This window comes from Pseudoliparis swirei, chromosome 3, assembly GCF_029220125.1.
Source record: "Pseudoliparis swirei isolate HS2019 ecotype Mariana Trench chromosome 3, NWPU_hadal_v1, whole genome shotgun sequence".
NCBI classification, from domain to species: Eukaryota; Metazoa; Chordata; class Actinopteri; order Perciformes; family Liparidae; genus Pseudoliparis; species Pseudoliparis swirei.
In genome coordinates this window covers 4578568-4639515 of record NC_079390.1, presented here as the reverse complement: position 1 = coordinate 4639515, position 60948 = coordinate 4578568, and the positions used below count along the sequence as shown (strand labels likewise).

At 43.2% G+C, this 60948-nt stretch overlaps 3 protein-coding genes and 1 long non-coding RNA gene across 6 annotated transcripts; 2 read left to right on the top strand and 2 right to left on the bottom strand.

Annotated features, from left to right (window-relative positions):
• Window positions 1–8414: 8414 nt before the first annotated feature.
• On the bottom strand, window positions 8415–25864 carry slc7a1a (solute carrier family 7 member 1a). 3 transcript variants are annotated; one of them, XM_056440680.1, is made up of 14 exons: window positions 25673–25864; window positions 22069–22121; window positions 20041–20319; window positions 19757–19939; window positions 19487–19645; window positions 19198–19375; window positions 18969–19102; window positions 16600–16822; window positions 14278–14414; window positions 13232–13334; window positions 11855–12057; window positions 11616–11767; window positions 10916–11024; window positions 8415–10821 (listed from the first exon to the last, which is right to left on the bottom strand). In XM_056440680.1, exons 3-14 carry the CDS (start codon window positions 20225–20227, stop codon window positions 10649–10651), a joined length of 1941 nt encoding a protein of 646 aa, XP_056296655.1. In that variant the 5' UTR covers window positions 20228–20319; window positions 22069–22121; window positions 25673–25864; the 3' UTR covers window positions 8415–10648. The 3 variants fall into 3 exon arrangements, with proteins under 3 accessions (XP_056296655.1, XP_056296644.1, XP_056296636.1); XM_056440669.1 differs by lacking the exon at window positions 25673–25864 and adding an exon at window positions 22620–22636; XM_056440661.1 differs by lacking the exon at window positions 25673–25864 and adding an exon at window positions 22383–22592.
• LOC130210411 (uncharacterized) lies at window positions 20726–28267 on the top strand. The gene is made up of 3 exons (XR_008834800.1): window positions 20726–21179; window positions 24336–24591; window positions 28182–28267. It is a non-coding gene; the product is annotated as an uncharacterized LOC130210411 (long non-coding RNA).
• paxbp1 (PAX3 and PAX7 binding protein 1) lies at window positions 26248–39360 on the bottom strand. The gene is made up of 18 exons (XM_056440646.1): window positions 38939–39360; window positions 38554–38673; window positions 37304–37516; window positions 36738–36962; window positions 36533–36639; window positions 36191–36411; window positions 35364–35553; window positions 33878–34001; window positions 32997–33099; window positions 32079–32194; window positions 31796–31995; window positions 31540–31687; window positions 31307–31428; window positions 31098–31174; window positions 30941–31007; window positions 30690–30836; window positions 28231–28385; window positions 26248–27042 (listed from the first exon to the last, which is right to left on the bottom strand). The coding sequence occupies exons 1-18, from the start codon at window positions 39240–39242 to the stop codon at window positions 26922–26924; spliced, it is 2760 nt and encodes a 919-aa protein (XP_056296621.1). The 5' UTR covers window positions 39243–39360; the 3' UTR covers window positions 26248–26921.
• A 12947-nt stretch (window positions 39361–52307) lies between these two features.
• On the top strand, window positions 52308–54380 carry LOC130191644 (uncharacterized). Its single transcript, XM_056411297.1, has 9 exons — window positions 52308–52523; window positions 52610–52741; window positions 52863–52949; window positions 53107–53139; window positions 53225–53363; window positions 53449–53595; window positions 53669–53743; window positions 53832–53985; window positions 54375–54380. Exons 1-9 carry the CDS (start codon window positions 52460–52462, stop codon window positions 54378–54380), a joined length of 837 nt encoding a protein of 278 aa, XP_056267272.1. The 5' UTR covers window positions 52308–52459.
• The last annotated feature ends 6568 nt before the right edge of the window (window positions 54381–60948 follow it).

Here is a 60948-nt window from a genome sequence, read left to right as displayed (position 1 = left end):
ATATTTATATATATATATATATACGGTATATATTTATATATATATATATATTTATATATATATATATATACGGTATATATTTATATATATATATATATATTATATAGAATATAAATAATATATATATATATTATATACAGGTATATATATAATACAGTATATATATATATTATATATATAATATTATATATAAATAATACAGTATATATATATTATATATATAATATAATATATATATATAATACAGTATATATATTATATATATATAACATTATATATATATATTTATATATAGCCAGCCACAGTAAAGTAGCTGACTGAAAGACAGTGGTGTTTTTCCTCATAGCTACATATTACTTGTCAAGGAGCAATCATATCCCAGCGAGTGGGCAGAGATTGACGGATCACTGGAGTGAGGCGAGCAAGGGGCAGAATAAGACCAGATCTCAGATCAGATTCAGTAAAAGATGGGCATTTGTGATTTTCGCCCCCGGGCTCGTAACCTATCAAGAGCTGCACTGAACCACGGAAAGCCCTTCAACACGATGCGAGACTGGGTGGAAAATGGGGGGGTGGAGGGGGCGGGGGAGGCTGAATAAAATCTAGAGCACAGTAGAATTTGGGAAAAGAGAAAGGCCTTCTTCATCATACTTTCTTTTGTTCTTCTCTGGATGTGAGCGGGTCTGTGTGGGTGAAAAATGAGACACAGACATGTGGTGGGAGAGATGAGACGCGCAGATGTTTTTATTTTTTTTAAAGGAAGAGAGTTGATGGTGCAGGAGAGCTCCTGCTGATGGAAGGGAATACATCATTTGAACCTCTAGAATATGAGCAGCGACTTACTAATATGAGACAAATTGAAGTAATTATTGAAATTCCTTTTCCAGATTTTATGCTAATTAGAGCTAAATTACACCCAATGGTGAAACTAGTACCTCATGTCTGGTCTGCAGGTGGCACATGTCAAGGTATGAGTGGACTCTCCTATTCTCTCTTCGTGGTTGTAGGAGGGGCCGAGGGGTCAGAAACGTTTTTTAATGTATTTTTGCCAATGTGAAAGGAGTCCGAATTTTTTGAAGGAGAGCAGAGGAGGCTCTTTAAGATTTAAAATTCATCGTATTGGGTATAAAGATGGCTTTTGTTTTATATTTAACCCGCTTTTTGAAGAACACTCCCAGTCTGCAGGCATGATGTAACTTATCTGTCCGTTAGAGATATGAGGCGGTTTGCATTACATATATTATTTGGAGATTGCATTTCGTAAGTCAAACGGGGGCCAAAAAAACATAAAGTGTGATGATGGAGAGGTCAAAATGAAGTGTTCACCCCCCCCCCCCCACACACACACACACACACACACTCACACACACACTCAAAGCATTTCTACACAGTCCTTTATGTTCATGATGGAGAATACAACATATTAGAGGGTATTTAAATTGTCAACACTGAGGGATTTTTCAAATATTTTTTTTAACTCAGTGAATAAAAGTGCTGCACAGAATTACATCAAAAAATAAATAATAATAATCGTCAAAAATATATATTTTTTAAAGTCAAGCAAGGTGGGAAGAGTAACGCACACGCCTTTTAAAATGTGAGTGTGTGGGTTTATGTTTTGAGAATCATGTGAACACATGTGACACAGTAAGAACTGTGTGAGCGCTTTGTGTTTCACTGGGAAACACCTGCAGACAAACACATCGACACACGGCCGCGTACACACACACACACACGCACACACACGCACACACGCACTCTGAGCGCCTTTGTTGTCGGTCCAGCAGCACATGTGGCTATTACAGGGGACATTTGTCTTTGGCACTTTGCTTTAGTCCTCTCCTCCCCCACTGGAGAGCAGACAGGTTTTATAGCTCTCTGGTCCCAGGGGAACCCAGCGACACACACACACACACACACACACACACACACACACACACACAGGCACCTACATCCCCCCTCTGTCGTCTCTCTTTCATCCACATATACATCGGCAGGGACGTGAATTCCAGCACACTAACACAGCAGCAGAAGAGATGGAGGTAACCCCGATGGACAGAGCGGTGATGTGTGCGTCGTATTGTGTGTGTCTGCACGCGGCAGAATTAGATTCAGTGCCGGATTTTCATTAAAAAGCACTGGAGCAGTTATCTTTAAAGAGGAAAATCCAATCCTCTAATACAATACATGCTGTGTCTTAGCAAGCATGTCATTAACACATACACACACATTTCATTTGCACTGCACACATATACACACTCTGCATTTTGCACACTGTCTATATTTAATATTTTTGAATTTGATTTGATTTGTCATTGATGTTGTGTGTTGTGTATGCATGTGTGTTGTATATGTACATATATATTTTGTTTTGTTTGCTTTGTATACTTCTATATCTTTCATCCCTGTTTTTTATATTTGTGTTTTGTTTTTGTTTTTATTCATGTGTGTTTGGTTTATTGGTGCTGCTACTTGTAACGACAAATTTCCCCTTGGGGATTAATAAAGTATATATCTATCTATCTATCTTAATCTCTAATGACATCATCCTTGGATGTACACTTTCTTCCGATTGTGTTAGGTGTGTGTGTGTGTGTGTGTGTCGCACACACGTGTATACATTTAAGGCTTTTTACACATTCAAATGATGGCAAATGATGTAAACATAAAAACAATCATCCTCTTGTCCATTATGGGGTGAAGACGTATAGTATTCCTTTCTTCTTGTAATTTGGTTTCTGTTCACAGACATACACACACACACACACACACACACACACAATCATCATCCAGCAGGATAAAGCTTATAGTGAGTAAGTCTATTCAGAAATAAGCTTTATTCATCCACTCCTTCTCCTCCCAGCTCTGTCAGCGACACAACACAGACAGGAATAGCACTGAAATAAGCTAAGAGCTCCGTTTTCACACCAGACACAAAATGTGGTGAAAACGGTGTGTGTGTGTGTGTGTGTGTGTGTGTGTGTGTGTGTGTGTGTGTGTGTGTGTGCGTGTGTGTGTGAACCTAGCAACAACTCACTTATACAGCAGATACATCACCGTCACAGTGAAGCACAACTGGGTGAGTATCCAGATGTGCATGAAAAAGCAACAACAGAGCTTCTCCTTTTTAGGATAATAAGTCGCTTCCCCGACTTCAACACAATATTTGCTCACATCTTTATTCAATTGAGACGCGTCCCATCTTTTTTTGATTGGTTTCTCCCCCAAAAAATGATGTTCACGTCTGTCTCCGTCTCTTCCTCGTCTCCTCTCCCTCCTCCCATCTTCTCTCCCGCCCTAATAATACAGAGTTAACGAGGGCAGGGCGAAGCGATCAATCCCATTTTAGACGACACATCAGCTTCTCAAATAATCCCTCGCCTCTCCCCCTCTTGTCTCTCTCTCTCGGCCCACTCCACACCTCTGCGTGCCCCAGGGGAAGTCATTCTCTGTATCGCAGGGGGAGCCGTAACGGGATTTCCGTGGGCTCTCGGGGTCAAAGTGGGCGGTCGTACCTAACTGAATAAAGAGACGGAGAAAATCTGATTATCTGCAATAAAAGCTGATTTTATATCCGCATGTGCAACACGCCATGAAATCATCTGAAAATCACAACATGCCAATGATATGATGTATTCGCGGAAGCAGAATTTTAAAAAATCCACACATCCGTTCACCAAAAGCATCATCACACGCAATGTGTGTCTCTCCAGATGTGTGGAGAACAAACTGCATTGCACTCAAAGAAATGACTCATTGGATGAACTCAATTAAATTGTTGGCAGGTTTTCCATCCAATAATTATATGCAACTCCAACTCAATGCACATCAGTGCAATGAAATGTAATTAAGTTAGTCCAACTCATTTGTATCAAATACATCGAAAATAAAATAACGATATTCATTAAATTAAATTTATTTGTGTTTGTCCAACTCAAAATATAAACTAACAAACTGAAAGTGTCTTCACCTCATGTAAACAACTGATTTTCAGCTGGCGCATGCGCAAAGGGTAGTCCTCAATGAAACACATTTATTTTGAGTTGATATGCACACATCTAACCTAAATAAATCTAATAAATGAAAGTATTCATACATTTTGTGTTACACCCATTCAATAAAAATATATATTTTTGTAATTGATTTATTTAAATGTATCAAACCATATTTAAATGTGTCACCTCTAAGAAGGGCTTGAATCGTTTTTTTGAGTGTGTTCTCACGAAGAACATTTGGAAAAGCTCAACTAAAAAGGTCAATTTCCAAATTAAAACTCTACATAAACTTGCACTCATATGGCATGCAAAGTTACACATGAGTGGCATGAGAAGCACCTATACACACACACACACACACTCACACACACACACACACACACACACACTGTGGCCGGGACTATCACTGCAGCAGGCGCCGAGACAAAGAGGCAGCTTCACGCCGGGGGAGAAAAACGTGGCTTACTGATGAAAAATCTCCTTCATCATTATCATTTTCACAGTGTTCCCTGTGTATGAATCAGACACGGTCCAGCTGGTCCTGTCTGGTTGTTGCTGCCGCGTATGAGTATATGGACTGTGGCTGAGATGGAGAAGGGAAAGACTAATGTGCAGGAAATGAACAGAGAAATGAGATGAGAACCACACAAAAAACCACAAAAAAACGGGTAAAGAGATGTGCATGATTAGAAATACCCCGACAGTCTGGAGGAGAGAATAAAGAGAGGGAGGAGGACGTGAGACGTGGTTCTTGGTTCATTTGAGCCCTGCAGTGAAAACATAGATCCAGACCGGGGGGTGGCATGGATGGAGAGGAGAGAAAGAGAGGGGTGTCCGTCCAGACTGGAGTTGCTGGTTGCACCGCATTGTTATTAGCAAAGCCCCCTCCGCCCACTCCCACTACCCTTACTCCTGTCGCAGAGAGAGAAACGTTAACTCTTGCATGGCTGGCGCTGGTGAAACTGGATGTGGGGGACAAAGAGGAGAGGGAGAGGAGGAGAGGAGGAGAGTACACTTCGTATGCAAAGCGGATGCAGACAAAGAAATCAACGATAGTGGAATTCTCCGCGGGGACCGCAGGGAAGTCGGCACATGTTCACACACACACACACACACACACACACACACAAGAGAAAGAGTCAGACACAACGCCGGCCCAGACAAAGAGAAGCCGAGTGCAACTTAAGACGGGCTGAGTCGCTTGTGCTCATTTTTTTTTAAAGAACATGTGATGATAGAAATAAATGAAGCTGCAGAGAGCGAGAGGGGGGAGAGGAGGGGGGCGGGATTCTAGTTTGGGTTGCAATGTGTGAAAGTGTGTGTGTGTGTGTGCATGTGTAATGTGGCAACCCCCCCCCCCCCCCCACCCCTGGAGAAGCACATCATGAAAAATGAAGAATAGCACGTGCAGCTCGCTCCTCGCTAAAAAACGTCCTGAGTTCAGTTTCAGTGAAGCAGAAATGTTGTGCAACAGAAAAAGAAGAAGCGCTTCCCTTCAACAAATTGCACTTAGAAAAACGGATGCACACGCTTCCACACAAATGAACAAGGTCCTTCATGTTGACTCCAGGACAGGGAACCGTGTGTGTGTGTGTGTGTGTGTGTGTGTGTGTGTTTGTCATCAGTGGAGGCGTGTCCCTGATGCCCTGCCTGTGACTGCAGGGGAGGAGCCAAAACAAGCTCATTGCCACCTTCCAGACAAAGACACCGTGAATTGGAGTGTGTGTTGACACTTCATTCACACTCACACACACACATACACACACAAACACACACACACGTATAATCTGAGCGAGAAGAAGCCTCCGAGTTGTTTAATTACAAGTCACACACAACACAGGTCGGTGCCTCCTCCTCTTCCTCTCACTGACATTCCCTCTTGTCTCCACACACATTTCGCCACTTTTAACAAAAGCAAATGTTCACATTATTTTCCACACGTTACACACCACTGTGGTGTCAACGAGCACAATGCTTCTTTTTTTCTCCAGATAAAAGTGCATTAAAAACTTTTTTAATAGAAGAGACATACAGACTTATTTCTCCTTCACTTCACTTATTAATTCCATTTCCCCTCCTCCTCGTTGTCCTCGGTTCTGTCCTATGAAATGATCTTGAAGGTCGCACAACACTTAGGGCTTTGTGACAAACTGTCTTACCTGCACACACACACACACACACACACACACATACAGAAGCACCTGAGCCTGAGGGCGACAACAACACACAGGAACACACACTGCTGCGACTGGTTTTGCTGGCAGAGATCTGCTGAATTGATCTCTGTTCAGACGCTGCAGAGGTCAGATGTATAATGAATCAATCACTCTCACACACACACACACACACACACACACACACACACGCATCAGCATCTAGTAGAGCAGCCATGAAGCCCAGGCCACATGCCCTGCTGCCCTTCGGTGGACAAGATGGACTTGTCGAAGATTCCACAGGGTATTGGCCTCCATGTGTATCGGGATCGACAGACGGCATCAGGCAAGAACGAAAAGAAAAAGAGGCACTTCTCAAACGTATTTTATGCACATGAGCGAAACTAGTTATCGACCACGTGGCGGGGGCAGGGCAGCCCAATGCTAACGGGTGTGAGCCGCTGCAAAATAGACACGTGGAAACATCAATCAGAACAAGAGAGAGAGAGAGAGAGAGCATGAAAGACATGATCTCAATCTGCCCGACTTCACGGGATCCATCCCCTCTTCCCTCTCTGAACTCCCCTCTGAGTATTTAAAGGGGAAGAAGAGAACATGGCGACTGTTGCAAAAGTAAGCAAAGCATATTAACAAACTCTGTGCATGTGACTCCTCGTGGCTTTTGCACCGGAGTTGGAAGGCGCTAAAGAATAAGAGGTGAGATCTTTAGGTGTTGCAGGAGCAGGTACGACACATTCACGCCTTTAAAATAAGTGTGGCAATATTTTTACGAAATGTAATACTTCTACTGTTATTAAAATGTGCAAAAAAATGGTGTTGGTGTTGTGATCAGTCTTAGAAGAGAGCACAATTCAACTTAACCTTCACACACACACACACACACACACACACACTGCTAATACTCCTTCCAAAACCACTTCCATTAAATTGTTGAAGTCTGAGTCAGCATAACAACTCAACAACAACACAACTATAAAATAACGGGCATATGTCCTGTCATATAAAGGTAACACTGAAATGTATATTTAGGTTTATTTTACTTAATGTCAGAAAATATTACAGAAATCTTGCGTATAACATTAATACATACAGATAATAATTACTCTGAAGAGGAATACCGACCCAGTATCTCCTCAGTCACCTCTCAGTACAGTGGATCATAGCTGGAGTCCAGGCTAAAGCCAGGATAATCAATGCCTGATCATCAGAGACACGACCTGCTCCATCAATCAACACAACCTGCTCTCACACTCTCTCACTCTCTCTCACTCTCTCTCTCTCCCTCTCCAACCACGCGCTTTCCTCTCCTTTAGCTGCTCCACTCCAGTTGGCTATATGATCTGCGGGTCTACTTCCATTGCACAATTATTATTATTATTTTAAATCAAATTTCAAAAAGCTGCGCTGCATCGTTCCTGCAACAACAAAACGAGACCTAATATTTCGCTGTGATCCAGCACCAAGACCCGAGTCCGAGAGGCACCGACACGCGCGCGACACTTCTCCCAAGGAACCAACGCGGGACTCCAGAGGCATGGTCGCAAAAAAAAAAAGAAGCAAAAAAGACACCCGCGGGGAGTTTTTATAATATATTTTTTTTAGATCCGTGACTTACCTTCTGGTGTGTGCGTCATCTAAGAAAAAAGGCGCTTTAAAAAAAAGCAGTTCATTGCGCAGCGAAATGCACGCGTGTCTCTCCCCACACGCTCTCTCCCTCACTCTGACTCTATAGTGAGAGCGAGATGCTGCAGACACTAGGAGGAGGAGGAGCGGTGCTGATGCTGCAGCCGACACCTGCATGGCAGAGCACCCCCCCCCTCCCCAATGCTCAAGCTGCCGGAGTTACACTCGCTCGCTCGCTCTCGACACGTGTGCGCGCTCTGCTGGATCATGTGAGAAGTCCAACAATCAGTGGATTTCAAAATAATATTTTTTTTAAAACACCAGAAGAGTCTGGATGTTGAACATTTTGTTTTATTTACAAGTGATGCACGAAACATATACATACTTTGAAGAGAGAGAGAGATAGAGAGTGATAAGGAACCAAGCAATATGCCATGTAGGCCTTCCTAACAGCCTATATTGCTATTCGAGGAGCTGTGTGTGTGCGTGTGTGTGTTTTATTGTTTGTCAGTTGAAAAAAAATATATATATATATCCGGCGAGTAGCTTTCAAATCCCGCATTCAGAGTAAATTTCAAAACACAGTGATTTTCAATGTGAAAAAGAAAAGAAAAACACGAAGAAACAAATCTGTCTTTTATTGTGTCAGAAACCGGCTTCCTCCGGCAGTTGTTTATCATCAGGATCACGGAAGCCAGTTTATTCTCGCCGATGACATGCTTGGGCCACAGGTGCTGGAAATATATACATGACAGCAGAACGCACGCTGGCTGTGAGATATGAAGGAAAGCTCAATAAAAAGGCTAATGAAGCCCGGAGATGATTTAACAAAATAAGAAAACATTAAAAACAAACCGACTGTTGCTTTTTCCCAGCATTTAAACACAGTAAAGGAAAATGCAACAAAAACAAAAAAGGGCGGGGGGGGTCAAAGAAAATTGAGGAACCACAGCAAAACAACATAAACATAAACATGAAGCAGCCGGCCATCAACACCGGTGATGTATTTGAAACACCGAAAGCCTGAATATGTGGACGTGTTATGTAAAGGGAAGCTCGGGTCGGTGTGGCTTTAAAGCAGCATCATGGTGTATCTATTTATATATGAGTATGGACTTTGTGCTTCTCAGTAAACACTGAGGTTTGGAAAAAGTACTTATTATGTCAGACGGTATATTTTCAAATACACATGCATCCCTCTGTATATTCAACACTTACAAGGGGACCGTCTTAGTTGCTATTACATTGTTATTGAATATTGAATTTGTAGATTTCTTTGAATAATATACAATCATGGGAAATAAGCCGTCTATCTGTACCCAAATAACTGTTTTGTGTAACAATTAAACAATGTATATTATCATGTCTCGTACACAACATTACCAAAACCCCTGGATAAGTCCAAAGTGATACTCGAAGAAGCAGCGTAATGTCCCTTTATCACACTTCTACTGATTCTCACCATGACCCCAACGCCATGGCGGGAGGAGGTGAAGGCGACCCTGAGGGTGACGTTTGAGTTGCACTGATCATGTCAACACAATATATCAGCAACACAACGTCAGACACAAATAGGTCAACGTAATATAAGCCCTTCTCACATTTACAAATAATTTACTCGGAAGAAATATCAACAATATCTTTTTATACACAATGTCGATTATACACGTTTATATTTATAGACACTTGTTGTAAAGGACTCCCATAACCACAGAGAAGGCACTTCTTAGTTAAACACTGATGGGAACATATGCATTGGTCTGCATTTAAATGATGAATCTTATTTAAAAGGGAATCTTTTACTCGACAAAGTATGTTTAAAAGTCTGATGAATTGCCTGAAGTGAAGTCTCTTAAACCTCTAAACCAGTGGAGTACTCTTTGATGTTTCTGAACAGAGAACACATATGTAAAAGCGTTAGATATTTGAATGACAATCAAACAACGGATTTAGTGAATGCACAATGAGTGTTGCGCAACTCCACCCGGATCAAATTCTTCATCGCCGTTCACTGAATTGTAAATATTAATCTGACTCGGTTTCATAATCTGAAAGGTGCATTGGCGTTTTTTTAGGAAGCGGGTAACATAAAAGACACGAGAAAAACACGAGAACATTCTTCCAAATGTAATTTCCAGAACAAAGTCAGCCTGTATCATTTATCTGAGGAAGATAATCTAAATGCTACAGATGCAAAAAAAAAAACACAGCAGCCAGCACTGTGAAAATAACTCTCCCCCCCCCATCATCTAATGTTCCACGACATTAAAACCAGATATCAGGTGAACTGTTACTACTCAGATGGCTTGAATTTAAAAATCCACTAGATGTGAAAAAACTGTCCCAACACAATGTTGTTTAGAGACAGTTTCAGCATGATAATGTGTGGCCAGATCCATACTGAGTGACCACAATAACATGACCACAGACCTCAACAGGTTTAGTAGTATTTGTACCGATCTGTATTCAAAACTAACTGTTATCTAATGTAGTATATTTTGGAAATAGCATTTTGGTTTCTGGCACCCAGACAGAAAGACGTTTCCACACCGTCTTCGTGCCAGTATTGTAACCTAGCCTTCAACTCGACCTCCCCAACAAGAGCCCGCCCCTCTCATACAGCCACGAGATAACGAGCAGTTGGACCTCAAGGTCAAACAAATGGGCAAATGAGCTCAGAAAAAACGGAGATAATAGTCAATTATGGCTCAAGAAGCTCTTCTTTCGAGTACTAGCCCCAGTTGTTTCTGTTTCCCACCGCTGCAGTCAAGAGGGGAAAGTCACAGGGTTCGTGAAATTGAGGTTCAAAGGGGGACGTCGAAAAAAAACTGTTTCGGCGGCACGCTCCAACGCATCCTACAGATCGTCGTCGTCTTCCTTGGCCTCCACGCCGTGGTGCAGGAAGGCCTCCTTCTCCGGCGACGCGTCCGAACCGCGGTTGCGCTCGTTGGCCTCGGCGTGAGAGGACGAGCGGGCCCGAGCGGCCTCGGTGCTGTGGCGCATGCCGTAGCCGAAGTAGATCGCGAAACCTGACCCCAAAAAAAGGGGGGGGGGGGTATTGATAAAATGTATGCCACTCTCAGAAGTCTCCCCTCGAAAGACTCAGTTGCGATTACTACCTACCGATAGCCATCCAGATAGCAAAGCGTATCCAGGTGCCTCTGTCCAGCTGCATCATCAGGAAAACGTTGACGAACATGCTGATCACGGGGAGGAAGGGTAGCAGCGGAACCTGAAGAGACATGGCCGCTGGCGTTACGATATAGCACAGTGAAAAGGACTATAGGCAGTGTTGACGAAACTACCTAAAACTAGAATGGGCACTCGGTAGAGCGCATACCTTCGCATATCACAAGATTGGGCATTGAATTATGAACATTTTGGCATTAGTTGCATGTCAATTGGATAAAAATTGGCAGTGCTATGGTAAAAATAAGATTTTGACCTTTCCATGACCTTGACCTTGACCTTTGACCCGATTGATCCCAAAATCTAATCAAATGGTCCCCGGATAATAACCATTCATCCCACCAAATTTCATGCGATTCAAGAGGATGTTGACCTTTTCATGACCTTGACCTTGACCTTTGACCCGATCAATCCCAAAATCTAATCAAATGGTCCCCGGATAATAACCAATCATCCCACCAAATTTCATGCGATTCGGTTTAAAACTTTTTTTGTTATGCGAATAACACGCATATAAATAAATAAATAAATAAATACACGGCGATCACAACATAACCTTACGCATTTTCAATGCGAAGGTAATTAGTTTCTTTGACCCTGAACGGTTCTACAGACTCAGTTTCTGAACTCAAACCTTGAAGGACAGCTTGACCTTGTTCTCAGGCTGCCTCCAGATGATGAAGGTGAGGAACAGACACACCATGAAGATGACAATGAGGGCGACGATGTTCCACACCGCGACGCCTCCGTGCACCGCCAGGACGCTGAACAACAGGATCAACGTTCCTGCACGAGAACGCGCGTGTTTTAAATCATTTCGTGGAGTCGTTTCTTTGCTCATGAAATGAATCCAGAGAATCTATCGTCACGTACCCATGACCGAGGCACAGATGTTGACGGCGAAGCCCGACAGTATCGTCGGATCGGGGTTATTCGGGAACAGGAGGGTCTTGAAACTGAATCTCTCCTCCACCCCGGGCAGGATGCCCATACTGGGGACCCTGATGCCGTCGCTCAGCTCCACCTCATCTGTACTGGCCATCTCATACACCAGACCGGGCTGCTTCTGCTGGTACCTAACACACCCACACACACACTCAAAAAAACGATTCAAGCCCTTCTTAGAGGTGACACATTTAAATATTGTTTGATACATTTAAATAAATTAATTACAAAACGAAGATATTTATATTGAATGGGTGTAACACAAAATGTAGGAATACTTTCATTTATTAGATGTATTTAGGTTACACTCACAAAAACGATTCAAGCCCTTCTTCGAGGTGACACATTTAAATATTGTTTGATACATTTAAATAAATCAATTACAAAAATATATATTTATATTTAATGGGTGTAACACAAAATGTATGAATACTTTCATTTATTAGATTTATTTAGGTTAGATGGTGTGCGTATCAACTCAAAATAAATGTGTTTCATTGAGGACTACGTTTTGCGCATGCGCCTTCTGAAAATCAGTTGTTTGCATGAGGTGAACACACTTTCAGGGCTCTATGGTGGTGTAGTGGCTAGCACTGTCGCCTCACAGCCAGAGGGCCGTGGGTTCAATTCCCAGTCGGGGCGTTCCTTCTGTGTGGAGTTTGCATATTTTGTTAGTTAGTTAGTTTATATTTTGAGTTGGACAAACATAAATTAATTTAATTTAATGAATATCGTTATTTTATTTTAGATGTATTTGATACAAATGAGTTGGACTAACTTAATTACATTTTATTGCACTGATGTGCTAAATTTGAGTTGGAGTTGCATATAATTATTGGATGGAAAACCTGCCAACAATTTAATTGAGTTCATCCAATGAGTCATTTCTTTGAGTGCACACATATATTCTGTCTTGAGTTTCCCTGGTTGCTAAAAAGAGATACAAACATAAACAGACGTGGCAGCAGGAAGGTGGTAATGGAAGGGTTAGGTGATGGAAATGATGCCGTTCCTTAGGACCACTTATGTACCATGTTTAAGCTAGCTCGTAGCTCGTAGCTACGTGCTACGACGGGTCTGATATCCGTTTTTTGTCAGTGCTCCATGAGAACGGCTTTTACAGGGAATATGGCTGAAGAGGTTTTTAATCTCCTCATTGTCAATCATCGTTTTGTGCTTTTTTTAAAGTATCGGTTCAGGCACCGTTTAGGCACCGGTATCGTTTTAAAAGTACCGGTTTAGCACCGGTATCGGAAAAAGAAGAAAAAAACCGATACCCATCCCGACTTATGTCCCCCCACTCACCTGAGCACCAGGACACAGGTGGCCACTAATGTGTAGGCCAGCAGCGTCCCTATTGACATCAGGTCTACCAGGTCCTTCAGGTCAAACAGAAAGGCCATGACGGCTTCAATGAGCGAGAAAATGAAAGGAGAGAACAATTAGAAGAGTTGCCTGATCCTTCAAACTTATGCTACGATAAAAAATCTTAAATAGAGAGGACCGTGTTCTCAAGTTGGTCCTCGGATTTTCCATGAACACGTCTGAGCTTTAAACGTCTAGTTCTAGCTAACGAGGTAAATATAGTACCTGCGAAACATCAGCAATGTCCCCGCGAGCATGTTAACATGCTGCGTTTCCTCACTCAGCTCACAGCCCTGCTGTGTGTGTGTACTTCAACCTCACAGACCTTTTGTGTAACATGACATCGCAACGGTCAGCTAACGCAACATGGAAAAACTGCCTTTGCCTCAACACAACCCGTACCACGTAGAAATGACTATTGTAAAACATTTAGAAACTAGAATGGGCACTCGGTAGAGCGCATACCTTCGCATATCACAAGATTGGGCATTGAATTATGAACATTTTGGCATTAGTTGCATGCCAATTGGATACAAATTTACCGTGCTATGTTAAAAATGAGATTTGTATCTTTTCATGACCTTGACCTTGACGTTTGACCCAATCGATCCCACAATCTAATCAAATGGTCCCCGGATAATAACCAATCATCCCACCAAATTGCATGCGATTCGGTTTCATACTTTTTGAGTTATGAGAGTAACACGCATACAAATAAAGAAATACACGGAGATCAAAACACAACCTTCCGCATTTTCAATGTGAAGGTAAAAAGGCATGTTTAAATAGTCACAGCCACTCCTTTCCTGATATGCCCATAAGAAGCATCGACCAATGGCGGCTGAGCGGATCGTGCACGTTGTACTCCTTTCTTTTTGCTTGCTCGTGATTTTCTTTAAACTCTACTTTCACATCATCTCATAACTTTCTCTATTAACGTCCAAAATGTTTTCCTCATGAGTTTAACAAACCCCTATCCATCTTACCAGACATAACCCCGGCGGCCACAGTGGACGTTATGGGGGATTTCCTCTTGCTGACATGGGACAGGAAGGAGAAGAGCAGGCCATCCCGAGCCATGGCAAAGATGATACGGGGTAGGGGGAACATGGAGCCCAACAGACTGGGGGAGGAGGCGTGGGGAGGAAAACATCAGCTTGGAACGACAGTTTGTAGGGGCACGGGGAGAGGAACGAGGGGAAATGAGGCATGGAAAGAGGTCCGGAGGGAGGAAAAGGGGGAGGAGTTAGCTGAAGGAGGAAAAATATGTTCGGTACGACGGTCGGTGCTGATTTCGGGATATAGAACTGTAGAGCAGCAGGAGCGTGCAGTTAGACCAAAGTCCTTAAATATTGAATCGGGTCAAAATGACCCGAAGGCAACACAAGGGTTAAAAACGCAAATATGGTGCTCCACGTGCTTTTTAAACTTTTGAGGTTTGTTGTACAAAATTAAAATGTGGTTACTTCAGCAAGCAGTTTAGTTTGGAGTGTATATTTCCTTTTTCCGCCACCAAGATGCAGGTAGAAAAATTAGGTTTATCGACATTAACTTCCTTTAAAAAAAATTGTTTTCTTAAAGTCCAGCCCCTGACCCGTGTTAGAAGAATGCCTCCACCAACTACGCTACGAGGCCACGCCGGTTAGTGAAGCCCTCTTCATGCCGGAGTTACGGCTTCTTTCGACAGGTTTCTTCATCATCCCAGTTAAAATAAAATCGGCAACACCAGAGCATTTCCAATCCGACCCGACGCAGCTCGGCCCGGAGCAGCTTGAGAAAGAATGGATGCTTGGTTTAAAAACATGCGTGTTAGTGTCTCACCTGCCCCGGCGCCGGAGGCGAGGGTTGCAGTTATCGGGGTTTTGGTGCGGGGGCTGATCCCGGCCATGAACTTGAAAAGCAGCCCGTCGACAGCCATAGCCCAGACCACACGGGGCAGAGGAAGCATAGCACCCAGCAGGCTACCACACATATGCCGTGACAAGTCCATCAACAGAGGCACCAGCTCACATACACACAGATCATGAAGTACATTTACAGAACACAACTCTACATTGTGCAAAGCGTGCGCTGTGAGTATAAGTGTGGCATGCAGGATCATGCAACGCACACATTTCTTAAGATGCAAATGTACAGAATCCCTAATTTTCTGAACCAATTCTTGCTCATAGCATCAGGTTTTCAAAATAAAAGCATGTATGTATGTACGTTATGATAAAACCATGAAAAACTGCTTACTAATAAAAGAAAAATCAGGCATGTGGTGGCCTTTGATTCCACGTGTTACATAACATCATACGTGTGCACCGATGGTACCATAAATTCTGAGCAGCGCTCTTATTTTTAGTCGAGGGATCAAATGCCTCCTGAAGTTAAATAATAATAATAATAATAATAATAATACATTCTATTTGGAGGTGCCTTTCAAGTCACCCAAGGTCACCTTACAATAAAATCAAACAGGATACAGGATAAAAGTATGAAAGATAGAAACAACATTAAAACAGAACAACAACATAAAAACAAGTGAAGTGAATGTATTTTAACTTTAAATCTGTCCTTCTGTACACATTACATCTATTACATCTGTCCATCCTGGAGAGGGATCCTCCTCTGTTGCTCTCCTGAAGGTTTCTTCCCTTTTTCCCCCCTGAAGGGTTATTTGGGAGTTTTTCCTGATCCGATGTGAGGTTTTGGGGCAGGGATGTCTATGTGTACAGATTGTAAAGCACTCCGAGACAAATTAGTAATTTGTGAAATTGGGCTATACAAATAAACAGAATTGAATTGAATTGGTGCTGAGGCGTGACGTGGGGATGGTTAGCAGTCCAGAAGAGGATGAGCGGAGGGAGCGGGAGGGAGTGTATTCCTGAAGGAGGTCGTAGAGGTAAGTGGGGGCCTGATTATGGAGAGTTTTCTAGGTGAGGAGAAGGTTTTTGAAGTCGATGCGGTATTGTACAGGGAGCCAGTGAAGTTGGATGAGTGCAGGAGTGATGTGGTCCGATGATTTGGTCCAGGTGATGATCCGGGCGGCCGAGTTCTGAATGATTTGCAGTCTGTTGATGAGTTTGGTTGGGAGTCCGGTGAGGAGGGCGTCGCAGTCGTCGATGCGGGATGTGACAAATGAGTGGACCAGGATTTCGGCGCTGGACTGGGTCAGTGATGGGCGGAGTCTGGAGATATACTTTGAAATATACTTTCACATGTGTTTGTGAGAGCGAGAAATAACTCGAGTGCATTTAAGCTAACGACAGACCAATGCAGGTGTGTGTGTGTGTGTGTGTGTGTGTGTGTGTGTAACCGCTTACCTCGTAGACAGAGCACAAAGAGAGCCGACAGCCACAGCGTACTTGGCGCCTCCCCAGCCCACGTACTTAAAAGCTACAGGCAGAGGGCTGTTGCCGTCCAGCAGGTAGTATGGCATCATGAGGGTGAGGGCGGCAGAAACCCCAAGGTACGCCACTAAGCAGATGAGCAGCGAGGACACGATGCCGATGGGGATGGCTCTCTGGGGGTTCTTCACCTCTTCACCTGGGGGGGGGGGGGCGAAGACGAGGAACAGACGGGGTTAAACTGGGCAAAAAAGTACACGTTTGACTTTTCATTACTTCACCAGTTGATGACTTTTGGACTCTTGGAATTTCAAGACACAAATCCGCATTATCAACAAACAAATGCGTGCCGTCAACCAGAGGAAAGAAAGCGTGTCGTCGTGTTGGCGGGAACTCTCCAAAATGTGGAGAAACTGGGCAAACAAATGGATTTTATAAACTGTTTTGCGAAAACACTGAACGGCTTATTTTTCCGAGTGCGCCCACAAGACGGAAACACCCGACCGTTCGGCCGCAGGCGGTTACGCAACAGAGCTCCTCGGGCGAACAACTCGCGTCTTGTTCTGCAGTGGAATCACATCAACACGATGGAGTCTGGTTCCTCTCCGCCGCCGCCGCTCATGACAGCTACCGATTGCTTCGGAATATCGGACAGTCGGCATAAATATGCATAACGGGTAACATTTGTGTGTGGGTGTGGAGGGTAAAAACCTCTTGGTATCCAGAATACACACACACACAATATATAATGGTGCAGGGCTGGCTGAGAGTGTGTGTGACAGGCATGCCCCCAGAAGCCACACTCAAGCAATCATTCAGGGTCAAACTGACACCAGCCAATTAGAATTCAGGAACAAGAGGGGTGGGAATAGCCGGGGATCCAGAGAGCAGGCAAACTAGAAGAGACTCCTCCCCCCACCCACCCCCTTTTCATTTTCTTTAGAATCCAGAGGCCTTGTACCGATTCAACAGATCTACATGCACAAAGACACAAACACAGATTTACAGGTCCAGATCGGCACAGTGGTGAAAAAAATTGCCTCCTACCCCGATATCATAACTTCAATTCAATTCAGGTTATTTTGTATAGCCCAATATCACAAATTGCGCATTAGCCTCAGTGGGCTTTACAATCTGTACACATACGACATCCCTGACCTTTGACCTCACATCGGTTCAGGAAAAGAATCCAAAGAAATAGAGAAAAAAAAATTCCCAGGGGAGAAATGAAGAAACCTTTAGGAGAGCAAGAGAGGAGGATCCCTCTCCAGGATGGACTAAAGAAATAGATGTCATGTGTACAGAAGGAAGCATGACAGCGTTACATAAACACATTCAACTAGAACGGGCACTCGGTAGAGCGCATACCTTCGCATATCACAAGATTGGGCATTGAATTATGAACATGTTGGCATTAGTTGCATGCCAATTGGATAACAATTGACCGTGCTATGGTAAAAAGAAGATGTTGACCTTTTCATGACCATGACCTTTGACCCGATCGATCCCAAAATCGAATCAAATGGTCCCCAGATAATAACCAATCATCCCACCAAATTTCATGCGATTCGGTTAAACACTTTTTGAGTTCTGCGAGTAACACGCATACAAATAAATAAATAAATAAATACACGGCGATCAAAACATAACCTTCCGCATTTTCAATGCGAAGGTAATGAAGATGACAGAGCGTACTGCACCTCGAGCTAATCACTCGAAATCCAGACTGTTTGCTGTCCTGGCTCCTCAGTGGTGGAACGAGCTCCCCACTGACATCAGGACAGCAGAAAGTCTCTACATCTTTCGTCGGAGACTGAAAACACACCTTTTCCGACTATATCTGGATTAAAACACAGATTAGCACTTCAGTGGCACTTAGATAGCACTTACTTATGGTACTTTTGTAGTTCGACTATGTTGAGGAAATGTTACTTCCTGTATTCTTGTTGTTCTTAGTTTGTACTCTAGGTTGAAATGCACTTATTGTAAGTCGCTTTGGATAAAAGCGTCTGCTAAATGACATGTAATGTAATGTAATGTATGAATAGTTCATCGTAGGCATGGACCACGATCCAGACCTCCACGATCCATGAGACAGAAGCAAGTAGCAGCCGCAGTGCTTTGCATTCCACCAGATTGGGTCAAACTCACGAAACCGTCTCATTCAGTCCGACCCGCCCCTCTTACGTAACACTCCTGGATGTTTAAACAAGCGAAGGATAGAAAAAGGTCCCAACTCCAGATTCAGTTACAACACGGCCACATGCTCAAGAGGCAGAAAGAAGGCATGAGAGGGCACGGAGGAAAAAGGAAAACAGGGCCAAGAGAGTTCTTCTGGCGCTGACCTGTGGTGGCGATGCAGTCGAATCCGACGAAGGCGTAGAAGCAGGTCGCGGCTCCCGAGAGGACGCCGCTGAAACCAAACGGCATGAAGCCGCCTGCTCCTAAACTCTCTCTGGTCGGAAGGATGTCCGTCAGACTGATCAGGGAGGAACAGAACCGTTACAGGATGGTTCACAGAACACCGTCGATGTAGAGGTGTGTGTGTGTGTGTGTGTGTGTCCACATTCTTACTTGAGGCTGGAGTTAGTGGTATAATTAGCATGGAGGATCTCCTCAGGGTCCAGCTGCCAGTTCTTCAGGGTACCTTTGACCAGGCCGGAGACCACCATGAACAGCAGCACCAGGATGTTGATACACGTAAACACCTTGTTCACCATCGCCGACTCTTTGACCCCAAATGCCAGCAGACCTTCGAAGACGTGGAGAGAAAAAAAGACAAATTAAAGCGGGCCTCCAACAGTTGTTGGTCGAGTCTGTTCTTCGTGACACGAGAGAGCTGAAAGAAAGAGGTTTTTCCTACCTGTGAGGGTGAATATGATGACGACGGCGAACATGTCGGGGTACTTCGCCAAGACGCCCGGTGCGTTCATGGACATGTACTCCCTGCAGAACTGCTCGATGCGCTTCCCCACCAACTCGTCGAAGGTGGCGCTCCACGCTCGGGCCACGCTGGAGGTACCTGGAGCCGGACAGAGAGCCGAGTCGAGGTGTTTGTGGGAGCTTCGGTCGGTCTCGTTGTACCCTCTCAATCTCGTGCGGCGTAGTAGCAAATGAGGATGAAGTTGTTTACCAATGATATAGGAGAGGATGAGGTTCCATCCAGTGATGAAGGCCCAGAGTTCCCCCACAGTCACATAGGAGTAGAGGTACGCGGAGCCCGTCTTGGGAACACGGGCTCCGAACTCGGCGTAGCACAGACCCGCCAGCACCGAGGCCAACGCCGCGATCAGGAAGCACAGCACGATGGCGGGACCTACGGGAGGCGACCCGATTGGATATCAGATGGTTAGAGGGCGGCGAGATTTTTTTTTTTTTCCGCGTCTTTTAAGCGTTTCGCTCGGGATGTCAACTCACCGGCATTCTCGCGCGCGACAGCGCCGGCCAGCACGTAGACGCCGGCGCCCAGCGTGCTGCCCACGCCCAGGGCCACCAGGTCCAAGGTGTTGAGGCATCGAGACAGACGGGAGTCCTCCGAGTTACAGTCCACCACCTTCACCCTCAGCAACTGCTTCCCGAAACCCAGGAGCGAGTTCCGCGCCATGGATCTGACCTCGGGGAGACGGTTGACCGGGGCTTCGCGGGTCACGGGGGGCGGGGGGGGGGAAGGGCGAGCGAGAGAAGGTCACACGCAACCTAACGGGAGGGAAAAGATGAGGTAACGGGGATTTAAAGCTTTCAAATAGATCACAAAATGATGTGTTTTCAGTCTTTCAACAAACACACGGCCCAGCAGCGGTGACGTGTTACACTTCGGGGGGAAGGGGTTTGACGAACTCGATAAACTTGTAGGTAGAACACTGCATGCCAAAAAAAACCAACATAAAGCCGATCGGGATAATCCATCTCGTTGCCGGATACATCTCTGACATGTTGCGTAACACAACTCACGGGAGAGGAACACACTCTTCACAACAAAGACAACCGGTGCTCAACGTGACACGGAAAAACCGTCTGGCGAAAGATGCCGTGGAGACTCGTTACATCGCATGACTCCAAACCGACTGTTACTGTTTACCGCTAAACAAGGAAACTACCCCCCCCCCCCGTATCCTCCGGAGGCCAAAAGCGGCCGTTGCGTCCTCTTTCCTAAGCGGTTGCCGAGATGATACTGTCGGGGTCAGTGGTCCGGCCAACATGTCATTGGACATTCCCCGGGGGCTGAGCTCACGAACCGAGAGGCAATACTTGATATTGGGCCCAAAGAGGGCAACCAGAGGAATGGAAAGGGGGAAAGGCGGAGGAGGGGAGGAGGGGAGGAGGGTCATACACAATGTCCTGCAGCTATGTTAGGTCGTGGCGGTATGGCAGAGGTCCAGAGGCATGTGCTCGAGACGAGAGAGCGGACTCGCAGCCGTAACAAATGTGGCCCGCTTTTTAAAAATAATGGCACCTCTCTCTCTCTCTCTCCACACACGAGGACGTTGACCCCGAAAAGGTTGTGTGGACAGTACAACACCGCCGTGTCACCGCGTATGGAAACCGCCCACACAAGGGTAAGTTAAGGTGACAACCTTGTGGATTATTTTTTCTCTTCTTTTCCAGAAATCATTAGAGGTACAGATACTGGACTATTTGATCACATGTGACATTTTTTATTTTTTAAACAAAATCCTTTAGAGCTCAAATGTGCAGTGGGGCATGTGTCCTGTATTAGTTGTCCCCGGAAACACATCAGACACAACTACTGTGTTCCGACAAGCCTCCACATTGAGAAACACTTAGCTGTGTCAACACTGAACCCAAAGCATTGCCCCCCGCCCCCGCCCACCTCCATAATCAAGCTGAAATGATTACATAAGTCAGAAGAAACATAAATTGTTCCAGCTTCTATTTAGTGTAACAGAGCTCCCTATTGTCTCCACCGCGTCCTCGATAATAAAAGATGCTGCCTGCTGCCAATGAGGCTCGCTGGATGTTCTTTAGATACGGCGTGGAAATAATTACACCGGTGCAGACTCTCTTATTGTATACCATCGTGATGCTGCATTGCTTTGTTTTTCTTTCAAATTTGCAAAAATGACATAATTTTTTGTGTGTAGCTGATTATTGCGACCGCTTGTTTAAAAAAAAAAATACGGTTGTAAACAAACGCTGAATGAAAAAAATACTTTTCAAAACATCCGCGGGCGATCGTGACGTGCGTAGAGGAACAAACACAGACACACACACACGTGCGTGTGTGTGTGTGTGTACACATAGCAGAAGAAAATAGTCAATATGAACCACGTGACCCCTCCCTGACCCCGTCGTTTGCAAACATCAGACCTCAAACTGGAAACCGGACGCACACAGAATCACACGGACGGCGTCAAAACACCAACAATAAAAGTATTCCAGAAACAGCCGTATCGTGAGAAGACATACACAGATGGGAGTACTCACTTCAAAAGCGCCACGCGGATGAGCTTCGCTCGCCGGAGAGGAGCGGAGGGCTTCTAGACAACGGACACGGAGGGATTAAAAAGCGGCACGTTTGTGAACTCTTCTCAAAAGCCGCTGTGAAGACTGCAGAGTGCATGGCGGACGGCAGCCGCTCTGAAATAGAAGCTGGAGCAATCACATGGCGTTGCTATTCAAAGCAGCACACGTGTGCATGCACACACACACACACACACACACACACACAAGCATGTTCAAAAATCTAGCAGGAGTTGGCTGAGTATTTTTAAAAAAAAGTTAAAACACAATGCACGTACGTGTAATGGCTCTGGATGTAAGATCTTCTAGAATTATGGAGTTGGAGCTGCATGGATAAATATAACGCTGCTATTTTTGTAACGTACAGCGAGTGGCTGCATCCAGACACGCCTTTTTTGCACGACTGTCAATCAATCAAGCGTGCACGGCAGCGCACGCATTGTTTAAAAGTCATTATAAATCAAATGATGCTGCCACTTATTGCTGAGGTATTACTGTGTATAGATCAAAATTACCTGGCTTCAGACAGCAGGATCCCTTCTTAACTCAGTGTACACACACACACACACACACACACACACACACGGAAGGCAGTGGCCGTCAGAGGGAGGAGGGGAGTGGATGAACAGGAAAGGGGGGTGTGATCCTCTAGAACCTATGAAAGTCAACCATAAATATGACACTGCTTGACATTTAGGAAGGCTACGCGTACCGTTCACCACCAGCGACGGCGTCACAGCGTTGAGGTCATTCAGAGAACGGCACGCAGACAATGTTTCCATCTCTTGCGTCGTCTTAATAACATATTTTTTTATCTATATATATATATATATATATCGTATGCACTGCGACGGCACCCGTAGACACAGCGATGTGTCGCTGTTGGACTGACCGCGTGCCCCCCCCCGACGGGTCACCTTGAACTCGCTGTGTGTGTGTTTGGATTTCAACAATGTGTGCCGGTCAGGAACATGAACATACCCACTGATATGTATCGGTTCAGTACCGGAGTCCCTTTGATGATGATTTACTGGAGATTTTAGAGAAATAATTGTCTGCTATTAGTGAAGATCCGAGACATTCTGAACATATCTAGTTCTCAATAGTTCAGCCTTTTGGTAGATTGATTAAAATAAAAAAAGTTGTGTTTTTTTCCATCCACATCTGGTTCTTCTGAGAATATTTATATCTTTGTTCCAGTAAAATAGCACCGTGTATTCAGATGTTGTGTCTTGCGAGAGTTCATGAGAACACCGCGAGTCAGTTGCACTTTTTAAAATTTAAAATTTAAAAAGTGCTACAAAGTTCACTTACAGAACCTCGATCGGTTTTTAATTCAATTTCAATTCAGTTCATTCGATATAGCCTCATATCACAAATTGTGAATTTGACTTTACAATCTGTACACATATGTATGGAAGCTAAATGTAATGTAAAAGCCCATTTCCGCCACAAAAGAAAAAGAAGTTTGCGGGATAGAAAGTCGAAATTGTGAGAAATTTACAAGTCACCAGTAATGGTTACCTTACTGAGAATGGCATCGGGGTACAACGCGTGTGAGGACAACGTGACTGAAGCGCATGCGCATATCTTAGAATAGAATAGAATAGAATATACACTTTTATTAATGCCCAAGGGGAAATTAGTTCTCTGCATTTAACCCATCCTTAGTTATTAAGGAGCAGTGGGCTGCGGTGAAGCGCCCGGGAAGCAACTGGGGGTTCAGTGCCTTGCTCAAGGACACTTCGACTTGCAACTAATGGGGAGAGCGGGGATCAAACCCACAACCCTGCGGTTGCAGGACGGCCCTCTTACCCCACTGAGCTAAAGCCGCCCCATTAGACTTTTCTATCTCATAATAATGACTTTCTGTCTCATAATTTTAACTTTCGATCTCATATATATATATATATATGTTTTTTAATGACGGAAATGGGCTTCCATGCATATGACACCCCTGTGCCAGGAGCTCACATCGGATCAGGAAAAACTCCCCAGAAATAAAAAATGAAACCATTTCAGAGGGAAATTGAGTTTCTTCCAGCAGCTAATCACATGACTACACATTATCTGTGAGTGTGTATCACTATTATCAAACATCATAAACCCCTGATGCATGTTTTTTACACAGCAATCTATTCACTGCAGGGTCAATTATGCCCAAAACATTAGCGAGTCGATGTCAAAAGTGTCCCATCAACTGCAACTCTTTCCCTCTTGACTCTTTCCAGAGGAAATACAGCGTGTACTGGTGTTGCTGGAGTACTGGTGTTACTGGAGTACTGGTGTATCCTGGAGATGCAGCAAAGCGGGAAATATGAAGCCGCAGCATCTCAGAGAGAACCTGGAAATCTTCCACCAACGTCACTCACTGCATTCGTATAGAAGTCATCCGGGCCTGCAGTCAGCGGCCTCTCGTGACCCCCCCTTCAGACCAGATAAAGTTACACCAACTGGAGGAATGGTCTCGGCATCAAGATCCAAAAGGTCAACTCTTGTTACTAAATGATTTCTTCAGATATGGTCATATTTAGGATAGGAATATACAATTATGTGTCTTTTTTTTGTGGCCCAAACTTTCTTCCGATGCTGCTTTTGCCGGACGTGGTTAACGGGACCGTCACTCGTAATGTCTCAACGGTCAAAAGTGAGGAACCATCAGGCCGTGGCCGGTTGAATGAAACTTCCATCAACACTGGAACACTGTATTATACTTCATAACACGGATGACCTTATGCTTTCCTGAACTACAGCCCAGACGTTACACTTTAAATGTCCCCAGAGGAGCACACACACACCAAACTGTACTGACTCCGGTTCAGACGGGATATCAATAATGAAACTCACATTTCAACTTAAATGGACGAATGCATGGATCTGAGGCTCAGCCTGACCACTCTTCCTTATGACGTCACGAGTGTACACACTAATCCACCACAAATGTGCAGCTTGCTCTGCCTGTCAGTAGAGTTGTTTTACTCTCTGTGGCCACTTGCTGCTTTCACTCCAGGAAAAGCGTGTGTGTGTGTGTGTGTGTGTGTGTGTGTGTGTGTGTTAGGGGGGATAACCCTCACACTCCTGGTTTCAGACCAGTTGTGAGCCCGCATCACCAGCCCCCACTGATACACACACTCACACATACACACACACACACACACAGCTCCTCACCCCCCCCCCCCTCCCCACCCCACATCTCATATTACACGACCACATGTTCTTAGTATCCACGAACATGTAGAATCACACCAAAAACGTCACTTGTTTAGCAACGAGGTGCACACAGAGGACATTGTTGATTATTGAAGCCCCCCCACACACAAACACACACTCTCTCTCTCTCTCTCAGGCATGCTGCAGCAACCAGTGGCACGTAGGAAGCAGTTAAAATGGGGTCCTGCGAAAGGAGCATGTGGGTTTACAGCATGGGTGCCTCTCCAAGTTACGCACGTGTCCCCCCCCCCCCTGTGCGTCACCCGAAAAGCATCCGGCGTGGGGATGCGAGAAAGTTAATAATCACACACAGAGCGCGTGGGCATTTGAACGCGGCGCGGCACAGCTCGTTATTTACCTTGTGTGTCCCGCGCGCGGCGCGTGAAGCAGCGAGAGCCGTTTTCTCGAGGTCTGGTCACTGGGAAATTGGAAAACTGGAAATAAAAACGTGCGTCAAAACCACCGAGGCCGAAAACAACTCAATAAACGTCCGTCTTTACAGGTGGGAGAGGAAGGAATTTAGTGGAGGTTACGGGTTGCTGTGGAGAGCGCGTTCACGTGGAGGAGGGGATAAGGGGGCAAAACAAGCAGCCCCGCCCCCCACCCAGCGTTACCATTACAGTTGAGCAATCGCCATTAGCTCACACGGCATTAAGTCACTGTCTACAATTAGCACGATTGTGAGTTATCATGAGACATGTAAACTAAAGTTTTCAAAGTCACAGCTGGAGCTTTTCTTCCAACTAAAACAAGTATCCAGAAGAAAAAAAATCCCAGTTAAATATTTCAATCTATAGAGAAGTCTTTAAACTAAGTAGCCTTTACATAAATTGAGGAATCTCTCTATGGTCAGAATGTGTACAGAAATATAACACCATGTAATAAAGGCCAAACTTGTTTTGTTTTTTACTGAATTTAAATAAAGACAGAGCATTTAAATGAATATTTTATTCACAGGCAAATAAAAAAACCAACACAAAAATGTTTTACAAAATTGAATACAAAGCTCTCCGCTGTGGTTGTGGTCATCGTGGGGAAGTCCGGGGGTGAAAGTGGCGGTCAAAGAACGAGAAAAACCCACATCAAGTCTGAAGAGTACCAGGAGGCCAGCTGGCTCCGCCTCTGCCGGGGTGCATATCTACCTGCTGGACGTCTAGAACGTTCTTTTGGCACATAAAAGTCGAGCGTGTGAGAGAAATAATGGTGGTGAAGTTGTTTTTACAGATAGCCGGGTTAACTATGGTGTCCAATCAGAAAGCAGACATTTCCCAAACATGTGTCAGTTACCCATATCAACAATAGTTTATTCTGAATAAATTATGCATTTAAAATATTGCCAGCGAGAACGACAGAGGTCTCTCTGAGCCGACAGTCCGAGGCCTTCCTTCAGCATCGGTCTTGTGTCGAGCATACCAGCACACCTTTCTATACATTATTCACAATATTTACACCGAGGTCTTTTTAGCCTTCTACTTTGCAGGCAAGGTAGCAACGGTCACGTTTTATTTCAAATCCATTCACGCTGTTCTCTCGCTCTCTGGGAGTCCAACGTTAGTGTTCCCATGGCTTCCATGTGCCGCACACGGCGGATGAGAAGTCGTCCTCCTCTACGACTTGGCTTCCAGGAGAGGCTTCATGTCCTTAATGCCGTGCTCGGCCGCCACTGCCAGGATGTGGTCCAGGGCGTTCATGTGGCCCAACATCTTCACGACCTCTTTGACCTGGTCCCTGTTGGCAGAAATGAGTCATGAGAGAAGCCGAACGGACCAAACGCACAACACGGTACTGATCGAGGGAGTCATCGAAGAACGATTGCGTTTGTCTTGCGATTTAACAAAACGACCCCCGGCAGTGCGAACCTCCGTTGTATCCTTCCTAAAGCACTGTTAGGTTGTAATAGTTTATTTTGATAACATCTGCAGAGGTCTTATGCTTTAAATTAATACATATAGAACTAGAACGGGCACTCGGTAGAGCGCATACCTTCGCATATCACAAGATTGGGCATTGAATTATGAACATTTTGGCATTAGTTGCATGCCAATTGGATATAAATTGACCGTGCTATGGTAAAAAGAAGATTTTGACCTTTTCATGACCTTGACCTTTGACCCGATCGATCCCAAAATCTAATCAAATGGTCCCCGGATAATAACCAATCATCCCACCAAATTTCATGCGATTCGGTTTAATACTTTTTTAGTTATGCGAGTAACACGCATACAAATAAATAAATAAATGGCGATCAAAACATAACCTTCCGCATTTTCAATGCGAAGGTAAAGATATTATAATAGAAAATATTAGGGAGAATATTGATATTGTTATTAATGTATTATGAAGCATATAGGGGTACTGTTTACTCTATGCAAATGTAAATGGCAAGAATTAATGTATGTTGCATGAGAGTGACTATGTTAGTATTATAGATTGACGAAGCCGGTTGAATTCCGTCAAGTGACTCACAATAACAAGGGACTTTTATTGTGAAAATACTTGTTTAGCGACTTGACCGGAAGTGACGTTTTGACCGGAGGTTCAGTGACATTTGACCCCTCCATTGTTCTAGCGGAACTTTGAACCAATCACTAGGTGTTAAAGGCTGGACTCACCCTTGAGAGTGAGGATTGGCTGATTCTGAGTCTAAGACTCCGTGGATTAGAGATAGCTTTCTTCTTCCACTGGGACCTCGAGGGCAGAGGAGCGGATGAAGAGCACGATCGTGAGGCCTTGAATGTTTGTTTTACACTTCCTGCCATTTAATGTTGATAACTTAATTCAAGCGCGTCCGGAAGCCTGTTTTCCATCATTTGCGAAGTGGCCAGTTTCAGAACATCCTTATAGCACCTTCCGTGTTATTCCAACAGATGGAGCTAGAACTGAAGTAAACTGGACCGCGGGCGGAGAGCTTCTTACTTGGCGGTGCGCCGATCCACGTCAGACCCGCCCACGCTGCCGCGGTGCAACGAGTTGGCCGTGTGGGTGAGGTAGCGGCAGAACGGCTCCAGCTGAGGCAGCGTGTGCTGGCCCTTCAGCCCGGAGAACCACTGCACCGGCAGACACTCCACCACCTGGGAACAAAGAAAGGGGTCGAGAGCGGACAAGGAGGCATTAAAAACACGATGCTCCGTGTCTCACGCTTAGCAAACGGAGCTCCTCAGCAGCAGCTGTGTTTGGCATGTTGAGGCTGCAAAGCGGCAGAGAAGTGGAACGCAGCCAATCACATGGATTTGGGTCGAGAGGCTTGCATTATATAAGAGAGACTAGTTTTCACCGCTAAGGGGGCTAAAAAATAAAATAAAAAATCGTTGGTCTTTATAGTCGCATCATGCATTATTAAATACGGTAGGATGTCTTTATCTGTCAACGCAGTACGGGCTTGTATAAAGTGACATAATATAATATACAGGGTTCTTACACATTTTGACCAATGGATTTCCAGGACTTTAAACCAGATTTACACGACCAAACTGAAATCTCAGTATAAACATGAAAACTGTAGAAAATGTTGCGTATCGAGAGCTATCGCCGGCTTATATTTTGAGCGTCTTTCGTTAAAAAAATATATGAATTATTTCAAACTCAGCGTAAATGAACATGTGATTTTAACACATTTTCATGACTTTTCCAAAACTTTTATGATTTAAGATTTTTCCATGACTTTTCCAGGCCTGGAAATAACCATTTTAAAATTCCATGACTTTTCCAGATTTTCCATGACCGAACCCTGAATATAGCTGAATAATCGGATAAAAAAAATAAAATAAAAAAAAAAAAAAAATCAAAACAGGGTCAAAATTTATAACAGGGTAAAAAAAGGTCACTGAAAAAAATGGGAAAAAAAATGAAAAGTAAAAAAAAAAAAATAAAAAAAAAAAAAACAAAAAAAAAAAAAAAAAATGCAAATTTGTTAATTTATTAAAATTGAATTTATACGTATATATATATTGTTATTATTTATATAATTTATTTATTTTAAATGTATGTTCATTACTATTTCTTCTCACATGTTCATTTCAACTTAAATGTTTAATCAAAAAAAATCATTAAAGTCATGGAGAAAAACTGAAGTCATGTCGAGGCATGTGGTCAGCATGAACTGAGGAGCAACCTGATGAACCTGGCTGTCTGACTTATGGATGAACCTGACTGAGTTTAGATTGGGCGGGTTAAACGCCTAATTCGGTGGGGGGGCCTAATTCCGTGGCTATCGGTTAAACGTATTTTGTTGCCCGCGGACACGGAATCAATAAATAAATTGATAATATTATACTTATACTCTTGTGCATAGTCGCGTGCGTGCGAGCGCCCTGGCCCTGGTGCCTCTGTTCATCACGTCACCGCGACTCAGTACGTGAATGTCTCAGACCTCGCGAAACGACTTGACTTCCGAGCGCCACGTGAGCAGCAGCAGCAGCAGCAGCAGCATTCATCAACAGCGCAGCAGCGCAGGATTGGAGCTCTGATTGGCTCGCTCAGTCGCCCGGCTTCCTCCTTCTCCTGTCCCCGCTCCGCTCAACTCAACTTTTTATTTTTTATACTCTTATGACTTGAGTAATAAATAAATCGCACAGACAATCGATAATCGATAATGAAATTCGTTGCCAACTATTTTAATAATCGATTTTTATCGATTCGTTGTTGCATAATATTTTTTTTATTTTACGGGTAAGACTCCACATTCACGTGTGCACTCTGATGGGCTGTATCATATAATAACAAAAACGGCCTTCTTGTAATCTGGGCACACATTAAAAAACATATATCCACAAACAATCAATACTTCATGTGCATTCTCCAGAACAGAGACCAAGTTGAGGGATTAGGAAAATAATTTGAATTCTTATTAACTCAAGTTAATATGAACTGATTATTTGCACTAGTTTAGCAACCCCAGATAGTTTATGTTTATATCTCCGAATTAAATAAATGTCAATTTCATCCGTCTACTGTTTTGTCTAAACTTATTTCCAATAGTACCAGGTGAGGCCTGAAGCTGCCCTCTTGTATCGCGCTTTATTTACTATAATCTGTATATCCTGTATATGATACTTTCTGTTGCACTTCTGGTTGGATGCCAAACTGCATTTCATCGCTCTGTACTTGTACATGTGTAATGACAATAAAGTTGAATCTAATCTAATCTAATTATTGATTTTTTAAATCAGTGTTATGTTCTGGTACAATGGACCGCAGCGGACCATAAACATGTCGTCTCTGTACCTGCTGAGTAATGTTGCCGTCTGATCACTAAACATAATTGACGGTATTCTCATGGTTGTAAGTTGCACATGTAATAACAAGTCAATTAACGTAAACAAAGCATTCTGACGACACTCTGCTGTGTGGAGCTACACAACCAGTGGGCGTCCTACCTTCTGGCACTTTGGGATGTTCTCTGCTTCGGTGTCCGTGGTCTGCAGAGCGGAGAGGATGTATCTGTTCACGGTGCTGTCCAGTGCCAGGTCCTTCAAACAAGAGCCGGATAAAATGCCTTCCCACTGGAGGATGTTGCCCAGTAGCTAAGACAAAAAAAACAGCACGACGGCATATAAATAACCATCTAAGTTCACTTCAGCTACCACAGAAGTAAAGACAACACCGTTTACTCGTTTTTGGTACAAACCTTTACACAGGACCAGAACTGCCGCTGGTAGAATAAGTACGGCCCGCTGTTCTTGTTCTCCAACACACTGAAGAAAAGCAACACAAAAAAAACTATCAACTTCCATTATATAGATTGAAAAATATACAAAGTGGACTTCCTCTATTGTGTAACATACCTTTTGGGGTAAAGTGGAAGGAAGACATCTTCATCCAGAGTCCGCCTGGTCCGGAAAACAATAGTTTTTAAAAGCGCCTGGAGAGAGAGAGAAAAAAAAGACAAAGAGAGGAAATCAAGACGACCATAATTCTAAATCACACGAGCCGAAGCAATCTGTCGTTTTGGAGATGAAGTAGAGAGAGAGTGAACGGAGAGAGTGAACGGTACCTGTGTGTATCGGTTGTCCCCGTGCAGCACAGTGGGATAACCTTTCATTAGTCGGTGGATGAAGCCCACCAGCCCGGATGTTTGACTGTTTGACAGCGGGTCCCACACTTGCTCTGCCAACGCTGACACACACACACACACACACAAATCCATAAATATACATGACAGTCGAACTGCATTGTTATGCCGGGAACATCTCAGTATGCCGAGTGCAACGGTGTGGGTTACTCTACCCGTCAGCTTGGAGAGGATGACCTTCTCCACAATAGCGGGCAGCAAGCTGATATCCCCGTCCGCTCTCTGCAACACGCTGTGCTCCTCGAAGCCGTAGAACAGCAGCGACTCAAACCAGAGCATGTACTCGAAATTTGCACACTGATTCTGGGCAGGGGGGGAGAGCGAGAGAAAAGACAAGTGGATTTCAGAGTTGTGCTCCCTCTCTCATTTCAGAAATACAAACGCTCCACTAAGAGCATGCGCACGCCGTACCTCAAGCGGGTTCCATGTGACCAGCTGCAGGCGGACTAGCGGGTTGAAGAGTTTGGGCAGACAGAGGGCGATGTAAGCGTCTCGGTAGCAGTCGGCGTATTCCTTCCTCCACACTTCAAAATGGGATTTGATGCAGTCAAGAGAGTGAAAGTCCTCCACCACGTCCTCAAACACTTTCTTGCCCTCCCTGATGATGCGATCTGGAGGGGACGAAAACCTTTTTTAGGCGAGCGTGCACGACAGGCTGCGCCGCCGTTTTTTTGGCGGCAAATTAATGACGTACCTCTCTCCGTGTCGAAGCTGGTGATGTCGGTCGAGGTCTCCTCATCATCCGATGACAAGCCTTCTTTATGCTCAGCCCGCTTTCCATTCTGCTCTCGAGCTTGTCGCCGGCGAGTTCTACTCCACAAAGAAGCACAAAAAGGCAAAAAAAATCAAAACCACGGCCAGAAATTATGATAAACTGTAATCGGCTCGGCAGTAAAATGACTCCCTCGAAACTAGAACAACTATAACTTGGCATCTTTTGCATGGCAAACATATGCTTTACGCAACACGCCACAATCAAGGCTGTACATGTGTGTGAATGAAAGCACAGAAAGCGGAGCTCAACGGGCACAATAGCACAGGAATGTAGGACACGAATCCAGGGTTTTTCCTGGGTCAAAATGGGTCTTCGGTGCTCTCAAAAAATGTTTTGGCGCGCACGATCTGTATTGCCATGTCACCGTAATTAGCAGACATCTATGTATTATTTTTTTTCCCAATGGAGGCTGCGTTGGAAATCGTTAATCAAACTTTTGTCAGCATCTTGAGTGAAAATTTCATTTGCATTTGTACAGGTGTATTGGTGCACGTCGGGCTGTTGAGTGATCAGCAGCTGGCCGCTCCTCTGTCCATTCGCGCACCTCACAGTTGGGTATTGATCAGACAAGAAGACACGCTTATCAACTCGATTACTATTGATCAAAACAGAACGAGGGTTCGGCTGTGGCCTCCTTGAAACATACTATTGAGAACATATCCGCTGACATGCACGTGATGAACAGTTTTTTTTCTTTCTTTTATTTTTCCAATCGCAGACTTTTTTTTTGCCTTAGGCGCTCTGGAAAACGGCTTAGGCGCGCGCCCACATTTTCTCTATGCAGGAAAAACCCTGGAATCCTGGAAACGCGTCTTTGAGAGCGATTCAGCGTCATACCGTCGAGCTTCTCTTTCCGCTATCCTCCTCTGGCGACTGTTCTCTTGGTAAGCTGCGCGGTCACGACCAAACGAGTCCAGGCTGGCAGCCATGGCAGCTTTACCTGCAAGAGACAGGAGTCATGTTAGAACCAGCAATAAGAAGCTGAGACAACCTAGAACCTCATTCTTATTCTGGGCCTCAAGGATAATCGCAAAAAATGCTTCAAATAAATTAATAAAATGAGATGACAGGCAAGTTATATGAAAATCATTATTTACGTATGAAACAAGTTCTAATATTGAACTAAACCTCCTCATATTTAAATAGGTAACACCTGCAACAAGACATCATATACGTTACAAATAAGTTTGGTTTCATTCATTTTCTAGTCACTTACCTGGCTGCAACCTCCTACACGTTACAGTGAAAGATGACAAGTCACTGACAGATCTTTCTTATTTAAAAATCTTTACTTAGTGACTCATCGCTTGAGCTGAGTGACAACCACCCAGCTGACTCGGCCAATAAAGAGCAGCCGAAACAGCTCCTCCAATAAAACAAGTTCTCATGTACGAACGTGCTCACTCACTCCAATCGCACCTCACTAATCCTTAATCACTCAGGAGGGAAACATAAACGTGGGTAACATGGATGTGAACAGCACACACACCCTAACTAGTCCCTCCGTCACACACACACACATATATAATATATATACACACACATATATATACACATATATATATATACATATATATACACATATATATATACATACACACAGACACACACACACACACACCCTTAACTAGTCCCTCCGTCGCACGCACACACACACACGCACACAGAACTAACGAGGCCGTTCAAGTAAATCATAAAAACCTTCAAGATGGACTGACTTGAAAGGCTTGCAAACTCCGCCGATTCATCTTTAATATCATCCTGTCTTCTCTGGACAAGTCGTGAGGCACGTTGTCTTAGTAACTGGTGCATGGCAGCCTCCAGCTCCAGGACAGCAGGCACCTGAAAGATATGATGCCTTCTGTGACCTCTGACCCAAACAAAAAGCAGGGCTCCGAGTCACAGGGAGTTCTTGCTGGGGGGGGGGGGGGGGGGGGGAACAAGAGGAGCGTGAAGGACAGCGCAGTACTGGAACCAAAACACCGCCTGGTGTCGAGTGAAAACGTGGATCTCTCAAATGTCCTACGTCCTTGAAGGAAAGCCTGAACGTTCTGCGCTTGTTCAGCCAATGTTTTACATTTGAATATAATGACAATCCGAGTTGACGGCATGATTAAATGCCTCGTGAAGTCAATGCAATAAAAACTGAAATATTGTTGAGTTGACGGTTTTTACCCAACATTGGCAACATACAGTTCCAGTATTGATGTTCAAACTAAGTCATACTGATAACGGCCGGTGTCTCGTTTCCATCACCTAATGGGGTTAAAACAGACGTTAGTGTGTCTGAGGAAACCCGTGCTGGCAGCCGGCTGCTCTCGCCTCGTTCCAGTCGGTTGCTGCAGGAGTAAGACTGAGTTATTCTATTCAGACATGCATTCAGTAGGTAGCTAGCTGCAGCTTGTACCAGACACACACCCCATCTGACGATAACTTGGTTTATTTTCTGTATGCAATGCCGATGATAATTGAGAGTTCGTACACATTTCGACCAGTGGATTTCCAGGACTTTAAACCAAATTTCCATGACCAAACTGAAACCTCGGTGTATCCATGAAAACAATTTTTACATGTAGAATTCAAACAAGGAGAATTACAAAGCATACAATATACCTTAAATGAAACAAGTGAATGAGAGACAATAGTTTGATTAAAAGAATAAACATTTTTATCCATGTTTATTCTTAGAAACACTTATATAAATGTTTATTTTTTAAATCAAACTGTTATCCTTTATGTGCAAAACCACCTGTTTGGACTTGGCGTACGCCGGCTTATTATTTGAGCGTCTTCCTTTCAAAAACATAGGAATTATTTTAAACTCCACGTAAATAAACATGTGAATATAACACATTTCCATGACTTTTCCAAACCTTTTGTGATTTAAGTTTTTTCCATGACTTTTCCAGGCCTGGAAATTACCATTTTAAAATTCCATGACTTTTCCAGGTTTTCCATGACCGTACGAACCCTGCATGTAGCGCTCCAAGTGACTCGTGTGCAGTCACACTGGCGTGTCAGCTCTGTTACCCAGCATCAACATGAGCATCTTAAAAGTATTCTAGAAACTAAATCATTAATGTTTCGCAATCCTGATTTCTCATTAGATCTTCTCCGATTAAAATCCACATCAAGCGGTCAGAGATCACACAGATGCACACATCGGAAAGCGGCTAATCAGACGGCAGATAAATTCTCCCTTACCTTTTCACTGAAACACTCAAGCAAGTCTCCAACATACCCTCGCATCTCTTGCAAGAATTTATATTGATCCGCATTGTCATTGGACGAGCCCTCCAGCTGCCGAATGGCGCTCTCGGAGGCAGCGAGGTCTTCGTCGATCTGTTTGTCGCGGCTGGCGTTTGCGTTGTGGCCTGCGCGCATTAGGTTGAGCCTAGAGACGTACGACACACAGGGAGAGACGGTAGTGACGGCTTAGCTGAGGCAGAGAAAGCAGAAGAAGATGCTCTCAAGTGCAACCAACAAATAACATTGATTAACAAAGAGACAAAGAGCTAAGATAATGCACTCGTATGTGGTTTTAATGAGCGGGGACACATGTCAGCCCCTCCAGACCGCCACACTCCCCCTCTGGCCCTGAGGAGGGGATAGCTTTGCGAGGTCCACAGCACACAAAGATGGAAGCAGCTGAGCTGAAGACTGATATTAGAGCAGGGTTCTGATACATTTTGACCAATGGATTTCCAGGACTTTAAACCAAATTTCCATGACTAAACTGAAATCTCGGTATAAACATGAACAATTTAGAACATTTTGCGTACCGAGAGCGGACGCCGGCTTATATTTTGAGCGTCTTTCTTTAAAAAACACATTAATTATTTTAAACTCCGCATAAATGAACATGTCATGATAACAAATTTCCATGACTTTTCCAACACTTTTATGATTTACGTTTTTTCCAGGACTTTTCCAGGCCTGGAAATGACCATTTTAAAATCCCGTGACTTTTCCAGGTTTTCCATGACCGTACGAACCCTGTAGATGTCGCGGCGGTCTTCTACTGAACCTACCTATCCTGCAGGCGTTTCTTAACCAGATCAATGGATACCGGTGTTAGGGCACTAACGGGCATCCCGTAGTGAACGGAGCAATTGTCGGCTCGGCCGGTTAGCTTGGCGGCCTGTGGGGTCACGGTGCTGTAGGTGAACGCCATGTTGTAGGCGGAGGCGTACGGCTGGCTCTCGTAGCTGTTCTGGTAGTAGGCCGTGTTGTCCTCTGGCTGGCTTAGGACCTTAATCATTACAAACAACAAAGACACATCATGCTTTTAACATGACGACAAACTAAAAAGGTGATCATTAAACAAGGACATAAAACAAAGAAAAGCATCAGAATTCCACACTTCATCTTACCTGGGGTAGGCTGGTTCCTTTCCTAATCTGCTCCTGCTCCCAACGTCTCACCTCCTCATCCTGATCCTGACCTGTATCCAGTGCCTCGTCATCACTGCCCTCAATACCTGCACATGTGATGGGGAAGTTCACGTCTTAGAGAACACAGATTGAAAACACTTGTATACAACCGTCGACCGGTCACGGCACCATTTTCTTAAGTCACCTATCTCCTCAGCAATCTTTTGTCTCTGGCTTTTGTTCTTGACTCCGCTGAAGTTGATCCTCTTCTCGTCCTCGTCTTCGTCGTCACTGGCATCTTGGTCTTCTTCCCTCACCATGCGTTTCTTTGGAGTCTCTGTCTCTACAAGAGGGGCGTCACCCCCCAGCTCTCTAACCTGTTGCCTGCGCTTTCTGGCGGCATGGATGAATGCCGCATCGGGGATCTCCCCTATCACGAGAGAGAGACAGGCCTTAGACATCTTGTGTGTCCAAATACCAAAAAGTATTTCAGGTTTGGAGGCAAAGTTCTGATCGCAACGAGGTGAAAGCACATTCAGGGGGGTTTCAACAACCGATATGAGGACCAACAATAAAGAGAAGGGTACAGAGTTAAAATAATTAATTTAAAATAACAAAATATTAACTCAGTGATGTAGTATTATAACATAATGGGAAAGCACAACTCTGTCGAAAACAACAGGACTTGGCCTATACTTTCAAAAAGTGCATGTTGTGCTAACATTGACAGGCGTGTGACAGTGTGTGTGTGTGTGTGTGTGTGTGCATTACCTGGTCTCAGGCTGCCGAGAGAGGAAGGCGTGTTGAACGATGATCCCATGTTGTTGTTCTTGGTGACTTGCGCTTGTGCCTGGCCAGCTTGACTCTTTGCCTCTTCCTCATGCTCCTCGGTACTGTCCACCTCCATTTCTTCCTCCCCGTGTTCACTACCCGCTCTGCTGGTCACTTCTTCTTTGATGGAACCCAAAAGCTGAGTTGTTGCATCTAGGGAAATCGTATGCATAACAATAATAATAAGTGAAGGAGAATAACAGAGCTAACAAACGGAAACTAAAAACACATCTTTTCCGACTATATCTGGATTATAACACAGATTAGCACTTCAGTGGCACTTAAATAGCTCTTATTATGGTACTTTTGTAGTTCGACTATGTTGAGGAAATGTTACTTTCAGTATTCTTGTTTTTCTTAGTTTGTACTCTAGGTTGAATGCACCTATTGTAAGTCACTTTGGATAAAAGCGTCTGCTAAATGACATGTAATGTAATGTAATAACAAATGCCTTTGACTAAAGAAAATAGATCTTAGAAATAAATTGAATCTGGGGTTATAACCTATCTTCAACCATATAGATTGAAATACAATATGCTGTTTATTTCATAACTTCTACTTTAGGTACATTTCATAACTTGAAATACATTTCAAATACATAACTTCTACCTAAAGTGGCACCTTAATGCCATTGATCTGCACTTCACACATTTCATTTATTTACACTACACACATTCACACACTTTGCATTTTGCACACTGTCTATATTTAATATTTGTATATTTAATTTAATTTTAGTAATTAGTATTGTATTGTGTATGCATATATGTTGTATATATACATATATATTTTATTTTATATTTCACTTTGTATACATCTATATCTTTCACTTGTATACATCTATATCTTTCATCCCTGTTTTTTATATATTATTTTTTATTCTCGTGTGTTTAGTTTATTGGTGCTGCTACTGCTACGACAAATTTCCCCTTGGGGATTAATAAAGTATTTATCTATCTATCTAGAATGCAGATCCCCTTTCCTAAGAGATCTAACCCCATCTTGAGGTACAACATGTGCCATATTATTAGTGAGATATATAGTATATTTTCAGTTTAAATGAAGTGTTGCAAAACTATAATGATATGCCCGAATTGAGCTTTACGTTGTCTGCTATTTGGGGGAAACCTCGGTACGTCAAAGTCTTGTGACATAACTAACTAGCAGTGACAACAGACGATGTATCCCACCTGATCTGAATTCATACTTGACTCCAGACTTCTCCAGGTCATCTTTGTATTCTTTCTTCAGCTGCTTGACGATCTTCTTGCTGTGATTGGACTTCTTCACTCGGAACACTTCGGATCCTTCTGTTTGGGAGAGGGCGCGCGAGAAAGTGAGCCGACAGGTCAAGCTAAGCATGCGCATCATCCCGGTTAAGTTGGCGGTTTTACGAACAACAAATAAATAAAAGTGCTTCGTGTTGACTAACGCCAGCAATAACGTTAACGTGTAATTATATTTAGCTTCATAAGCAGTGAACGACCGTTAATATTTAAAACACGTACGGACAACACGACCCATAAAAACAAACGTGGACCCGGCTAGCTACGTCGGTTCATCGAGCTAGCTCACCGTCATCATCGTCGAAACTCAGCAAAATGGCTTTCGTGGGCGCCGCCACCGGGGCTGGAACGACAGCAATGTCCTTGGCTTTCTTCTCCTTCTTGACAGGTCTTCCGCCGTACAAGGTGGCCTGAACCCCGTTGCTCTGGAAGGTGTCCGCGCAGCCGACGCTTGCGGTCTCCATGAACGGGATTTCCTCCGCGACGGGCCCGGGCGGTGTCGGCGCCGCAGCGGGCTGCCGACCCTCCTCCTGGTCGTCCTCGTCGGACTCATTCCGCCGCCGAAAGTTAGCGCGTTTCGCCTTTTTAAACATGGTGTTGTCTCTGTTGTTTAAATGCAACGGCGCATGGTCGAACGGAGGAGGCGCCTTTTTCTTAAAAATGTGCTTCGAGCAGAAGGAAACTGTAGCCACACCGCGAGTCGGCCATTTTCTGTCAGAGAAGCGAGTTTCTTCTTTGTGGTCCCGATGTGAAGCCGAGCACATGCGCCGTGGGCACAACACTGCCCCCTCTCGGTCAGAGGTGGTACGGACGCGCGTCACAGACACAACTATTCAAGATGAAAGATTCAAGTTTTTATTTGCCATTTGTGCCTTGGTCACTACTCACCACAGACCCATTTAAAATCGAGTGCAGGGCTCTCCAAGTCAAACGTTTAGAAATAACACTATAATAAGAAAGAAAAACATACAACATATAAAATAATGCATTCTACATAAGGTGACAACATTTAGGAACAAGAAAGGTGCTAATATGTACAGTTTTGTATACAGTTTTAAATTACAGATAGTAATAATATGTCACATATTGCATACGTGTAGTGAGGTAGTGTTGGGTTTTTAGTTGTTTTGTTGCAATAATTAATCTGACTAAGAAAGAGCATGTCATTATCTAACTAAGAGCATTTCATTATCCAACTAGAAAGAGCATTTCATTCAGAAAATGCCTTGGAATTCTAAAATCTGAAAGTTTGGCGCAGAAATATTTAAATAAATAGCTGAAAATAGCTGAAAACATATACCAAAAAAGGAAACTTCCTGCTGAAATGTGTTGAAGCACAAAAACTACTGAAAATCCTTGTATAACTGGAAAAGATGGACGCAAAACTGCATCATATACATAATTAGCTAAAAAAAGTTTGCTGAAATATTAAAATAAATAGCTGAAAAAAGCTGAAAATAGCTGAGAATATAGAAAAAGGAAACTACCTGCTGAAAAGCATCGAAGCCCAAAGGTATTGTACTGAACTGCTGAAAATCCATTTAGTGTAAATGTAGAAAACTGCATCCTCACGCTGTCTTTATAAACAGTGGAATACAGGGTTAACGCTATAAGGTACAACTATCTCAAAAAGTCAGATAACCGTAGCTCTATTTTTTTCGCCGAAATATATGAAGGAGGAAAAGAGGTACAAAATACATACGGAAGAAATAGAAGACATAGAGAAGTGAAGAATAATAGTTGGACTGCTGAAGTATTAAAAACAAGAGCAGGAAGTGATGAAAGATTATGCACGTGAATTTCGACATTATTTGTTGAGAAAGTCAACATCAAATTTGAGACTAGTGATGAAAATGTGCTAGTTTTGCAATTCTGTTTATTCTGAGTTTTCCAAAGTCCAATGTACAACATGTAAAAATTGGGGTTTTCCATTTGCTTATGTTTATTATGTTGAGTATTCTTTAATGTATCGATTTAAATGAAACAAGAGAGGCAAAACAAAGTACTTGTGACCCTCATGTGAGCACGGGTCAGTGAAATTAAACGTTATATCTTACAATAAAGCTCTCACGATACGTTCAACTAGTGCTTTATTTGAGTTGAAAGGAAAGGATTTATAAATATCAAGTTTACATGACAAATATTCATTGTTTTTTTTGTTGCATCACGTAAGCTTGACTATTGAAATAGTCCATTTTTCTCCAAGCTATTACAATCATTGTGACATTATAACATGCATAACACAGAGCATTTGACTGTGAGAAAAACACTATTATGGACCCTCAAGACTATTGTGCTCAAGGTCGAGGGCATTTTTGATGAACGCTGCCATAATGAAATACGGGTTTGACTTTGACGTGTTCAAATCAAACCAATATGATAGTTTCCAGTAATGCAATCTCACTGTCACACATTCACAGGTCATTTGTGTATGTCAGTGAAAGCTGCGATGGAAGTTTTAATATCACATTGCCATTATGGAGATCTCCAGGAAGTGAAAACGTTGCATTGAAAGTGGCATTATCAACTCAATTACTCAAGACATATGTCATAAATATCCAAAGAATAGCCATAACCTACATTGTTAGTATAGTGTGTATCACTAAACCTTATAGTTGTTGTCCTTTTTGTAGGACAGCAGGGTGCTTGTCTATTTGTTTACGGATATATTGACTTGACTAGTGTGAATAAAACTCATTTTGCATCCATATTCATATTATTATGCATACACTACTCTTCAAAAGATTGGGGTCACTTAGAAGTGTCCTTATTTTTCAAAGAAAAGCTGTTTTTTTCAATGAAGATAACATTAAATTAATCATAAATACACTCTATACATTGTTAATGTGGTAAATGACTATTCTCTGGTTGTTAATGAAGTCTCTACATGGGTGTATAGAGGCCCATCTCCAGTATTCTAGTGGTACATTGTGTTATCGCCTTAGAAGACTAACGGTGGGTTAGAAAACCCTAATGGAATGATATTAGCGCAGCTTAAAACAGTTATGCTGGTGAGAGAAGCTAAAACTGGCCTTCCTTTGAGCTTGAATTTTGAAGAACAAAATTAATATTTCAAATAAAAATCATTATTTTTAACCTTGTCAATGTCTCGACTATATGTTCTATTCATTTGATGAATAAAAGTCTGAGTTTTCATGGAAAACACAAAATGGTCTGGGTGACCTCACACTTTTTAAAGGTAGTGTATGTTGTTGGCTGTGCTTGTCAATAGCTCGTCTCTGGTCATCAGTTTATGTTTGAGAAGAAATACAAACAGACAAATAAGTGAAATATTACTAGAAGAAACTATGACCTCTCCACATCTTCTTTCTCACAATTACCTTTCCTTCAAAATTGTTCTCCTCTCATGTTACCTCACTTTCATTCAGCCCTCGTTATCTCTGTGTTCGCTTACCTGACGACAGCTTTTTGATAAGATAACATGGTCCCGGAGAAGACACTTCAAATGCTCTGTACCTTTTTGAAATGGCCCCTGATTGCTATGCACGGCGGCGCGTTAAACACATTATGGACGAGGATGGAGTTGAGAGAGGAGCATATGTCTCTCCTGATAGAAACAGATAATATGCATTCTGGACTAGGACAGCATTCAGTTTCCTTTAATAAATGCCAGACAGGAGCTGCAGTTAGTGCGGGTCATTACGGAGCCATTACTTGACACGCTGCGGTGTGCGCCCGTGGTATCGTCATAATAACTGCCGAAATTAAAGTGTCACCGCAGATGAAGCTGGAGTGATATGTTGTGATTAATTAACATCAAGATGACCCTTTGCCATTAGACGATAATTGGAGATAAATGTCTTCCCATGAATGGTAGCATTACAATATTGAAGTCCCCAGAATACCCTTTTTGTCTCCATAACACATTCAGACATTCATCAACAGAGCAAAAACAACATATTCTCATGCTATTGTGTTACAGTAAGAAGTGCAGGTATCTTCGAACCATTAAATTGCTTGAAGATGTTTTTACTTCAGAAACCTTAAATGCAGTAAAGGCTAAAGTGTGCAGTACATTGTTTATATATATATATATGGTATATATATATTGTATGTATATACATATATATATATATATAGTCTCAAAAAAGTGTATATTTTATTACATTGTTTTATATATATATTGTCATGATGTATATTCTATTACAATGTTTTATATATATATTTAATACTTTCTTTTTGTGTGTGGATATTGTATAGTTTATTCTCATTCTTATTCTTTTTAGTCTGCTACTGCTGTCGGGTGTTTTGCACGAACCGATTATACTTGTATAAAAGGGGATGTGACAATAAAAACTTGAAACTTGAAACTTGAAACTTGAAGTATGCATGAAACAAACAAGTCGTGATGATGGAAAGTTAACTGTAAATACTAATTGATGCTACAGCTAATGTGCATATATGGATGTGCATCTTCTAAAGAATAATACATCCTCTGAATTCCATATTGGTCTTTTTGGACTACTACATTTGAATACTTTTGATATAAAGAATATAACCTTAACCCATCCTATATGTCTGTTGTTATATTGTAATATTTCCACTATGGGTCCGGTCTCTTTAGGTGTTTTTAAAAATAGATTGAAAGAGTTGGAGGAAGGTTCATCTGGTTGTAGATGTTGACTGAGGTATGTGCACCTGTGTGAACTGCGTTATGATGACTTTTGAGTCTTAGATTTGGTTTTATTCATGCTGTGATAAAAAAAAAAGATCTTTCTTTTTTAAATATTGTCTGTCACTGTTTTATGTTGTATTGTCTAACACTTTGTGTAATGTGATGCTGCTGCTGTCTTGACCAGGACACTCTTGTAAAGGAGGTTTTTAATCTCAATGAGGCATTTCCTGGTTAAATAAATAAAAAAATAAAAATTAAAAAACATTTTTTGTTTTGTTTTGTTGCTGTGACCTGATAATGTGAAAGTAGCCTGATGATCAGAAACAGTTTGGCTTATCTTATCAGTTTAAAAACAAAGTCTGAAAGACACATGTGGCCTGGCCTTGGTCCCATGAGGCATGTCATTCATCTCCGGACCACTTGGGGGCGATAGAGCGCCTTGTAAGCACAAGGCTGCGTCTAATTTGTGGACAAGGTGCACTCGTAGTTCATGTATAAATGCTAATGAAATACAATGACATTTCCTGATCCAGTGAATGTATCTAAAAACAAGCCGGCATGAATATAGATGACATCAATACTGCTACTCAAAGGTTCATAATGCTCATCAAATTACTTCACTTATTGCTAAGAGGAAGCAATTTAATTAGCGGGAGACGTATATGTGGTTATTTGTTTGGTTGTTGTTGTTGTTGTGTACGTGTGTGCAGGGGACCGTGGTAAAGCGGGAGCACAGTATATATATATTTCTTTTTTTTGGAGTAGTGCAGCAGGAGTGGTGCCACTTTTAAATTGCCCCCCCGCAGGATACAGTAACTGAAAGCAAAGTGGAAGCCGAGGCTTCATTTGCAGCGATGGAAACAAACATCAGGGTTGAATAACCCGGCTTATTAAATACGCCGTTGCGTGTCACGAGGTAATGAAGATGGAATGACATTGAGAAGAAAAAAAACAATGAAAAAGAAAGCGGCGTCGTAATGGAAATGACAAGAGAGGATCTACACCTTCCACCTCCACACGAAGGACTCCCACGAGCGCGAGGCTACGTCTATTAGCTTGGACAAAATAAAGATGTCGGAATTCATCAGTTTTGAAAACAAACATTACATCCCTTAAAGCACTAACATGTCTTATATTTGCTTTTCATGAATGCAATCATGTTTTTACAACCAAGGGAGTCAATTTTCTTTGAAAATCTAATTTTTGGATTTAGCTCCTCATGCGTCTCTATGTGTGCTCTCAGGTAATCGGGTCCTTTGAAGACGGAAGATTCATATTGTGATACGAGCACACATGTACAACATGACTACTGCGGATAACTAATCATACTTGTCTCTAACCCGGGGATCAGGATTCACGAGTCATTTCGGTTTAGACACGTGCTTTGTGCCAGCAGAGTACATTAGGAGCAATAACAAATATGTCCGCCATGCCTTGATGGCCATTCTTCATTGGCTATGCTTACGACCAATCACGGAGAGAGAAATCAAGCGAATAACTGCAGAGCACATCAGCTATTCGACCACAAATGGACTCCAAATCTCTGTAAAACATAGAAGCACATGCGTTTATTGACTTCAAACGAGATAAAACAACAACACCAGTCATTCTCTTATACTTCATAGTGTTTTGTTATGTGTAAGCTTGATATGATCCATTTTTACATTACAATGAGTAATTCAGCCACCGCTACAGGGAGCAACTCAGGGTTAAGTGCACTCAAAAAAACGATTCAAGCCCTTCTTAGATCTGACACATTTAAATATTGTTTGATACATTTAAATAAATTAATTACAAAACGAAGATATTTATATTGAATGGGTGTAACACAAGATGTAGGAATACTTTCATTTATTAGATTTATTTAGGTTACACTCACAAAAACGATTTGATACAAAAACGATTTGATACAAATGAGTTGGACAAACTTAATTACATTTTATTGCACTGATGTGCTAAATTTGAGTTGGAGTTGCATATAATTATTGGATGGAAAACCTGCCAAAAATTTCATTGAGTTCATCCAATGAGTCATTTCTTTGAGTGTGTCTTGCTCAAGGACACATCGCCGAGGGCGGGGATTGGAACCATCGACCCCCGCATTGAAAGACGGACCTGCTGCCCACTGACCCAGTCGCGACGCGTGTCAGGTTGAAATCCTCCTCCCGGATCTGGCCGATCTGACTCGATGGCGGTGCGGCGACGCGTCGGTCTCAGGTGTTGACGCCGCATTTTTTTGAACACTGCGGTGACCTCTAACTGCCTCCTTCATGCATTAGAATCACCCGTTTCCTGCTTCTTCTCCAAATCCTCTTCCCTTGGGGCTGCCTTCACCCCCCCCCCCTCCCCCGCTTCCAGTTTAATACTCTTCTCTCTATCTGTAACTTTTAAGTGAAGTAGTTTTTTCCCTCTTTTCTCTCTCATTGTGTCGAGTTTCAGGAGTGGAGATTGAATAGTGGCAAAGGCTCTCTCTCTTTTTTTTAAGAAAGTATGGAGAAGAAAGTTGTCTCAAACTGCGGAGTCAGCGACATCACCATTCCTCTCCACCGACCCTCCTCATCCTCCTCCTCATCCTCTCTCATCTATCACTCAAGGTAACAGCAAAGCCTAATCATCACACGCATGCACATACACACACACACACTCACACACTCACACACACAGATGCTCCCCCCCATATAGAGGATTTAAGAAAACTAGCACGCCCTGATCTGTAACCCCTGCTATGGGAGAAACAGAAACATGCTTTCAGAGACTTATACCCCCCTCCCCTCTCCCCCCCAGCACCAGATGGAGACTAAAGTTTTGCAAAAGGGGGTGGAGGAGATGATCTGCCTTATTAAAGAGAACACACAGAGAAGAAAAAAAAGATATGTAAACCCACTTTGAAGCCCCAAACTGGTAAATAAATGATGTGCTCAAGAAGACTCGAGAAATGGCTGCGGCTCCTACACCTGCGGCTCAATGCTTAAATATTCATTTCCTGTCATAGTCACAAACACTCGAGTACGTGTAGAGCTTATACGAGTGTGTGTGTGTGTGTGTGTTAAAGATGCATGATGAATTAGAACGATGTGCTCGCAAACTGCTGTCTTCAAGTGGAAGAGGAGAAGAGAGAGAATTCAAGATTCATTTTCTTCTTAATGATGAACTCAAACATCCGCAGAACCGGCGGACAGCCCAGTGGAGAAGAAGCAATAAGACGGCGTCTTCTCTTTTTGATCCGCTCTCTTACTATTCTTTCATCCGTGCAACGCTCTTAATGGTCTTGAGATTAGCGCTGGATGTGTTAACTTAACTTCTCATTGGACGGGGAGGGTTGGGAGGAGAGAGGATCTCCATTACGGGATGTTTAGGAGATGAAAAGTGAACTAATGCAGAGAGGAATTTCAACAACATTTAAAGTACAAACTAAAGTAATTGAACGCAATTCCACACATTCAGAAACACGCAAAGATGTTCCCACTCAACGCCGGCCAATCAGAGCACTGAATAAACTAGAACGGGCACTCGGTAGAGCACATACCTTCGCCGCAGCCACATTTTGGCATTAGATGCATGCCAATTTGATAAAAATTGACCGCGCTATGGTAAAAAGAAGATGTTGACCTTTTCGTGACCTTGATCTTGACCTTTGACCCGATCGATCCCAAAATCTAATCTAATGGTCCCCGTATAATAACCAATCATCCCACCAAATTTCATGCGATTCGGTTTAATACTTTTTGAGTTATGCGAATAACACGCAAACACGCACACATACAAATAAATAAATACATGGCGATCAAAACATAACCTTCCGCATTTTCAATGCGAAGGTAATAAAATCAGGAAGTTGTGATGTTGCGTTTGAAAGTCTATTTGTTTCATTGTTTTTGGATAGAAAATCTATCACACTTGACAAACCGTCATTTCCATGTGTGATTTCAAATAGGCCCCTGAACACACCACGGCAATCAAAACAAGCCTTAGTCCAGGTGCCTCTAAAGGCAAAACTGTATCGTGGATGAACTGGGAGAGGACCGTACAATCAATATTCAATGTGCCCGTCGAATCCGCCCCAAAAACTCCAAAACATCTCAGATGAAATTTCTAAAGTTGCTGTCGGAGGAAAGGTCAGGAACAGCTTCTTTCCACTGGCCGCCGCTCTGATGAACACTTCATTAGACACCTCCATCTGCACGACTGAACTATCACTTAAAACCCATTTTTATAGAACAGCTTCGAAGTGATGTCGTCCTTTTATGCAGTTCTTTGGTTCCCCTAGTTTAGTTTATCTGTTTTTTATTTTATATTTCTTACCGTTCTATTTTGTTTTGCCTTGATTCTCTGTAGAGCACTTTGTAAACTCTGTTTTTAAAGGTGATATATGAATAAAGTTACTATTGTTGTTGTTATCACCACTTTCTTTCTGCTCTAACATGCCGATTCATTGTCGCTGTTGTTGTTACCTTCGCATTGAAAATGCGGAAGGTTATGTTTTGATCGCCGTGTATTTATTTATTTATTTGTATGTGTGTTACTCGCATAACTCCAAAAGTATTAAACCGAATCGCATGAAATTTGGTGGGATGATTGATTATTATCCAGGGACCATTTGATTAGATTTTGGGATCGATCGGGTCAAGGTCATGAAAAGGTCAAAATCTTCTTTTTACCATAGCACGGTCAATTTATATCCAATTGGCATGCAACTAATGCCAACATGTTCATAATTCAATGCCCAATCTTGTGATATGCGAAGGTATGCGCTCTACTGAGTGCCCGTTCTAGTTGTTATTGTTTTTAAATTGTACATACATGTTCAATGTCTTTTTTATATTTATTCTGCTATGTGTAAATTACATGTATGTACGATGAGAGTCAAATTACATGTATGTGCACACACACACACACACACACAGTACAATTGGGACCAAATGCCCATTGGCTTAGTGTGAATGTTAATGTTAATTGACCCTGACAATTCTACTGCGTAGCTTTTGACTCGGTCACGTTAGCCGTCTGCAATTCGGTATTTCAAGACGCAAAATCATCTCGAGTCTAAGTTGAAAACAATCCAAATTCATTCTAAAATGTTGATTCTGCTGAAAAATCAACATTTTATATATAAAAAATTGATTTACAGAAACTTACCAAAGTCTTTCCAGAATTAAAACGCGCTTGATGAAACTCACATTTTAAAGGAGAAGGAGGGAGGGCGGGGCTTTACAGACCGGGGGCGGAGCATTCCAGAGAGGGGGCGGAGCTTTCCAGAGTCACAGTGAACATTGTCATCAACACTGTTTTTTTTACTCTTGCTGTAGTTGTGTTGAGTCGATTCACTTTGACACTGCATATGTTACACAAACATGTTCAACTCTGAATATTTACACCAACGCTGGCGGCTAAATTGATTGTATTTAATCTTGCTATTGTTGTAAAGAGTCAATATACTTTGACAAGGATTTTTTTAAACTAGGAAATGTACTGTGTACATGGTTAATAAAGCTTATTCTGATTCTGATTCTGATTCTAATAGCCACAGCAATTCCTTTATGTCATCATATGGACATATTCTCCAGTTGTGTTCAGCTTATAAACTATTGGACCACGACAGGTTAGCTCATGCAAAGTAAGCGCACACTTTTACACCTCTCCGCTCCACTCTCCATCACTGTCCGCTGATTACTCATTGTATCCGACTGCCCATTAGACCGTCTCCTTTAAAACTGCTTGACCTCGCATCGACCTGTGTCCCCGCTCATCTTGATCACGTCGCGTTTCTGTCTCTGATTTCTTCTCCATCTCCTTATTTTCCAATATGCGTAATGTTTCAGGCCAGTCCTCCAGGGGCCTTTTCTCTCTCTCTCTCTCTCTCTCTTCCCGTCCGCCTGAGCGAAGATATTTCAGCACCTTGAATTCAGAGTAATTACAGCGGGATAAATGATGACTCTCCCTGAATGCATTTGTCCCATCTCTCTGTCACGCCGGTGGAGGAACAGGACCCGAGGCGCACCGATCACTCACCGCCGGCTCTGCGGGAGGGAGGTCGAAGCTCCGGAGAGTTTAAAAAATAATAGTTTTTGTCTTCATTTCAGAGTAATTACTTAAGAATACTGAATGCATTCCCCTTCGTCATGTCAAGCTGCCAGTAACAACACCAGCGGCTCAGCGATCAGCCGCTAGTGCTCTCTGCGAGATCAATCTTTCAAAAGTTTACACATTATATATTGTATCTGAACATTTGGACTTAAAAAAAAAATCTATTTATACAGGGGGCTTTAGCTGGGTATGCGTGCTATTCTTCAGCACCATACTGTGTCACATTCATACAGTTATATAGATTCCCACTAGGGAGTTGCCAGGGGCAACCACATTGAGCTCCACTAGAACAACTGGGGATTGCTCATAGGTACTTCAATAATAAAAAAAGAGAGAGCTCATTTACACCTGACCTACATTCTCACCTGCTCCTCTTTTTCAAAACTATTTTACTCAAAGTACACTTTATTTTAAGCTCAGGATCTACTTTTCATAAATCCCAAGGTTCTATGATGTAAAGATGAGATTAAAATGGGAGCATTTCTTAATAAAAATCCGGTATGTGAGCCGGTGTAAAACCAAATAATATCAATTCAAGCGCTTTCTCGCCAGCCTTTTGACTTGAGTTTACCTTTTTTTCCTTCTTTTTGAAAATTCCTGTCACCTTTCCCCCCGATTGCCTTGTTCTTGAAGTCCAAGGGCTCGATGTGAAGCATCGCCCGTATCAGTGAAGAGCGCCAGAAGCCACGGCCTGATCTTGTGTTTGATATCCAGCAGGTTAACAATAACAACTTGAGATTCTTGAGCATCTGTGAGTGAGTCATTTGGCCATAAAAAGGACAAAGAAATACAACAAACAACCGGCACTTTGTGACATCTCTTCTCAGGGATGTCATCCAAGCTCACCGTGGGGGGGGGGGGGATAGAAGCCCACCGCTGCCCCGGCAGAAGGCCTCGCACCGGGGCCTTGATTTAATCACTGCTCAGCAAGGGAAGAGGCCAAGCTGGCAACACAGCCGCCCCTCCAGAGCCCTCCACCTCCTTTGCCATCGATGCACCCTGTTGGTTGACCCAGGAGAGGCCGCGCCTCACCCTGCATCCTCCGCCCCGGGTCGTTTGAAGATGAGAGAAGCCGAGTGCGAGGGGAGGGGACGGCAAAGGGGAGGAGAGCTGTAGATGAAAACCCTTGTTGGTCTCTTTGAACTGCTAATCACTGTGTTTAAAGCTGACCTCGCTTCCTGTCTTTCTTTCTGTGTTTGGCTCATTAAAATATGAACCCTCGTGAAGGATCCAGATGGGAGTTCACCATGAGGCACGGTTCATACCTCTGTTCCAGTCACACCCATACGCCTCCTCTTCTCACTCAAAGACTGTAATATGGATACACTGGGATTGGACCTCCCTATTAATATTCAATGTGGTTCAGGGACAGGTGTTCGTAGAATATGCCTTCATTTATGAGGCATCTCTGAAGTTGGTAGCAGAGGAAAGGAAAAAGGTAAATATAGCCACTGCATCTTTTTCAGTAATAATAGGGCCAAAAACATTTTTTTTCTTCTGCTTCTGCAAATTGAAGCATGAAAGTACAAATCTAAAAGTAGCCTCAAAAGTTGGACTACATTCGCTCTAAGTCGGTTCTGTTCTAAAAAAAAAATTCAACTTTTCCAAGTTGCTTTTGTACCTGCTAAAAACAAGAGCAGCCAAATATCTTTTTTTATTTCTCTTCATATTCTTTCAGGACGCAGAGAAATTGCACATCGCAGCCAACATGCAGGACTGAGGACGGACTCGCCTGTTTTATTCGAACCTCCACCGGGGACAACACATTGTTGCCGTACGTCATTTCCATAAAGACGCAGCACCTGTCCAGACCAAAAATACGAAGCCATATTAGTAGTATATAGGGGACATGTATGCGCGTATACGTACGTGCACGCGCGCAACCTCACATGCACTCTCACGCACGCATATATATGTCCCCTTATTATGCATATTTTTATGGAAAAAAATAAAAAAATTTAAATAAAAATTTAAATATATTATTTAAAATATAAAATATGATGACAAATTAAAAATCTACAAAAGAAAATAATTCCCTATAGACAGGAGCTATTGTTTGTACCATTTAAACATTTATAAAACCCTTCCTGTGTCTTTAATAATACATAGTGTTTAGCAACGTGTTGAAATGACTAAGGTGTGTCACACATGCACTAATGTAACTCAGACAGCATACAGGCACGAGCGGTAGGGGGCGGAAGATAAGGTATGGGGGCGTGTTTGGTGGGGAAAAAAAAAAGGTGTGTCCTAGAGGAGTAGGGAACGATGTTATTGGGTGCATACTACTTATGAATAAGGGGGAGGGATGGAGGTGTGTTCATTAAAAATGTACCTCAAGGACAGCTCAAGCATTAACAGTCTACAGTTATCTGCCTGCTAAGCACGTCGCTATACCCGTTGGAGCAGACCATTCCTTGAGAATAATTTTTCTCCAAAAAAAAAAAAAAAAAAAAAGGTAAGTGATGTTATGTTTGATAAAATGTTGTATAATATATCTATTATAATAGGGTTGTGTACAGGATAGCGAGGGTGCCGCATGGCGTCGGTTGAATGTCCGGGGCTCAGTCTAGAACCGTTATACACCGGACCGTTAGCCCCTCCGGCTCTATATGACATAGCTCAGCCCCCACTGATGGTGTATAATATATCTGTGGGTCCTGTGCCGTGCACGGCAGTCTAGTACCGTTAACCTCCGGTCCGTTAGTCACTCCGATGCTATATGGTCACACGTGGTCCCGAGCCACTCCGATGCTATATGGTCACATGTGGTCCCGATGCCGTTGTATAATGTTTCGATTGTAATAGTGGCGTGTTCCGCATTGGAGGGGCGCTACAGTCTATGGTCGTTAGCCCCGGTGCTACTGTATAATAGTCTAGTGGTCTTGTTCGTGAGGGTACCGCACGGCCTGGGATGTGTGTGTGCCCGCTAGCTACCGTACAGATAGTCCCATGGACTACAAGGAGACACGTGGTCACTATACTGTTGTATAATATTTCGATTGTAATTCATCTTTATATAAATATATATATTCAATCACTCTTTTAGTATAAAACATACACTGACGCTGTGTTTTTATTAATTAGCAGATCATGGATAATATAAATATTGGTAACACCGAAAATATGCCTCCATCAGCTGCTGTATGTTCCGGTAGTGAGTATTAAATAATTATAGTAATGATGATATGGGCTAATAGTGTTTTTGTCACGGACTATATGTATGATTTATCGTGTTTGTAGACAGGCTGAAACGTAGGCGTCCTCCTCCAGGCGTAAAGACATGCGCACCAACGCCGTTTGACTCCGCCCCACCGGTCAATGACGCTGCATCAGAACTAGATGCGGCCATAGCTGTTATTACCGGGGATGTCAGTGAGTATTTGGTTTAATTACATGATGGCTGCCTAATTATCCATACGTTAATATAGTGTGGTATGGTGCAAAAATAAAATAAAAAATAAAAAAGTGGTATTATCTTGTTTGATTTCTTCAGCTTTCAAGACACCTATGAGATCTGCCTGTGTTAAACTATTGACACATCCTGTTGTATACAGTCAGGACATCGGTGCACAGCTATCAGGTAATATATTGAACCTGTATTATTACCACCGTATATATATATATATATATATATATATATAGAGCTGTAGATATATATGTATAGATATGTGTTTTCTCAGAGGCTGTAAAGATCCCTTTGAGACATGTGGGTGGTAAAATATTGACACATCCTGTAGCATACCGTCAGGACATTGGTGCACAGCTATCAGGTAATATATATATTGCTCCTGTATTATTACCACCGTATATATATATATATATATATATATATGATGTAGATATGTGTTTTCTCAGAGGATTTTCAGTGCAGACCAGTCCTAGCATCAGCCATCCCCTCATCAGATGATGAACCCCTGAGCTGTGCTCAGTTGTATACACCCTCATCACCACAGCCAAAGAAGAAGAAGAAGCAGAAGAAGCTGATACATAACAGGTCTGTTACGGGTAGACATAATGACATGTCATATTTGTTTATAAACAGTATATAATATATATATATGCTATTTCACCCCCCATAGAGCGGCGATTCCATTATCAAGGGAGACGCAGACCATTGATAATACATGCTCTTCTGAGACACAAACACCTCGGGAGCCAACGACAAGAACAATTGCTACACAGACGAAGCGGTGTATTCAAACCGTCCCCAAGAAGGCCATTAAAAGGTGTGTTTTTTTTTTTTTAATTATTTTTTCAAAAATGAAAAATGTAATAATATAAATTATTGCTGTTCCACAGAACCGTGAAAGCCTCACAGGAGCCAACACAGACGAAGCAGTTGATTCAAACCGTCCCCAAGAAGGCCATTAAAAGGTGTGTGTGTTTAATTAACTTGTTGACTTTTTTTTTTTTTTTATTATTTTTTTTCAAAATGAAATAACTTATTGTTATTGTTCCACAGATCTGTGAAAGCCTCCATTACCCAAGTCCACACAGGCAGCAGCAGCAGCAGCAGCAGCAGCAGCAGCAGCAGTAACGTCAACAATACACCCTACGACTACTGCGCCGATGACATTGAGATAAATTCAGGTTTTGACGCAACGTCCCCACAGAGGGTGATACAACCTATGGTTCATACATCAACAGATCTATGTTTAGAGGCCTGTGATATACCATCCGAAGTGTTAGAGCTTTTGGCCAGCTTCTGTCCAGAGCCACTGGTTGATGGGAGGGGTGTTGTCGATAATCAGCATACAGAATTGAGAGGTTTGCTTGGGGACATACAGGTGTGCATTAGTACGCTAGACACATCACACATTGACTTGGTAGCCGACCTATCTGACCGTTACATGTCTGCGGATAAAACGGCGGCCGTCTTTAACACTACACTTTTAGAGGCCATCAATGCACTCGGTGTTGGTCTGTCGGCCGACATACACAGGGAGTTTAGTGTGCTAAACACATCACTCAATACCTTAGGCTCCACCCTATCTGCCCGTTACAGGGCTGAGGATCAAGCATCGCCATCGTGAGCACTACGCTTTTAGAGGCTATCAGTGCCCTTGGGGTTGGTCTGTCTGACTACTACCGTGTCGAGAATAAAACCATTATTGATGCGGTAAATACCCTCGGTGTAACTCTCGTCAGAATTGCGCAACAGGTAGTCCTCAGAAGCAATGCCAACAACACAATCACTCGTGCTCTAATAACCACAATACACAATCATGTTTGAACAGATGTAGACTGCGGCAGTGTTATACCAGCCACCTCCACAGGGGGGAGCCACAGTTGTTGTTGTTTGTTTTTGTTGCCTCCATTTAAAAAAAAATTTAATACGCTATTACGATCTAATGTAGTTTTTTCTTTGTTTCAACTGTGTTGCTTGTTCACATAATGTCGCCACCACGTAAGGTCTATCGTTATAGCCCTCAGGACCTTACTGTTGATAGGTTAACAGATACACCTGATGATGATGATGAGCTGGCGTGCCCTATACACACACAAATAAATCCTTTGTCAGCTCTTGAGATTGAATGGAATGAATGGTTAGCACGACACGACTCCCATCCACCGACCATTGTGAATAGGAGTGTCCCTGACGAGGGAATGATTGACACGCTAATAAATCCTTTGACAGCTCTTGACGATGTCTTGAATGAATGGTTAGCTCGAAACGACACCAATCCACCGACCATTGTGAATAGGAGTGTCCCTGACGAGGGAATGATTGACACTCTGATAAAGCCTTTGTCATCTCTTGAGAATGAATGGAATGAATGGTTAGCTCGAACGAACCCAATACACCGACCATAGTGAATAGGGGTGTCCCTAATGCCTGTGTGATTGACGGGTCCTTGTGTGATGACGGTGCTGTATCCATAGATGAGCTGTTAAACATTGTCGAACCACCTCCTGATATGACACACGACACCCCACCTGATATGACACACGACTCCACAGGGATTGATGAAGCTACAAACTCTATGTGCGTTCAAAGAGGGTCTACACCCGTACAGAATGCCTCAAACGGCACACAGGAGGGAGGGGGTGTGCTTGAGCAGCCTTCGTCATCATCAGCAACAACAACAGCGTCAGCAGGGGGGTGTGTTACAGGCAGTTTACCTATCCGTGATATACCATTGTTTAATGCTTTTGAGCTACGCCAACGTGTTGATTTTCGTGACATACGGCTTCAGGATATTGAAATGATTCCCGCCATGATTCGTGATGCTGTGGGTGGGGCTATCGACCAAGCTGTGAATACAGCTCCTAGAGGTAGTGTTTTGAATGTCGTATTGCGAGGGCCGCCGCTGGCCAGCGATGTGCAAGCCATATTACGGTCCGATGATGCATACAATGCGGATTTGTTTCTTGAGCTAATATCCAGGGTATTGCAAAGCAATGATGACTCGTTATCTGACGATTCGTTGGACCTGATTGTCACAGTAGCCCGTAACAGGAGTGGAGGTGTTGGAACCACTAAAATTGGGAGGGTGACCTATGACGAAATACTGTCTAAAAAGGACGATTTCTCTACCATGCGGGTAACCTGGACAATCAACTGTGCTTTGCCATGTGTATAGCACGTTATAAATACCCCCAGACCTCAGCTGTTGATAGACTGACCTACGCTACACGGATACATCAGGCAGCCGGTTTTGATATAAACCATCCTATCACACTCACAGACGTTGGTAAATTTGAAAGACTTTTGGGTGTAAAGATCATAGTCTTTCACAACCGGGTAGGCTGTAACCCCCTCGAATGTTTTCAGACCCAAGACACTCCACACCCTCAAACAGTATGGTTATATCTACACAATAATCATTACTACCTGATCGAAAACAAGAAGGGTTTTTTCGGGGCGAGATACATTTGCGACTATTGTTATCAAACATACAGTACCATATTGTATCACAATTGCTCACAGCTATGCAATGTGTGTTTCAACATAGAGTGTCGGACCCGTGGCGAGGCAAAGCTGAAATGTGGTGATTGTAAACGCCTCTGTAATTCAAAATTCTGCTTCGAACAGCACAAAAAACCTGAAATGGTTCACAAGTATATCCCCTGCAAGACCTTGAAACACTGTGACGACTGGGACGCTCTACAGACTGGTTAAAACCCCACACGTGTGGTGCACAAAAGTGTACACACTGTGGGGAGCCCCGACTGGAAAGTGTCAAAGAGCACAACTGTTTTATTCAACCTGTTGAGAAGAAAGTAGCACAGACAAACTATATACTGTTCGATTTCGAGACCCGGTATCACGGAGGGAAACATGAAGCAAACTTTGTGTGTGCTATGGAGATGTCTGGGGACCGCTTTTGTTTCACAACTTTAAAGTGTGTTGGGGCATTTGTCCGGCGTTATCGAATGCCAAAGCACAGAGGCTACACATTCATAGCACACAATGCGTCGGGCTTTGACAACTACATACTCCTAGAGTATTTTGTCAAGCAAGGTATCACACCTAGTGTAACTATGAGAGGGAGCCGTGTCATTTTGATGTTTGATCAGGCCTATCAACAACGGTGGATTGACTCCTTTAGTTTTCTGCCCATGCGCCTGTCGCGACTCCTGAAGCCTTAGGCTTTGTCGACCTAGCCAAAGGACATTTTCCCCATCGGTTTAACACTCGCGAACATGAAAACTATGTCGGCAAATATCCTGAACCGTCTGACTATGGGTACAATGAAATGATCGACAGTGACAAGGCCACGTTCATGATATGGTACAACTCAGTTTGTGGAGGCACGCTTGACTTCCAAGTGGAGATCGCACGGTACTGCGTCAATGACGTTGAACTATTGAGAAGGGCATGCACCACCTATCGTAGTAGTTTCATGCAATGTACAGAGTTAGATCCCTTCAGCTACACCACCCTCGCCTCCGCCTGTATGGGTGTGTTCAAGACACTGTTTCTGCCCCGCGACACTGTAGCTTTGACGATGATGGGGCATACACAACTCAGAACAAAACATTCTCCGACGCCCATTCAATGGCTCGAGTACCTGTCGCTGTCAAACAACTGTGACATCAAACACGCCTCAATCATGGCGAGCAAGCATTTGACCCTTCTACGTTGATGGTTATAATGCTGAGGAGCGGATGTGCTACGAGTTTGCAGGGTGTTTCTATCATGGATGTGTCAAATGTCACGCACAGGGGACGTGAACCCTGTTACCAAGGTCACCTATGGTAGAATGTACAATGCCTTTAAGGACAAAGTGCAGAGCCTGCAAAGACACCATGGTGTACGTGTCACGGTGATTTGGGAGTGCGAGTGGGCATCCTTAAACGTCACAATGCCTCCGTGAAGGCATTCATGGCCACGTATAAAAGCCTGAGCGGCTAAACCCCGAGAGGCGCTCTTTGGAGGCCGAACAAATGCCATGAAACTGTACCACAAGGTCAGTGCTGAAAATGACGAGAAAATCAGATACTACGACTTTACAAGTCTGTATCCCATGGTACAGAGTACCAAGCCTTATCCTGTAGGACACCCTATGATTATCTTCAAGAACTTTGATTCTATAGATAACTATTTTGGGTTTGTAAAATGTGTGGTACTCCCCAAGAGGCTTGTTCCACCCTGTCCTCCCCACAGATGTCATGGAAAACTCATGTTCCCTTTGTGCAGGACATGTGCCGAGGATTTGAACCAGTCTACAGCATGTACACACAGTGATGTAGAGAGACAACTCTCTGGCGATGGGTATCATTGAGCTCAGAAGGCCCTTGAAAAGGATACCTGATAGTACACATTGATGAAGTGTGGCACTTCCCACCAAGACAGACACCCTGTTTAGGGATATGTAAACACGTTTCTCAAGTGCAAGCAGGAGGCTTCGGGTATCCTGGTCACGCCAAGACCGATGTTGAAAAAGCAAAATACGTGGCGGACTATTTTGAGAAAGAGGGCATTCAGCTCGATCCAGCCAAAATATGTGTCAATAAAGCCATGAGGAGTTGTAACAAGCTTCTTCTCAACTCTTTATGGGGACGTTTCAGCATGAGAAACAACATGCCGTCCTGTGAACTGATCACCGATCCGACACGATTCACCCAACTGATGTTCAGCGACCAGTTTGACGTCCGTCAGTTCTGTTTCATATCGGACGATGTGGCGTTGGTGCAGTGGCGACATGCCGACAGTCGGGGTTCTCGCATTAAAGATGTAAATGTCTTTATAGGTGCTATGACAACAGCCCATGCTAGACTGATGCTGTACGATGTGTTAGACACCCTACAGGAGAGAGTGTTGTACTGTGACACAGACAGCATTGTGTTCACATCGGGGGCTGGCGACCTTGTACCACCGCTGGGGCCCTATCTCGGTGATCTAACCGATGAACTCAACAGTGGTGACGTGTGTGGCTCCCCTGAGGAGGATTACATCACAGAGTTTGTCTCGGGGGGTCCCAAGTGTTATGCATACACTACGAAACAGGGCAAGACCACTGTGAAATGCAAAGGCGTGTCTTTGACGGCACAAAACGCTGCGGTTGTCACACCGGCTTCTTTAATAGGTATGGTACACGCTTTTGTAGCCAATCAGCAAGCTCCAGCTCCACCCCTAATGACTGCCACTGACACCATCAAGCGGGATAAGAGGCACTTTCATCTGCGAAATGAGACAGTTTTCAAGAAAGTGCGAGTTGTATACAACAAGCGGAGAGTAATGCCGGATTACACCACGCTCCCCTATGGCTACTGATATAACCCTGGGTTTTGACGCTCGTTTTCAACATCCCTTCAGTCTGGTAGTCAGCGGTCCTTCAAACTGTGGAAAGACATTTTTTGTCAAGGATATTATTGCCAACGCAGATAGGGTTATTTCGCAGCGTTTTGACAATGTGGTATACATATATTCGTGTTGGCAGCCTCTCTACGACCAGTTACTGAAGATACGCAAGATCACTTTTGTAAACGGATTACCCGAATCTCTGTGTGATGATGACTTGTTACCCGTAACCCAAAACAATCTACTAATCATAGACGATGTAATGAATGATGCCTGTAACAGCCTAGAAGTTCAAATGTTTTACTAAATATGTACATCACAGAAACCTAAGCTGTATATATTTAGTGCAAAATGTATTCATTCAGGGAAAGGCTAGTCGTACTATTAGTTTAAACACAAACTACCTCATTTTGTTTAAGAACTTAGGATAAATGTCAGATTATGTTACTGGCACGACAAATGTTTCCTGGTAACACGCAACATTTTTTAGAGTCATTTAATGATGCGACACATCTACCCTTTGGTTATTTACTCATAGACTATAAAGCCATGACACCGGAACACTTAAGACTCAGAACATCTGTGTTGTCAGACCACCCCGTGGTGTACATGGCTAAGAAGCACAAGAGATAATGTCTCATGTATGCAAAGGAATATTGCTCTGTTAGAGTTGATATATAAATCGTCTCCTAAGGTGCGGAGAGTCATTGTGTGTAATGCCGGAGCTGATTTTGTCAAGTCTCTGTGTGAGATTGCACTAAATGTTTTGAGCGGTAATATCCCCTTGACTGACAAGCAGTACAAACTCTTAAAGAAGAAGAAGAAGCTTATTAGACTGGTGGCATCAAAGAAGGGTTCACTCACTAGTAAGAAGAAGAAACTCAATCAGACAGGTGGTTTTTTATTCTCTCTGTTGGGGGCGGCTATTCCTTTTATAATTAATCTTATCAGAGGTGGTCAGTGAGTGCAAAGTAGATGGATCATACGCAGAAAATGTTTCTGGTGCCGCAGCAACAATTGGACGCACTAAAGCACACTATGCCTGACCAGCGACAAGGATCTATAAGACAGTCTGTGGAAAACGACCTTGATAGAACCATGAGCGAGGTGTTAGAAAAACCGGACACGGACGTATATGAAAAAGCTAAAAAATATGCGGGTATTTTACAAAGATACTTGAATTTTGTGAGACAAGGTGAACGCGAGAAGAGCGTCTTGACTCTGTCGCTGCCGCCTGGAGAGAATCATGCTGGTGCTAACCCCACAGCATCAAAAGAGGAATCGGGTACTTACGACATGGTGCCTAAAAAGGATCTTGTTCTGGGGAGTGTTATAAAACATTTGCCTAAAAAAAGCAAAAAACATGCTGAATGTATTCTGGATACGTTAAACAGCTCAAACGATGTGTCGTGGAACGAGAGGGGGGAGCTTATCATTAATAAACAAATTATTCATGGATCACACCTGCATGATTTGGTGAGAGGTGTCACAGCTACCCATAACGTCTTAGACAGCTCTAGACCAAAGGGATGGGCTGTTTTTTTAAAAACACTCGCCGATTTAAATGTACCATTGTCGGCTATACCCAATCCAGTGGTCCGCCAGATTGTAGCCATAAATAAGATGAATGACCCAAATAACTTTAGTACAGATGAGGACACAGCACATACATCCCATAAACGTAGTGTTGATGAATATGACACCCCTTTTAAGACCCCCAAGACCTCAAAGGGTAGATCACGCCGACCTGTTAAGCCTTGGGTGACTTTTTAAGCTTTTTACCAGTGTATAACAACTTGTACCTGTCTTTTTATAATATATATATATGCAT

Coding starts and splice junctions, on each gene's coding strand:
- slc7a1a (XM_056440680.1), bottom strand. CDS start 20,227: ATGGCGCGGAACTCGCTCCTGGGTTTCGGGAAGCAGTTGCTGAGGGTG. Junction 19,940..20,040: donor TGTCGCGCGCGAGAATGCCG/GTGAGTTGACAT, acceptor CGCCTCCCGTAG/GTCCCGCCATCGTGCTGTGC. Junction 11,768..11,854: donor CATCTGTGCCTCGGTCATGG/GTACGTGACGAT, acceptor GTTCTCGTGCAG/GAACGTTGATCCTGTTGTTC.
- paxbp1 (XM_056440646.1), bottom strand. CDS start 39,242: ATGTTTAAAAAGGCGAAACGCGCTAACTTTCGGCGGCGGAATGAGTCC. Junction 33,100..33,877: donor GGAGTTTGCAAGCCTTTCAA/GTCAGTCCATCT, acceptor TGTCTCTTGCAG/GTAAAGCTGCCATGGCTGCC. Junction 27,043..28,230: donor GTGGATCGGCGCACCGCCAA/GTAAGAAGCTCT, acceptor TTCTGCCAACAG/GGACCAGGTCAAAGAGGTCG.
- LOC130191644 (XM_056411297.1), top strand. CDS start 52,460: ATGGATAATATAAATATTGGTAACACCGAAAATATGCCTCCATCAGCT. Junction 52,742..52,862: donor TGTTATTACCGGGGATGTCA/GTGAGTATTTGG, acceptor TGATTTCTTCAG/CTTTCAAGACACCTATGAGA. Junction 53,744..53,831: donor CCCAAGAAGGCCATTAAAAG/GTGTGTGTGTTT, acceptor ATTGTTCCACAG/ATCTGTGAAAGCCTCCATTA.